The 72089-nt window shown below is 39.0% G+C and overlaps 2 protein-coding genes across 4 annotated transcripts; both read left to right on the top strand.

Moving 5' to 3' along the window:
• The first annotated feature begins 28014 nt into the window (after positions 1 to 28014).
• Positions 28015 to 51823, top strand: ppl (periplakin). Its single transcript, XM_062439446.1, has 22 exons — positions 28015 to 28199; positions 33426 to 33525; positions 34524 to 34678; positions 34907 to 35027; positions 35171 to 35296; positions 35652 to 35693; positions 36709 to 36870; positions 36967 to 37074; positions 37970 to 38065; positions 38184 to 38306; positions 38430 to 38576; positions 43815 to 43966; positions 44065 to 44168; positions 44753 to 44910; positions 45002 to 45180; positions 45332 to 45470; positions 47185 to 47378; positions 47503 to 47653; positions 47741 to 47824; positions 47909 to 48025; positions 48522 to 48614; positions 48747 to 51823. The coding sequence occupies exons 1-22, from the start codon at positions 28150 to 28152 to the stop codon at positions 51414 to 51416; spliced, it is 5271 nt and encodes a 1756-aa protein (XP_062295430.1). The 5' UTR covers positions 28015 to 28149; the 3' UTR covers positions 51417 to 51823.
• A 2028-nt stretch (positions 51824 to 53851) lies between these two features.
• On the top strand, positions 53852 to 71518 carry glyr1 (glyoxylate reductase 1 homolog (Arabidopsis)). Of its 3 annotated transcripts, XM_062437982.1 has the most exons (16): positions 53852 to 53912; positions 55694 to 55730; positions 55824 to 55903; positions 56008 to 56146; positions 57705 to 57815; positions 58388 to 58471; positions 60392 to 60445; positions 62379 to 62429; positions 62607 to 62680; positions 62895 to 62994; positions 65185 to 65295; positions 65391 to 65492; positions 65586 to 65748; positions 66128 to 66307; positions 67597 to 67721; positions 68707 to 71518. In XM_062437982.1, exons 1-16 carry the CDS (start codon positions 53875 to 53877, stop codon positions 68779 to 68781), a joined length of 1524 nt encoding a protein of 507 aa, XP_062293966.1. In that variant the 5' UTR covers positions 53852 to 53874; the 3' UTR covers positions 68782 to 71518. The 3 variants fall into 3 exon arrangements, with proteins under 3 accessions (XP_062293966.1, XP_062293968.1, XP_062293969.1); XM_062437984.1 differs by lacking the exon at positions 60392 to 60445 and having other exon boundaries at positions 53856 to 53912; XM_062437985.1 differs by lacking the exons at positions 58388 to 58471; positions 60392 to 60445 and having other exon boundaries at positions 53856 to 53912.
• Positions 71519 to 72089: the final 571 nt, after the last annotated feature.

Below are 72089 nucleotides of genomic sequence, written 5' to 3'. Positions count from 1 at the left end.
GAGCAAATCATAAATTGAATATTATCCATGTCAAACAATACATTTCACCCACAGCTTAAAGTACCAACAAAAAGCTCTTACAATATTTATTAGCTTTACCAGGTATTTATTTGATTGTGTTTATTTTATTATCATTAAAATTATTATTATTATTTTGTTATTATGTATTTTGTATTTAGTGTTTCTGACTTACTGTATCTGGATCAGTATTTACTGAAGGGGTAAAAAAAAAAACGTTGACTGTGTCACAGCCTTAATTGGTTTGTGTTCATTTGTTAAGGTATATGCTCCACTTAAGCACATTCTAGTTATTGTGTTTACATGGTCAATGTTCCTAAACAGCCCATCACCACCTTTTAATCAAATTACCACCAACGCTTTGACACAAGACAAACCTGAGTCCATACTTCTGGGACTCCAGGTCAAATGTAACTAATCTGCTGTTCAGACTAAAGTGTACAGTGAACTTGAAAAGTACTTGAAGGTAGGGTAGCGCGGTACATAATGCATAGACAGTAGAAGGAGTTAATCCCCCTCTGCCCCCCTTACTGGTCTCCTGACAAGTTAATCCAGCCATGAGTGTCCCATGGCCTCAAAGTCAGTTGTAGACAGCAGAGAGGAATGTTGTACTCATATTTACTGTCTTTCTCTGAAGTTAATACAGGTTCAAAACAACCCTCCTGTCAAGTTTAAATGCATCATTTAGTAATTTAAAGCATAAATAAATAGCTGCTATCAAATATCATCTGTGTGAACATTGGGCAAGGTGTTGCTAGACTAACCCTAACCCTAACCCTAACCCTAACCCTAGACACCAGAGTTTAACCAGTCCATACGGGGATGGGAAGATTTATTTATTTTTTAGGATGCATCTCATCCTCTCAGCTGTCCTCACCATTTTCTAAAGTAAAATTATACTATTTGGTCTGCTGAAAAATGGTATTATATGGTAAAATATATGAGATTATTAATAGTGTTAGAGCAGCCTGCAACTGTTATAGCTGCTGGAGGTGGAGCTGGTTTACACTACTATACAATTAACTCATTTTGTCCACTTGTTCCAAAGATGTGTCAAATAAATCTGAGAGGAAATGAGATGATTAATGAGAGGATAGGAATGGAGAAAAAAAAAACTAAGTTAAGCTATTTGTATTCAGGTTTTGGACTTTTCTATCATCTTCCCAATCAGACAACTTTTTTGTGAAATGTTGGATTTATCTTTCTATTTAACCTTTTTAAGTCTCCAACAGTTAAATGCAACAATGTGGAATTTAAAGGAAAAATAATTCTTTGGTTGAACCATTAACAACTTAAATGTACTAAGTAACTAAAACCATCAAATACATGTATTTGAATAAAAAGTACAATATTTCCCAAAAGTACAAGTACTATACCTGAAGTGCAAGTACCTTAAATGTACATAAGAGTAAATGAAGTTACTTTCCACCCTTATACAAGTCCATCCAGCTTCTGGACAGAATAAGCAGAAAATACAGGAGAGGATGCTTTTTTGTAATTATTGTTTTTCTCCAGTGTTAAAGATATTCTTAGAGAGCCTCTGGTTTCAGTGTAGAATTTGTATTACTGATTTCTGCTTGGGTAACCATGACAAAAATAATAACCAGTAGTAACCATGACAAAATAATAACCAGTAGTAACCATGACAATTAATGGTTGGAGTCAGAAGTCATGCCCATGCATCCACAACTAGAAATAATAAACTAGAGATAATAGAGAAACCATGAAGTAAATTACACTTACATAAAAGAGGATTGAGAAAATTGTGGCATTGTGAAACATGTGTCTGAATTTAATGAACAGATGAAATCATCACATCTTGAGTAGTGAATAATATGTATTGGCAGTTTTTCAAACAGACAGTAAAATGGTGAGGTATTAAGAAGAAAATGACTTTAAAGTATAGTTAACATGATTGCTACCCAGTTTTTGTGAGAATTCCTGACAAACCTCATTCCACCATCCACCATTGTTACAATTTATGAAAGCTTCGGGGCGTTTGTGCTGGAACAACAGGAACTTCCGCCTGTTTTGTAACCAAGCTGGCACCCAGGAGGGCGGCTGCCTGCTGGGTGTCCTCTGAGGATACCGTCAGGTACCCATCTGACCCCTGCTGTGGAACACTTAGCATCCCACTGTCTTTAGAAACGGTATCAGAGCATTAACAGTTGGCTCAGAAATAGTTGCTCTCACGCCATCATCCAGTGTTTTTCAAATCCTGGCTGAAGCCCTGATGAGCCTGTGGCTAATTATTCAAATTGAATCAATGCTTAAGAGTTGTATACCTCTCTGAAGTTGTCACCAAAGTCAAATCAAATGTCTTGTTGGTTCATGTAACATGTTTGTAGTGAGGGGTGTTTTAAACACTAAAGCTACAGAGGGGACACTTAAGACTTTTAGTCTTGTTAAATGTGGATGACAGAGAAATGTCCTTGGAGACAGAGAATAACAACGTTTACCTTTCACAGTTCATATGACTATTATACTTGAACTGAGAACTCTCTATCTTGTTTGTCTTTTTTGTTTGACCTAATTATAAAGTGTCAGAATGAGTATGTGGTGTTAAAGTAATGCATACTCTCTGTCTCATAGCCAGATCACAATTATTTATGTCATCTTGTAGCCTGACCAGACCAGAGTTAGTTAAAGTGTTCTCCCATATGCTTCTCATCAGGGTGTCTGCACTCCAATCCTCCTGTTACCTTAATCCCACAGTAGAGGTTAACAAGCCGCAGGCCAAATGACAGGGCTCCTCACTGAGTCCTAATGGCTGGAGATGGGATTGGGGTCAGGGAGCGGTGATCTCTCATCTACTATTATAAGAAACCGAGACCAGATAATCCAGTCAAGTTCAAGATGTTACTCCCTCAATCTGAACCACTTGAGATGTATCATCTGGTTTTCATGGGGGTCCCAGTGTGATACAGGTGATCATTGCTTTTTGGTCACTTATATGGTAAGTCAAACTTATGTGACACTAATATTATGGTTTTAAGTTGAAAATATGATATTTAATGACTTAGTAAATCACAACTTTGAATTCATAATTTTGACTTAGTACCTCATGAGTTTTATTAGTATTTTTATTTTCATCCTAAATTTCTGCCACTTATGTTTTCTCTCTCACACACACACACACACACACACACACACACACACACACACACACACACACACACACACACACACACAACACACACTGAGTGAGTGAGTGAGTGAGTGAGTGAGTGAGTTGGTTAGTTAGTTAGTTAGTTAGTTAGTTAGTTAGTAAGTTAGTTAGTTAGTTAGTTAGTTAGTTAGTAAGTTAGTTAGTTAGTTAGTTGGTTAGTTAGTTAGTTAGTTAGTTAGTTAGTAAGTTAGTTAGTTAGTTAGTTAGTTAGTTAGTTAGTTAGTTAGTTAGTTAGTTAGTTAGTTAGTTAGTTAGTTAGTTAGTTAGTTAGTTAGTTAGTTAGTTAGTAGGTTGGTTGGTTGGTTGGTTGGTTGGTTGGTTAGTCAGTCAGTAAGTTAGTTAGTTAGTTAGTTAGTTAGTTAGTTAGTTAGTTAGTAGGTTGGTTGGTTGGTTGGTTGGTTGGTTGGTTGGTTAGTCAGTCAGTCAGTCAGTCAGTCAGTCAGTCAGTCAGTTAGTTAGTTAGTTAGTAAGTTAGTTAGTTAGTTAGTTAGTTAGTTAGTTAGTTAGTTAGTTAGTTAGTAGGTTGGTTGGTTGGTTGGTTGGTTGGTTGGTTAGTCAGTCAGTCAGTCAGTCAGTCAGTCAGTTAGTTAGTTAGTTAGTTAGTTAGTTAGTTAGTTAGTTAGTTAGTTAGTTAGTTAGTTAGTTAGTAGGTTGGTTGGTTGGTTGGTTGGTTGGTTGGTTAGTCAGTCAGTCAGTCAGTCAGTCAGTCAGTCAGTTAGTTAGTTAGTTAGTTAGTTAGTTAGTTAGTTAGTTAGTTAGTTAGTAGGTTGGTTGGTTGGTTGGTTGGTTGGTTGGTTGGTTGGTTGGTTAGTCAGTCAGTCAGTCAGTCAGTCAGTAAGTTAGTTAGTTAGTTAGTTAGTTAGTTAGTTAGTTAGTTAGTTAGTTAGTTAGTTAGTTAGTTGCTATTCATTATGTTTTTGGCAAGTTCCACAAATGTTGATACTGAACACATGAGTGAAATGTTCACAGACAACATACCTAGTTCTTTTTCCCACCAAAATATCCAATCTGCAGCAGTGTGCACATGATTATGCCCAAGTTTGTTGAGTTTTTATTATTTTCATTTATTTATTTATTTTTTGTTGACTTTTGGTTACACTGGGCTGAATAAATCACATCTCTAAGTCTACCTTGTCTAACCCTCCTTGATGCTCTGGTTAAGCTCCCTCACACTACAAGTGTAATATAATGTAATGCAGAAACCTGGTGTATCCCACTGCTCATAAATATGAAGCAGGGTTACATCTAATAAGCGTGAGTATGAAACTGTTTTAATAAGGTTCTAAGATAATAACAGTAGCACACCTGTCTTTATTTCTGGCTTTTAAAAATCTATTCACTGATTTGGCTGAGTTGAAGAACTGACCTTGTTTTATATTCCAGTTAACTCCATGGTCTGAAGCAGTGTCAGGGATTGCTGACTACTCAGGTAGTGATGGAGTACATCTCATTTTTATCTTTCTTTTCAAGCTCTTAAAGAACTGTACAATAACAATCTTCCAGGTTGCCATATGGGTCTGAAATCTTGATCACAATCTGTGCCAAACTGTACAATCTCATTTTTGATGGTTGTCAGATTGTGCAATAAAGTTTGACTGAATCGTAACGCTACAAAGGCCATGCTAGCATCTCTGCTAAACTATACTAATGCAGTGCTTTGAGCTAAATGCTTAAGTCAGCACACTAACATGATCAAAATGACAATGCTAACACACTGATGTTTAACAGGTATAGTGTTCACCATGCTCACCATCTTAGTTTAGCAAGTTACAATGACAACATGTGCTAATCCATTGTCATTAGTTTAGCAGGTTTGTGTACATGAACCAAACATATAGGACAAATTGAAATTTTGAACAGATGATAGTAATAAATGAAAAGTCAGAGGGTCACCAAAGTTATTACAATTCTTTGTTAGGGAAACATGAATGTTCAACCTTTATTTCATTTTATATTTATCATTATATTATTTTTATTTTTATTATTTTGGATAACGCTGCTGTCAGGTGGAAACCTCGTAACTTGTTTTGGACCGATAGTTTCCGCTAGTGGAACCCAACAAAAAAAAAAAGAAAGTTGGTTGTGTCTTGTGGTGCAATCTAGGACCACCATTTGGGATGACCACTGATTTCACCATATTTCCCTTAGAATCATCAACTTTCATCTAGCATAGCCCCAAATCACAAAAAGGCCTTTGGACAGAGTAGTGAATGTGATTTAGTCTATATTGTTGTACCTCTTCAGTAATCTACACCAATGCCCTTTTTACTCTTTAAAATGCATAAAAGCAACAGTACACATTTTTTAAATCATCATAATTGTCTCACAGAAGACATCACATGTATGTACTGTATGTCTCTGTATGACCCTTGTACTGATCCTACATGTTAGCTTAAGTTGTGGACAGAGTGGATCCAGTGTTGCACTGTGAGAGGTTATTCAGGAGCAGAGTGAGAGCAATCAGGTGACATTATTGTTACAAACAATCCAATTAATTGAAGAAATTGATACTCTATCACATGCTTACTCTTATAATGTGATTTCAGTGACACAGTAGTCACAGAAGGGAATTCAGTTGAATTAAAGCAGTCAAAATATGTATGTGCTATCTGCTCAGTGGATGTCAGCGCACCAGAGATCCTCTATGAGTCCATCAAGTCAATTAGTGTCTTAATGGTAAGATGCTGTTGTTCAGTAAATCCTCTAAATAGGCTTACAGGTGAACTGGCACAGTGGAGTCTGTTATGAACATGGACAGGCAGCTGGACATGTAGCTCCCTCTCCTGGACAATCTCACAACTCTGTACAGACTCTCATCATCACTCACGTCATTAAATGAAAGGTACGCTAATCCCAACACACCGTCTGCACTGAGTACACTGATTTGAATCTCTCATTCATACATTTCGTCAGGTATCAAGTGTGATAACAATAATCCCCAGCTGAAAAGTTGCATTTTAATAAAGGTGTGTACTGATGGCGTGCTGAGATCATTACTTTTTCTAAAACATAACAGTTAAATCAAGAGACCAAATGGAGTGAAAGACAAATAAAAATTGTAAGACTATTAGTGTTTGAGTATGGAGGCTCATTCTTGGCCTTTTGGAACAATATACACTATGTAACAATATAAAATGATCACTTTAACCAAAGTCGATTTGGAGTTTTGTCTTGACAAAGGATAACACTAATGTAATTACTGTTATTTTTAGATAGCCATTAATAGGCATTACTGAGTCAAACTCCATGATACCAACACACGTTATCCCCTCAAGTGCCAGCAGACAGGGTTATATCCAGGACTTCAGAGATATTTTAGAGATCTTGTTAATTAATTTGGCCAAAAGGTAATCAGATCTAAGTCTAGAACCCTGTCCTCAGTGACAGCTATGACCCTGTCACCCTGGAAACGACGGGACAGACTTTTGTAGCAAAGATTAACGCTTGTTTGGATCTCATTTGAATTACTACACATTTTAACATCCTTTAACTTCCATAAGAAAAGACACACGATGAGAGTTTTTGGTTATATTTTCAAATGAGTTTATAATTTACTATGCAAGTTACTTATCTTCTCTTTTAAAATGGAAACAAGGAGGCCACAATCTTTGCTCTATAGACATTTTGCAATTTGTTAGTACTGAAGAACTGAATTGGGGAAGAAAGCTTTTAGGTTTTTACACCTGATGCTTGGAACAATTTACAATCTGAACTTCATCTTCAAAACCTCGTAGCCGCAACCACATTTAAAGCACAAGTGAAAACTCTGGAGTCCATGCTGTCCGTGTGCAAGTGTTTTTATATGAGTAAGTTTTAATGGAGCTCATTTATGTGTTGTCTGATTCTTTTACTGCAACTGTGTTGCTGCTGAGAGATCCTTGATCTAAATGGGACTAACTTGGTTAAATAAAGGCTAAGAAAGATGAAAGAAGAAGAAATGGCCTGATGGTGGCGCTGCAGGAGAGGTTCATCAGGTCACTAAAATCATTAGTAATCATTCTTTGGGGAATATGAATTTCCATTCCAGATTTAAAGGTAATTTGGTCAGTAGTTTAAACCCAGCTCACTCTAAACTACTAACTGCACCGATATCACCGAACATAGTGAATGGAGCAAGTGGGCAGGCAGAGCCAATAGTTTGGAGTAGCACCTGCATTAATATTTCCATGATCTATCTATCTTATTATTACAGGATCAATTAACCCATACATTCTTTCATATTCTGACTCAAAATTAGTTTCTACACCAATTCACATTAATTTCCCCATCAGTCATTAATAAACCCTTCTGTTTGATCCATCTCATGGAAAAAATACATTCACAATCACTTTTTTATGTTTGAATGCTGATTTTTGAATTATTTTAATAATCACAGGTCAGATTTGTACATTTAATATATAAACATGTGTGTCAACTGCACAAAAATAAAAAGATAATGCTTTTTATTTTCATTTTTGTATACTGTGGGTGACATTAAGAAAAGTCTGGCTGAATGTGTATATGGTGTTTTTACAGCTCAAATGTAAAAAAGGGTCAAATTAGATCACTGACAGTACATGATATACTGTTAGGTTAGAGAGTAAGGGTGGAACTATCTGAGAATATACAAAGGATATAAAGTTGTCTTTTATTTCTCCACCAGATTGTAGCTTTGTATACTATGTTATTAGAACAGGTACACATTATTTAAACATACCTGCAGTTCCCAGACTGTTACCTAATCATTCTTGTACAAACATGTTTATCACATGATATATCAGTGCATTGTTACACCGATATCCTGTAAATTGGGAATTAGTATGCAGTAGGTTGTGGGCCATAAGGATAGCATGCTGTTACGTTTGTTCTCCTCCCTCCTTCTGCTCTGCTCCTCGCTTTCAAAATGACCTTTTAACCCCAGGCGCCACCTGTTTTATAGTGCATTCTGTAGGGGCCGTTGAGCTGCAGTCATGTATTTAGAGCAGCATTTACAGGCGATAGGAGACGAGAGAGTCAGAGAGACAGAGAAAGTGTCCTCTTCTCTCTCTTTGCTTCACACTTCACACAGACCGTGACAGAAGAATCAAATAATTGTTGTTCAAAGAAGTTTATATATCTGGCCAAGCAGGTTCACATAAACCAGTTTAAGTAAGTACACACACACACACACACACACACACACACACACACACACACACACACACACACACACACACACACACACACACTTGCCCACTGCTCATATCAGTGTGAGGTGTGGCTCTTCCAGCACAGACGCTGTCAGGTAGGCTGGGATGGGAGGTGAAGGAATGTCACTTTATTCAGAACGCTGTGATCTGAGCTCTGATAGGAAAGCATATTGGTTTGAGTTCCAAGATCAACATAAGACCAAACCCTCAAACGCTTGTCACCTTTTCTATTCATTAAGATTGATCATTTATATTGTAGTCTTGTCAACAATGCATACACGCTATAATGAAGTCCAATAGGGCAAGAAGCACAAGCAGTCAGATGGTTAGCAAAGCAAGCAATTTATCTAGGAAGTACCTGAAATATTAGTAGTAATTCTTCATTGAAGAGAAAAGCTGTGTACATAACTACAGTAGGTGTGATAGGTTCAGGTTAAAGCAGGAAGCTGGTCTGTAAACTCTCAGACTAATTGCTAATAAATTCAACCAATCCAGAGGGTTGTTTAAATCTGCACTCATTGGTTCTGAACTGTGTATATTGTTGTGTCTCATTGTCCCTTATTTATATATTTATTTATATTTTAGACACATATTTTAAAGTTGTATGTGTATTGGTATGAATGTGTGTGTGGTCATGGGTATGGGTGAGATGAGTTTGGGTTTGTGTGTGTGTGTGTGTGTGTGTGTGTGTGTGTGTGTGTGTGTGTGTGTGTGTGTGTGTGTGTGTGTGTGTGTGTGTGTGTGTGTGTGTGTGTGTGTGTATTAGTTATATGTATTTTATTTTTTTATGCTGCAGTTGAACTGTTTAAACTAAGTTTTATTGTATACTTGCAATGCCAATAAAGATCTATTGTATTCTATTCTACATGTATGATCACCCTGTAGAGTTGTTGGGCTGATTTCTTAGCATATAGTTTCCTACATACTCATCCAGCAGATACAGAGCATCATTAGCATTTATCAATCATTCAATCAATCAAACTTTATTTATATAGCACCTTTCATACAGGCTACAGTAGTTCAAAGTGCTTCACAGTGAGTTGATTGACAAGCTGATAATAAGACAGAACAAGTGACAACATAAAGAAAAGGAATAAAAAAAACTAATTAAAAGACAAAAAATGAGACCAGTGCAGGCAAGAGAAGATGATAAAAATGATTTAAAAATGTAAATAAAATAAGTAAATAAGCAAAACAATTAAATAAATAAGTAAAATAACAGAATAAGAGAAAAGGGTTCATTAAAAGTTAGAGTAAAAATAGGTTAAAATAAATTAAAAAGGCAAAATAAAAGATGATGTTTAATAAAAGCTGGACTAAAACTAGGTTAAAAAGAGATTAAAAGACAAAAGAAAAGAAAATAAGAAGATAAAACTATAGAATGATAATAGAATAATGTAAAAAAAAAAAAAAAAAAAAAAAAAAAAAAAAGTACAAAAACTAACCCAAAAAAGGTAAGAAATGTACAAAATCAAAACAAATACAATAAAATAGAATAGAGAGACTATAAACTATTTAGTTCTTAATCAAAAGCCAGGCTGAACAGGTAGGTTTTGAGTTTCCTTTTAAAAATATATATTTAGAGTTATGTTTGTGTTCAACTGATGAATGTAAGCCTAATATTCACTCTCTATTTAGCTCTGTTTTGGTCTCTTTAGGTGCTAAATGCTCCACTATGTTCACCAGCTTGTCTCTAACTGTGTCTGTCCACTGTTTGGTGCTGTAAACCAGGTTGATGAGAGATGAATTTGGAGGCCAGAAAAAACAAAAACAACGACCTATAAGAGGTTGAAAAGTAAAAGGAGTTGAGAGGAACATCAGAGTTTGTGATGATTTTCTGTAGTTTCATCAGTATGAAGTGAGTTGGACAGATGGCGGACTTTTTGTCATCATGGATACTATAATAAGTATGTAGTAAGGGTGAGGGGATGACGTCATGGTTTAAAAAAAAGTTGACCAATGGTTGTAAAGGAGTCCGTGTTAAAAGTGTTAAAAAGTCTGACTATATTTGGTGGTTCAGATATGTTCAGAAGATACAGAGGACACATATTATTAGTTCATTCACTGAACTAGACCGAAACATTCTGCATAAAATATGAAGGGACAGACACTGCCTTTAATTATGGTTTCACACATGACTTCTTTCTTGTGACGACATAAAAGTAAATGATTTGTCTATACATCCAGTTTTTCAGAGGGACTTCTTGCCCATTTATTTTCCAGTTACTAATGTTAATGACAGTCACTTGACACAGAGGCTCTGACTGACCTCTGAGGGCTCTGGGCTTGTGTCCAGTAGGCCTGTAATCCATCCATGATCTGACCTCTACACTGCAGCGCCACCATCAGGCCAACATGTGTACACAAGAAATACAAATCTACCACTGGTGAGAACCCTTCTGATTTAAATGTTAAGGTTAAGGTCACAACTATGATAAGGTTAAGGTCTTCACAGTAACAGCAGTGTGTGTGTGTGTGTGTGTGTGTGTGTGTGTGTGTGTGTGTGTGTGTGTGTGTGTGTGTGTGTGTGTGTGTGTGTGTGTGTGTGTGTGTGTGTGTGTGTGTGTGGTATTTTTTGGTCACAGACTATGACCGGGGGTGGCTCTGTAAGGCTTAGCAGTCCGGACTGACAGAGCAGCAGTTTCCCTGTCAGAGGGGCTTTGCTGGGGTTTTGGAGGCTTTAGCTTCTGCTGCTCATAGAGTGTCCTCTCACACACACACACACACATACACACACACACACACACACTCATAAACACTAGTGACGCACATTCCAATAACTAAGGTGGTTTTGCTTATATTTTTTATTTTTCTTTGAATTGTATTATTGGAACACTGCACAGCACCAATAAATAAAAACACATTGTGGGAGCAGAGTGTGGATTCTACTTTTTGCCTTAGAATTGTATTTCAACATGAAAAAGAAATAAAGCACAGTGGATTAGAAACATGTTATTCTCTGCGTGGTAATGCTTCATTTCATTGAGTGGGCTAAATTCAGATGCATGTGCACATACCAAAACACCAGCTTTACTTATCATGAGCTATAAAGGCCCTCAAAGAGCTAAAGAGAGATACTTCACTCACAGACAGTCTTCAGAATAAATTATTTGGAACTGCTGAGAGCTCTCTGATGAGCCTTAAATATGATTTGAAGAAAATACAAGGCAGGTATTAATCTATACTATTCATGTAACCAGGCTTTCAGATCATTGTACATCCCAAGACAACACATAGTGCTTTATATGATATAATGAGGAAGCTGTTTACAAACCTGCAAAGTTATCAGAGCACCATCATATGATCTAATGTCTCTGAATCTGGTATATTACTACTGTATGTAACTTCTATTGTGAGAAGAACACAATGGTTCATTTTGTTATCTTCATGCATCAATTACTGTGTGCTGTAAAACGTAAAAAGCTATCTGAATCCATGACATTTAAGCTCATTATTCATGGAAATTTGAACATTTGTGTCAAAGGGAAAATCCAAGAACTTTAAAAGGATGTTTGATGATTACTGAAAGTGAGCCAAATGGAAGACTTTGTAATAGTTGAGACTTACATTTGACTTAACAGAACAGTAGTTTCCTTCTTCAACTTTGTTGCGTGTGTGTGTGCGTGCGCGTGTGTGTGTGTGTGTGTGTGTGTGTGTGTGTGTGTGTGCGTGTGTGTGTGCGTGTGTGTGTGTGTAAGTGTGTGTGTGTGTGTGTTTTGTTAGGTTTTTTGTCTTTTAGACTATTATGTTTGGCATACAACACATATGTTTAACCTTCGTGTCGTCCTCCCGGGTCAAATTGACCACGTCTGTTTTGACTGTTCCTTCTTTCCTTCTTCCTTCCTTCCTTCCGCCTGTCCTTCCTCCCTCCTTCCTTCTCTCTCTCTTTCCTCCCTTCCTTCTTTCCTTCCTCCATCCCCCTTTCTTCCTTCCTTTCCTTCCTCTCTTCATTCTCTCTTTCTTTCCTCCCCCCTACCTTCCTCCCTTCCTTCTTTCCTGTCCGTTCTTTCCTTCCTTCATCCCTTCCTCTTTTCCTCCCTCCCTCTCTCCCTCCTACCTTCCTTATTTCCTCTGTCCTTCCTTCCTTTCCTTTCCTTTCCTCTCCTCCCTTCCTTCCTTCCTCCCTCCCTCCTTTCCTTCCTTCTTTCTTCTTTCCTTCCTTCCTCCCTTCCTCTTTTCCTTCCTCCCTCCCTCCTACCTTCCTTCCATCTTTATTTCCTCCGTACTTCCTCCCTTCCTTCTTTCCTTTCCTCCCTTCATTCCTTCATCCCTTCCTTCTGCCTCCCTTCCTTCCTTAACTCAAGGACAACAGGAGAGTTAAAGCAGAATTTAAAAAACCAACAATCTGCATTGTCACTTATTGATTGGATACACAGTGCATAGTTGGATCACATTGAGTCAGGTTCAACTCTTAAAAGACAGTTAAAATATTTCCAGAATCATCCAGCTGTTTTAACTTATGACCATTCTCAATACCTACAGCAGAGTGATACTGCTTATTGTGTCACTATGTTGTATGCCATACCACTGAGCATTCTTCAGATGTGTAATTACTTCAGCACAGATAATGTGGCTAATCAGGCAGATTCACTGGAAGCTGCAGCGTGTTCACATATTTGAGTGTAGGGTGTAGTCACCTGGTTGCCAAAAGAATATTTCAAATATGCAAAGCAGCAAACGGTTTGGCATAGCTTTGATATGTATGTGCAACATCCCACGCATTTGTTTCTATGAATGCCCGCGGCTCTCTGTGTGAATACAGTGTGTATATCATGGTAGATGGTTGTTTTAAAGAGACACTCCTATTATTGAGACGCTGTTGCTGCACACACCCTACACCCTGCTACAATGGGGGGGGGGGGGGGTGTAACCATTCTGCTGTTCAGACAAACTGCTGCTTTAAAGACGCTGTTACATTTTTTTTCTCGCTTAGTCCTTTATTGTATCTGGAAATGCAAATTGTGTCCAGGTTTTGAGATACTTGCGTCTTGAGATTGTAAGGATGGGATTTTGCCCCCCTGCCCATAATTAAACTGTGGCCACTTCTTTGTCTTCCTTCTCTTTTAAAAAAAATGTCTTTTGATATTCCTGCTGGGCTTTTGGTTTACCACCTGCACTATCCATTTTCCACTACTTAATAATGTATGTATAAATTGTGTATAATCACCCGAAAATAAGACTCATTGTGTTTTCAATACCTTAAAATAAGCCCCTCATATCTACAGAGAGAGTGGGTCCTCTTCAAAAAAAGGCTGCCATGTTGCACTACCATGTTTCTACGGTAGCCCAGAATGGACAACCTGAACACCAGATGTGGAGAGGGCCTTTCACATTTTCCAGGCATGAAGGAGAACTGTAGGTTCCATTAAATGCCACTAAATCCTACACACTGGTCTTTTAACTGGCAGTGATTTTTGACATGAGTTCATAGAGGTATTTGAGTACCTTATGATGGCGCTATAAGAAAGGTCAGAGCATCACCAAAGTTATTATAATTAATAATAATATCTAATAATACCTTGAGGGGAACATCAGTGTGTATACCAAATTTCATGGCAATCCAGCCAATAGTTACCATTCCTAAAGCCGCTAGCATGGCAGATGTTTCTTCAATATTTATTTTTCTGTTGCAAATTAGTAGCATATAGACAGATTTTGGAATATCCACATCAAATGTCATTATGTGTGAGGTCTGTGGTGTTGGATGGAGCAACTTACATCATAGCACTAGATAAAAAAATGTATTTCTTGTGTAAATAATTTTAAAATAAATGTTACACAAATGACAGCATTCATAGTGTTTATGGGGGGAAACAAATATGAGGCATTTAATTGTGTTAAAATGTGTTCTAAACAACAAATCAGCAAAATCTCAGTGACACTCCAACATGCTTTTATTGTACTGCTGTCAGTAAGAGTAAACAGTCTGTTTGCCACACCTGACCTAGAACAACATCCACACCCTGTACAATTCACACTTTGTATGTCTCCTCACATCTGTGATAATAACTCAACAAACCTGCTGGTTTGACGTAGTACAGTTAACATATAATAGTTCCAGGTCTCATTTGGAGGTGTCAATGGGGTTAATCTCCTCAACCCTGCCAGTTCCATCACTGGGTCTGTCATTACAAACCTAGTATGTTGTGCAAACAAGCATTCAATGTACAGTAAAATATCTCTATAATTATACACAGAGCGTTTTGTAGCTGTAGTGTTGGTCCTCAATATGTTCTCTAAGTTTAAAGCTCAGGTGAGTATGGTGGGTTAAAGGTAAAGCCCTGCTGCAGAGCCATAGTACACAATACTACAAACCAACATCCTCAAAGCCTCTACAACTAGACGGCACCACCCCGAACAACAATGTGTATAAAGCTCCACGTGTCATACTTGTCATACCAACAGTGAACCCACCTGCTCCAGGTAATAAAACTCTGGTGACAGCCAGACACACCTTAGAGTTGCAGGAGGTCACACCTCCCTGGGGAATGTGGACAGGAGGCCCTAGTAAGGTCATGAATGCAATTGTGTTTTCATCGGGTCATACCTGCACTCAGTCATCTGCATAGTATCAATACAACATAAACACCTTTCCACATTTCCATCCTATCACTCACCTGACTGCATTGCTGTGGACACACATGCTCTTCAGCATAAAAGCAGTCATAGAACTCTTTTCTTTCCATGTTCACATAAAGAGATATATACTTGAGATGGAAAATGATCCAAGTTAAATAATCTCAAGAGATAAATGTTACACACATACTGTGTACAAAAACTGGATAGGGAAAGGCTTTTGCCAGGGAGCTACATAGAAGTCTCAGATTAAGGAGGAACAATGTCCTTTTTGTCCAGTATGTGGAAGGGGTCCAGCTTTTAACTCTGTCAGAAACAGCTGAAGGGGCAGTAGAGTCTGCACATTTTGTCACCATAACATCCCCTGCCGCAGGCGTTTCAACTCTCTCAAAGTGAGAGCTCTGTCTGCATTCTTGACCTTCAGTTAAGTTAGTTAAGTTAAGCTTGTTTAAGGCAGATGTTGGGGTTTGTTGCAGGATGTACATCCCAAAGCCCAAAAAAGCCCTTTTTTTTGTCAGAATGAGGTGCGGAGAAACTAATGTCTATGAGTCTGAATCTCCAGTAAGCTTGGTTTACAGGTGTAATGTAATGACCACACTAAAGTAAGAACTAGTAGTAACATCAGTCAGTCGCTCTTAACAGTGCAAAACGTATGATGTGATATTCAACCCATTTAACAATGCTGCATGTATGTACACCAAATGATAAACCAACTATATCTAGCTGGTTCAAACACCCAGTAATTCCCTTCAGAGAGGTTAGTAGACATTTTTAAAAGTAGTATTAGGATGATTGGATCCCAGAGCTACATTTGACATGGTCAGCCATTAGAAAACTGAGTCCAGCAATGGTTCAAAACCTACTTGCAAGCAGGGGATTTGTAAGGGAGTGAAAAGTGAGGATGATTCTAAGGGCCCGTGATTGACGGGGGCCCTACATAAATATAAGAACATGAGTTTCTTTTTGTTGTTGTTATAATAAACTTATAATCATTAAAAGACATTAATAAAATATTTTATTTAAAATGTACTCATTAAACTTACACTTTATTTTTCTTGTTTATGGCGACAATTAACCATCCAAAGCCTCTGTATTGCCAATTAACCCCCCCTTTATTTACATGAAATGGTTCAGTCCTGTCTCCTATTATCACATCTCAATGTCAGTAAATATCTGTTATATCGGTCGTCCAGTTTATTATCCTTTGCCTGCACATCGGAGAAGCTTCATGTGGCTGAGAACACAGATGGTGTTCAATCCCTCCACATGTACCTCGCTTGCTCCTTCAGTGTTAACATCCTGAGACCCAAGTTTTTGTTTGGTATATATTTTTAATTTCTCCCTAGATATTTGGGATCAGTAAGACCTGATAAGTATAAAAACTAAGTACAGGAAGTAGTTTTTTGAAAAAGAAAGTCATCATATGGGGACAGTGTGTTTATTTGACTTTATAAAACAATTGAATTCACCAGTGTATAAAGCTGTTTATTTCCTTACATCCCGACGTATTTTCCCAACATCCTCAAACGACTAATTCCAGATTAGCGGTGTCATAGCTTGTTGCTATTGTTCAAATTTGTCAAATTTGTATCGTGTATCAAACTACAAACGTTAATAAGCATAAATAAACCATACAACTTGACAAGATTTTGTACATGGTCCACCTTTGTCTGGGTGCGTGAGGAGCATAAACTTTCCACACCTTCTAGACTACTACTTCTAATTCTATAATGAAGTCCTACTTCTATAGTGCTTCTACTGCTCAACAAAGTAAAGCATGTGGCTGACTTTGTTCAGTAAAGATCAGTGGAACAGTGAAATATAACTTTGTACAGTATAGTTGTACAGTTGTATTTTTGTTCATTGAAGTAAGCCAACAAAATTGATCCACTGTGCTTCTCCTCACCCTAGGCCCTAGGGTAATCAAGCACAGCTGACTGGAAGTAGACCGGAATTGCATCTCCAACCTGCCAGGGAGGAGGAACTGGACGGACTCAACTGGGACGCATGCCTGGAGTGACAAGAGAAACTCGAGGGTGGAAAACAATGTGAGGATTTACTCTGCTTGCCCCATCGTTGACCCAGATATTCATCAGGAGGTGACGCTTGGGTGGAGAATCTTTTTTTTGTTGCCTCCATCTACACAGAGGTCACAGGTCAGGGTTAAGACCAAGGCAGGACCTCTGGGAGCTGGTAGTGATCCAGGAAACACGTGCAGCTGACATGAGGTCTTTGTGTAAAGTTTATCAGTCAGGCCTCACTACTTCTCCTGCCTTGTAGCAGCAAATGACTAGTTAACCCCTCCCTGAAGAATTGTGTTTCAAGAGGCAGTGTATCAGCTTCTCCTGATGGCTGAGTCACTATCAGAATGTTGCTGCACCAGTTCAACAGTCCAGCCAGACATTCCAGTCACGGTACAGTACGTCGATCTGCCTCACAGACTACACCCTGCTGGAATTCTTTACCTTTCATCACAAAGGGCTATCCCTCTAGAACTATGGGACAACGCTCAAGTCTAATAATACTAACTATATTAACTACTATACTCCTAACTAACTCTAATAATAAGTGAGCTCCATTTATAGTCTTGTGACTTAAGAGTTATAGCTGTGGAATTGCCACTAGAATTTTTAGTGATGCAGCACCTGTACCTGTGTTTTTGCTGGTTTTTGCCATTTTATTTCAAATCCTCATCACTACTGACTAACCCATTTTCCAAAAGCATATATCGTTAGGTTGTTTAATGTCACACCTACAGAACAGCCCTGAAACTGACAAGTCAGAACTATAACATAGTATCTTAATAAATGATACCATTAGTTAAATATTTTAAATGAATTTGACTTGTTTTTTGCTTTCAATCAATCTGATAAAAGATAAATACAAGAGCGAAGGAATGGTAAGTTTATTTGTGTGGCACCTTTCAACATTAAGGCAATTCAAAGTGCTTTAAATAAAACATAGAAGTCTTTAAGACATCATGTATAACACAATATATAATGTAAACACAATATAAATATAAATGTATAACACAATATATCATGTAAAGGCACATTTAAATTCACAGACATAAAGCAATGTACCATGGAGATTTATTCTGTGCAGCTAGCCTGCTCCAGACCAGGCTAACAGCCAGGCTTAGTTAATCCTAGTGTCTTATTTGTTCAGTCAGCTGTCACTCCGGTCGGAAATAAATGTGTTTTACAGTTATTTCATGGTCTTCTGTATGTGTTTTACTTCATTTTTATTAGCCTGCGTTATAATACAACAGATACATTGTGACTCAGTTAAATAGGCCTCCTGTTATAACTTGAGCTAACCATCATCTATAATCATTCATGTGACAGTCATTGTTAGTGTTTAACATACTGTTATATCATCTTTATGAAGACTGCTGTTTATATTGCATATTCAGTGAGTTGTACTATGTTTGTTTACAAGTGGCATGTTCTTGCTGAACATGACATGCTGAAAATCTGAATAAAGGCACTGTTTGCTGCTCTATCAGAAATATGTATTTGGCATTGAAATCATTGGTGCCCACCTTCATCACCTTCCCTGGAAACTAAACAAGCATCTTCCAAGTCATTTATACATTATTATCAACAGTCAACGCACTTACCAGCCTGCTTGTTGCCAGGTATATATAGACAGAGAGTGACAGACAGAGACAGAGATATTTTCACATATGGTTGTAATACATATTCCTGTATTATGGATATGTGTTTTGTAGTCTTCATGGTTAATTTAATGAGTAACATTAACTTCCACTGCTCACTTTTAAGGGCAAAGCTGGCAACTGTCTATTAGTAAAAAATGACAAGTAACTTCTTGAATTGTATTATGTATAGTTTGTTACTTTATATTCTTATTCTTTATATCCTTATACTATATGTTGTTATCGTCACTGTATCGTCACTACGTGTCTGTGTAATGCTGCTGCTACACTGTAATTTCCCAGCTTAGAAAAGCTGGGAATGTGCACTTATCTGTATTACTTACACCTGGTTTGATAGTTGCATGTCCTCATCCTGGCTTGGCAAACGTGCAACAGATTAAGCCAGGATGCACTGATTAGACTAAGTCCACCTCGCTTTTTCAGTTATCTTGTATTTCTGAATTCTGCTTTTGTACAACAGCCCTCAGACCAAAAACCACTCACAGCATTCACTGAGAAGAGGTCAAAGGTCATCGAGCAGGCTTCAGTGGATGACTGGAGAAAGACCAAATAGGACATTCACATGTGACAACAGAGACCATCTTTTATCAGAGGGTTACATCCTCATATACAACCACCTGCTCCACCCATGGCAACACTCTTGAAAATACCTGAGCTAAGTGTGTCTGCTGATGAAAACCCTGAGATGCAGCTGAAAGCTCTGAAAAGGCAAGGTACATTACATTATATGGAGATATATAATGTTCAGTTAATAAGAATGAGAAAAATAAAAATATATTTCCAGTCTTGTGATTAATATTTTGCACTGTCAGCCTTATTGTTCATTTACTCTTTTTCAATCTCTCTTTCAGTGGAAGAAGATTGTTAATCACACTCATGCTTTCCATTTATAAGCTGAAAGATGAAAGATAAACAATTCCTTGGAATTCATTTATCTGTGTGAAACACTGATTTGATGGTGCTTTATAAAGTCACATTAACGTAATGTAGTGAGGACAATGAGCAACATGTAGGGTTCACCTTTGGTGTCTAAGTTCAACACGTATTTAATCTTAATATTAAAAAGCAGTATTAAAGAAATTACAGGATTCTCTTCTATTTTGAAAACCTGTTGAGCTCTCTAGCCTTCTGTAATACTTTCATCAAGTTAATGGTGGACAACACTGACTGCCTAATATCTGATTTGTTGGTTTAATGTTTAAATGAGTCATTCCACCAGACCTGTGCTACTCTACGCAAACACAGCAAGTCCCTGTAGGATACTGAGCTTAGAGTCCAGTTTGCACTAAGCACCCTGAGATCATTTAATGCTAAAAAGACTGTAAATGTGTCAGATATCCACTTGATATATAACTCAGACTGCTGAAGACTCGTATAAGCTTCACATCTACTTTGGAATGACTGTGTGGACACACTGTGGATTTTGTCCTCCATCACTTCCTTTGAAAGCACATTTGAAGGAGATCTTTTAATAGTCAGTATGAACAGGAGGAATGATTACAGAGAGGGAAACCTCTTTACTGTTCATATGGACACCAGACTGCTGGTTTAAGTCACACTCCCGCGCTTCCAGGTTTTCGCCAAACCCAATCACCGCCCGGATCGGCATGCATGACGTCACAGAGCCCGTAGCTCCACGGCCACAGCCCCCCCTGGCGGGGGCCAAGTAGTTCTACTCGTTCTACTCAGACTTCTCAGTATTTATACCAACGGCACGAGACATCAGTTCTGCATCATACGTTATCCATCTCCACTACTTTGTAGTAAAGAATTCATAATTAATTTAAAGTCTCTTCCACATTGTCTTTTTCCATTTACCAGCTGCAAGCTTCTCGTGCAACTACTCTAATGTCACTTTGCCATTGCACACCGTTACACGCACTTGCAAATTACAAACACGCGTTTGCACGTTGCTAGTACATCTAGTCAATCGTCATTTAAGCATCATCTGCCATTAAACGCATCGTGTTGTACGTTACTAACACAGCTTATCACAAATACTAACCGAAATCGCCATGTATCGTCCACGTTAAAAGCACCGGATCGCAAGCTACTAACAAAACTTATCACAAATACAACTAACCTGAAATTGCTTCTATTCTACTTTGGGCACCAGGATGACTGCAATCCATGCCGTTTCCTCACTACAACCGCAGCATTTCGCTTAGACAGGGACATCAGGCCCCGGAATGCCTGCGACCCCTGCCGTGTCCTCACCACAACTGCAGCGCTTTTCCTAGAACGTGTTTCGACTTGAGCTAGTTCTACTTGCTAAATCTTACGCTATGTGTTAGCTCAGTCCGTGTGTTCGTTAAATGAAAGGATAGGAGAAGATGAGCGGTCTCACAGGCTATTTTATTTAGCAGTAAATGAATAAAACATACAGAGCTCTGGGTCGAGATCTTCCTGTCCCTGATGAACAACAGTGGTTTGTCAGTTCATGAAGTCTGACTCCTATGCTTTCCCTGACCCATTTATACACAAATACAGAATGTTGATGCAATGTGTGAGGTGTTGTCGTCTCCTGATTGGCTGTTGATCTGACTCCATCCTCCATCTTCTCACAGTCCAGGATATGTGACTTTCCTGTGACCTCCTTAAACAGGCGCAATAGTGACTTCCATGTGACCCCCTTCTTCTGAAACTACACAATCACCAGACCTCCTGTGGGGGTTTTATGGTTAGTTCTGCATCGTTTAACACAGGATGGTCAGGGCTCTGACTGAATGTTTGACCCCGATCTCCTGTTAATAATAAACCTTTAACCTATACAAGTGGGACGTGTCAACGCTGGTTTACTTCTTCATCCACACATCAAGAATCTACCTATTTAATTACACTTCAGGGTAAACTGTCTTCCAGCTGGGATGCATTCTTATTACACAACAAGCTTACTGCTTTCAAATTGTTACACATAGGACCACATATTTATATGAAACAAACAATAAAGTAATTAATCCCCTTATCTGATATTTTAGCAGTGGCCAATTCATAGCATATATCTACAATAGGGACATCAGGCACCGGGATACCTGCGACCCATGCGGTTTCCTTACTCCAGGCGCAGCATTTCGCTTAGACAGGGACATCAGGCACCACGATGCCAGCAACCCATGCCGTTTCCTCACTCCAACCACAGCGTTTAGCTTAGACAGGGACATTGGACACAGTGATACCAGCCACCATGCTGTTTCCTCACTCCGACCGCAGCGCTTCTCCTAGAACAGGGACATCAGGCACTGGGGATGCCTGCGACCCATGCCATTTTCTCACTACAACTGCAGCGCTTCTCCTAGACAGGGACATCAGGCACCGGGATGCCTGCGACCCATGCGGTTTCCTTACTCCAGCCGCAGCATTTCGCTTAGTCATAGACATTGGATCCAGGATGCCAGCGACCCATGTTGTTTCCTCACTCCAACCGCAGCGCAATGCCTTGCTTAGACAGGGACATCAGGCACCGGGATGCCTGCAACCCATGCTGTTTATCTGTCCAACCACAGCACTTCGTTCTAATGGGAACATCTGGCACCGGGATGCCCGCAAACCCCTGCCGTCTCCTCACTCCATCCGCACCACTTCAATTCAGCCAGGATGTTTGATGTCAGCGACCCCGCCACCAAGGTTGGATTGAGTCCCCTTATCGTGAACATCCGGCTCTAGTTGCCACAGCAGTCTGCTTTAGTGGGCTGCCAGCACTCTGTTTCAGCCGGGACATCCGCCACTGGGATACCAGTGCCCCGCTGAGATCACCCATATACGACTACACTGATCCCTGCTGCTTGTTTATCCCGGGCAGTGACACCGGTATGTCATTGCCCCAAAGAGCCACTCCCGCAACTTCAGAAGACAGAACCATGAAAGCCAATTTTGGGGGTTCCATGGTGGATAATCGTTCTCCGCCAAATGGCCATCTGAGACCACCCCCTTTCACATGTTTAACATTTCTTTCTATCGTCACTCCGTTCATTTCATTATCAAAACCCCTTTCACACGTTCCACGCAACCTACCTGTCGTTCTGTCCGTCACTACTACCATTTTATTATCAACACCCCTTTCACACGCTCAACGTAACCTACCTGTTGTTCTCTCTCGTCACTTCGACCATTTCATTATCAACGCCCCTTTCACACATTTAACGTAACCTACATGTCGTCCTATCTTGTCACTACGACCATTTCATTATCAATGCCCCTTTCACATGGTCAACGCAACCTATCTGTCATTCTATCTCATCACATCGACCATTTCATTATCAAAGCCCCTTTCATACTCTCAACGCCACCTACCTGTTGTTCTCTCTCGTCACTTAGACCAAGTCATTATCAACGCCCCTTTCACACGTTCAACGTAACCTACATGTTGTCCTATCTTGTCACCGTAACTATTTCATTATCGATTCCTCTGAGAGCCTCTCTTCATCTCCGAATTCAGACAAGCGCCTAATCATTCCCGGCTATACCATCACTTTCTCCACTTATCATCGTCGCACCATTCTTAAGATCCGCTCAGTCTTGGTGGAGGTTTTTGGTGGTCCTCGCTGCCCGGGCGCTGCAGCGGATCCTTCATACGGCCTCCCCACACTGCATCAAGAGCACAAACGATTCATTCAAATCTTGTTATTAAATTTGTCAAACGTATCTCATTGGTGGCGTGGTCCTTGCTCGTGAAATCTGAATAAATGTCTACAAATTATTTTTAGAAAGTTGAAATATTTCCACTTTTTGCATATTCTGGGTGACTTACGGATAAGTCGACACATTTCTGGCTGTAAGAAAAAGGTTTTAGGTTTGATTTTCATGATTATAATAATATATCTACATGGTTAAAATTAGGGGATGATTGTGGTTATGGTTTAAAAAAAACACTTCTGACTTGTGGTTGGAAACAGGAAATAAACTGATTTCTTGTGAGATCCATCCATCCATCCATCTTCTCTAAGCAGATTCCTTGAGTTTGATTGACTGCCAAAATATCCATATTTGTACATGTAAGAGGGAGGAAAGCTTGAGTAGGGTGGGTAGGGGTGTTAAAGGGGAGGTCAAATGAATAAATCAGAAGGGTGAGGCTACTAACATGCAAGTAGGCTCACAAACATGCCTTAATATTGCTTAATGGAATGGTGTTTACTCCTTGGTTTGAACTCCTTTAAACTCGATCCTCCAAGGGATCAAAGGTCAACTTATCATTAACTCTGGGGTCTCTGACTTACTAATAAGAACTATCACTGGCAGGAGTGGGAAGGGTTGTTAAACATTAGCTGCTGATAGTACTGCAAATGTACTGACTCACAAGCAGTCAGAACCTTAACTTTAACATACTGTTCGGGTCAAATTTGGCATCGGACAGCTGTAAAAAACAGACCAAATGTCTTTTACCCAGAAATTTGATGACTTTTCCTGAAGTGGCCAAAAATAAATTAAAATGTTATACTTTTGTATAGGTGCTACAAATGTTTGTACATTGAGGCTGTTCTGGGTCAAATCACTCTGTATCTATTGACATGTGTTTTAGTGAAATGAATAGTTCATAGTTTTTATAAGATAATAGTTATGAGGATTTCTTTTTATGATGTAGCAGTGAAGACTGATGGCTCTAATGGTTATACAATAAACCCCACACTTCCATAAAGTTCTTGTCATTTTACCTTTACATAAAATACATTTCCATCATTATTGCTATGTTATATTTTCATGTCTTAGGTCAAATAGGACATGATATTGTGTGATTCTCCAACAATGAAAAAATACACTCTCTCTGCTCTCTGAAACATGAATCAAGGTTTAATCACATTTATTGATCAGTCAGATCAACTATTGATGCTTTCTAAACACATCTGTGGTTCAACATATGGTATAGACACTTTTTATGAGGGGATTCTTAGACCAGGTCAAAGCTGACTGTGAGGATGTAGAATATGAACAGTACGTAAGGGTTAAACTCACCCTCACACTTTGAATAAGATGTCCCTGTGAAGATCACGTGAAGAATCATTTGAATAGGTTTAACCCTCACATACTGTTCATATTGTCACCCATCACAGTATTTCCTCACATAATAAGTCTCTATAACAAACTACAAACTACAAATCATTCATAAGGATCTCATCAGTCATAAATAAACATGATTTATACTTAATGAAGCTTTTATAGAGCATAGAGTTTATTCTTTACTTTTTATGAGAAAAAACTATATAACAAACAGTATATAATGATCCAATGTTACATAAAAGAACCATTTCAACAAATGATATTAAATGTGAAGAATGAATATTCTTGAAATTTTGGATAAATAAGTGTCAAAAGTATTTCCTTTTTGTATACTCTGGGTCACATTAGGGGAAGACATCACATTTCAAGCTCTTGGATGTACAACTGGGTCATATTTGACATTAAACAGTATGTAAGGGTTAATATCTGAGCTAAGTTGTAATTTACTCACAATAGGCATCCCTCTCGACAAATAAGGGAACTGCAGCACTGACTTACTTTAACACCTTTTACTCCGATTTGGCACCTGTTTTGTTTGTCAGATTAAGAAAGGGTTTAGCTGTTGTGACAGGCCTTAGCAGGGAAGATGTGTCATGGGAAAAGATAGAACTCAACACTATTGTTGGTATCCTACACTAGACATGGAAACATGGAAACACAAACACACTCTATTATTTGTGATCACATCCGTGGCTGGCTCTTCCTGTTCTTCTCTCCAGCTGACAACAGCTTTTCCTTCCATAGTTGAGAGGTCATGGCCATCAGCCCAGATGTTGAATGACACTGCTGCATTCCAGACCAGAGGGATGAAAAGAATGACACTGTTTGAAGAACAATCCACTGTAGTGAGTCTCTCCATGGCTTCACTTTAGCATAGTGACAAACATGTCCATAGTGTTCATGTTGTAATAAAGGAGATAAAAACAAGTCAGTTGCCCTCTAGCAAAACGACACAAAGCTGCAGTGTTTGTAGGCATGTTGCAACACGTACTAGTGGGAAGATTCAACACAAATCAAGAATTAACCATCTCTTATCAGTAGTAAAGACACCTTGATTTTATGCCAAGCACTGATTAAAATGTGGAGTTAGTGGGAGTGAAGGTGTGGTTACCAAATGCTTGGAGGAAAGGATCACTTTTTGGAAGGTTTCTCCAGGTGTTCTCTGTGTCAGGAGCTCACTCAGGTCTCTTTTGAATCAAGGAAATGAAGTTTGAGTGAGTGTTTTTTTTAATAATGTCAGTCTGAAAACAGACTGACATTAGCATTTATTAATTCAAAAAATCAAAAAAGCATTAAAAGAATGGAAAGGGCTGTTAAGATAAGATAAGATCAGATATTCCTTTATTAGTCCCACGATGGGTAAATTTCATCATTACAGCCGCAAAGTGGACAGTAAAATAGAAGAGCATCAATAAAAAGAATAAAGAACAATAAATAATAAGTACAAAAGAAATAATAAACAATAGTGGTAAAAAATGTAATAAAATAATTAGTGTTTATTTGTTTGTTAGTGTTTGTGTGTACAGCTTAGATGGTGAAAGACAATCCAATCAGGTTTGAGTAACAGATCCATGAGTTTGAAAGCTTTTCAAATGCCAAAACACTCCATGGTAGTTTTAGTACCAGGAGGAAAGATTTCATTCTGGAAAGTTGTCATGGCAACAGTGATTTTATATTTCTTCTTAACAACCACAAGGTAAACAGTAGAAATAAACTGTCCATATTACTAATTAATCCACCAGGAATGTGGCCTTGCATGTATTTGGTTGGTCAACACCAGTGAGCAGTGCCCCGATGATGTCATCGGGGTTATCTCGGCTTGGGATGAACACCTGCTAACAAAACACACTGCAGAGGTGTATCACAGGAAATGTTCACCATTCTTTAAAAAAAATCTCTCTCTTGAGTATCTAACGATAGACAGTTGATACTAAATTAGTGGCATACCTGTTTAACACAGCCTAAAGCTTCATTCAAACTGGATTAGCAGTACAGGGGGGAGGTGGGGTATAAAATACTCTCTGTGTTACAGACAAGGATACAATAGTGGGATGACATTACAGCATACCTATAGTTTACATGAAAACAGCTTATATATGGTCTTTATGTTGTCATATTGGTTCCCAAATAGACCTATAAGTTGGTTACCGGCTATCAGATAGGTCAAATCTTTTTACATTTCCCTCATTTCAGCACGTCACATTTCACACTTTAAAATCCAAGGACATAGATCTGGATGGGATTTCAATTATAGGAGAAGCAGTAAGTTCATTGTATTATTAGTCGCAGTGGTGAAGCTCCAGTCAGGATTCACTGACCAGCAGGTAATGCTCAAATCAGCCCACCTCACTATGAGAAATAAATCTTCAAAAGCACATATTTTTCTTTCTAAACTTAAAAATCTAAATGAACTAAAGTGAAATGAGGTGCAATTTGAACTGTAAAATAGCAGCCATGTTGCACGGTGTGAAGTCTTCAAGTCTTTTATTATGTGCAAACTAGTGTGATCCCCTTACTTTTCTAGTTCAGTTAGTGGCCTAGTTCACCAGGAAATCCTTTGGAGACTCCTAGTATCGCTGTCACACACCTTACACTGACTGAGACGCACCCACACACCCACACCCACACGTACACACACAAACACACACACAGGCAACATTCACGTTGTAGGAAGCCACTGTCGAGTCTGACTGGTTCAGCCAGTGAAGCCCAGGCTACCACACCCCCAGCTACAAAGCAACTCGACCCCCCCTCCCCAACACACACACACACACCACACACATACAACTGAGGGTGTGTCCTTGTTGTTGTATAGGTAACATGGTTGACCTTCATTAAATAATAAATACAAATATATCATATTATTGTCTGTGGTTCATTGATACTGATAATTCATCTGTATCATGATTACACTGCTGCATTAACTGTAACATACAAACTGTCACTTTTACTCAGAGCTGAGAGGCTAAACTTTTTCCAAAGTATTTTATTCTAAACACATTAATAGGTTGTCACAGCCTGTTTCACATTGTTTATCATTTGTTTTGTTTATTTGTTTGTCTGTTTGTTTGTTCGGTTTTATTTATTTTTTTGTCATTTAATGAGTTTTGTTCATTTTTCTTTTTCAGGATATTAAATGTTGCATGGTAGATTATATTTATGAGTTTCAGTAGTTAATTGTAGTGGTTTAATATTCTTGGCATGAGTAATGTGTGTGTTAGGTTATGAATACCTGGGAGGCCAGCTGAAGGGCGGGGCTTGTCTTTGCGGGTTGACAGGCACGCAGGTGGCTGTGAGAAAAAAATCATCTAGAAGGGAATATTCCAGGTGATGGTTTCAGTGCTTTGGTACATTGTGTGAGGGAGGTTCTGACAGTGAGGAGGGTGTGTGTGTGTGTGGACATATGTGACACACCTCAAAGACAACCCTGAGCAGCAGACCGAGCACAGACACACACAGACACACACACACAGACACACACAGCTGAGCTTCACCTGTCCTGCTGGGATTGTTTCTCGTCGGAAGCCGCTGACAGGTGAACTGTCACCATGTTCAAGAAAAAGAGCAAGTCCAGCGTCATAACGCAACCGAAACCAACGTAAGTAGGCAACTTTATTTTTGCAAACTTTTCTAGCTGCACTTTTCTGTGTGTTTCCCCCTGTTCTGTTACAGTACTGGGACCACTGTGTGCCTGTAACGTCAGTGCCAAACTTCATGTAAAAAACCTCCTATTTAAAATCACCTTGCTCCGCGGTGAAGTCACAGAAACTTTTCTAATTTAACATCAAATTAAAAGAGTTTCTCTTCATTTCTTCAGTAAGTTTATTCGTAAAGCAGCAGCTGGTCTTAATAAAACAAACATCTTTCATAGTGCATCTTTAATACACCGTGTTAGGTCAAAACAACTGTGTGAGAAGTGTAACAATAAATCATATTTCAATGTGATAAATTGACACTAGATGGATTACACTCTTGCCGAATTCAACAACAGATCTTATTAATTCACAAAACACCTCAAGTCTTGTAGAATTCATTGTAGTTTTGCGTACAGATACAAAATCTTGTTAAATGTAGCTTTTTTTTAATGGAGTACGGTCTATGTACTGCACATGCAGCAGGAGAACTGTTATAAGTTGCTATAGTAAAAAATGTCTTTGACTGATGTTTTAATCCACTTCATGAACTGTTAGTAATGTAATGTGAATAAAATGAGCTGTGTGTTGGACAAAACACTGCAGATTGCATAATGTGTGCTTTAACTCAAGTCAGGGTGTGGTTGATAGGCTGTGTAGTAAAGTTGTAGTAACTGGTTTGATAAGTATTCAGCTGTCCTCCTTCCTAAGACAATGTAGAAGGAATTGCTTGCAGCCTCTCCCTCAATATTTCTGCACCAAACCCAGTTTCATATCACATTTAGCCTTTTCACTGGGTTTGTGTAGGTGAAGGTGAACTCAGTCACTCCCACCTACCTGGCTTAAGTATACAATTACTAAATAATTATCCCCAGAGCCTGCTTATTTTCTTTTAAACTTACATGTCCTCAGCTGATAGGAAGGAGGGATGGCTTTATAGACAGCAGAGAGCATAACGCTGCCTATCACTCAGCACGTATTAGGGGGTCAGGGGCCTCCACAATTACCCCCTTGGGTGAAACATACCTAAAGATCAACTAATTAGTTTTTTTAGATAGCTATCCTCTGGTGTAAGGTGTACTCCTCCCACTGTCACGCCTGCTATCATGAGAAAAAGGAATGTTTTAACTTCCTCCTCAGTGTTTGTACAGTGCTGTGCATTGACTTCAGATGACCTGAACGTCACATAGTACAAGAAAACAAAACAAAACCATTGATTTACTTGCATTTTAAACAGCTTGTATTGTATTTCTACTCATGAGGTGAGAATGAGGATAGTTAAAATAATGATTGTCACTAATGTATAATCATTACTAAATCACTCCAGTGCCCTGATAACCACCAACAGACAAGCAATGGAATCCTAATAATGCAGCTCTACACGTCCCATTCGCTTTTTGTTCCTCTTCTCATTCATATTTTTAGTTACTGAGGGTAAAACTTCCGATCTCAGGTAGCTAATGATTCTTCAATTCCTAGCCTCGGAGCTGAGGATTAGTGCCTTCTTTGCATACAAACAAAAATAATGCAAAATGCTAGTGTGAAAGTTGGATGAGTGAAAGCATAAGAGAGGAGGCAGTGTATGTTTTTGGGAGTATTTTTCTCTCCTTATCTAGACTTGAAGGATATGGATGGAGAGGCAGACACAGAGCAGGGGCTCAGGGTTTTTGCTGCGTCCCTCGCTGATAGCAGCCGCCCTCTGTGACTCAGACCTGGGGTGTTCTGGTTCTAATTTGACCCTCTCCCCTGTGGAAACATCTGAGTTGTGTTTCTCTAATGCTGTACTGCCAGTTCAGTCCCAGAGCCAACACAACCACACTCAACAACATTGAATTAGTGACACTGAGCCTCCCAGGAAACTATTAACAACATGTTTGGAGCACAGGATACATAGAACTAGAGCAGGTAGAGTTATCATAGCATTGTTTTCAGCTGCTAGAAGGATTCATAATAAGCAATCCAGCCTGCTTGACCATGTATCTGTTTCTAGTTATGTAATAGGTTATTATCATTAAACACAGTCGGTGGGACTGTAACACACCCAAAACAACAAGGCAGGGTTACTTTTCATCTGTTCTGAATTTTAGAAGAAAAAAACATCTCAGCTTGAAAAACGGTGACTCTGCACATTTTTTTGTACAAGCCAATCATGTTTATCCTTTCAAATGCAATGCATGCAAGTAAATAGTATTGGCAACTGTGTTTATGCAATGCATTTAACAAGCAGCTGATGTTCCTTTTGTCCTCATTGCAGTCACTCTTCACGTATCAATCCGAATAGGTGAGAATTAGGAGACGTGCGGTTTATAAAGGAGTGGCGTGTTTGCTTATGTAAGGAACTGTTGGTTTGAAAGTTTTTAGTTAAGAAAAAAGAACTGTACGCTTCTGCAGAGCTGTCGAACATTAGTGCGTGCCAGTCGAGACTTGCTCTGCTCTGACATTGTTTCATATTACAACCTGCAGTCACTTTGAAATGAAAGTCAGTGTCCAGCGTGCATCCAGCTGAGGTTGTGTAATGTGTGCACAAATGGTGAATGGGGGGGGGCGTGTGTGTGTGTGTGTGTGTGTGTGTGTGTGTGTGTGTGTGTGAGGAGATGGATGGTGGATTTAAACTGACAGACATGGCCATGGTCTGTCACACACACACACACACACGCACACACACACACACACACACACACACACACACACACACACACACACACACACACACATTCATGTGTCATGCTAAAATATTGTTGTGCAATCTGTAGTATAACTGATGATATAAAATTCCTTAAATAATGTATTGAAGAAAAAAAAAACCCTGTCATATGTAAATATACTATCCTTTGCATTCTTGCACCACAACAACCAATCTGCATGAAGCTATCTATATTTTAGCTTTAGGTAGATGAACATAAACACACAGCTGCAGCCTGGGCCAATACAAAGGTTGACCACCACAGTCTATTCCTTATCACAAAAGTTTATTTATCATCATCATTAACCATTATCTGTTTTTTAACTCTTCAATATCAATGTTTGTATTAGCAGCTTTTAATGTATATTTAAGCTTTTTTTTAAAAATTCAAGTTTAATATATGCATACTTTTCTTAGTGTTTAATTATTTATAGGAATTTATAATTATTAAATTCCCATTGAAGTTTACTGTTTCAGTACACTGATGTCATGTTTGATAACCACGTTGTAAAAAATGTGCCATTTATGTATATAATCTGTATATATAAGATTATCGGTCAGTATATCGATATCAGAATTTTTTGAATTCCCTAATATCGGTATTGGCATCAGCCCCAAAAATGTCAACACACAGTACAAAACACAATGATTCACAGTTGCAATTACAGTGTTGCTATTACATTGTTTATCCTCTAGGGAGCACTTCACCAAAAAAACACTTTTAAAAAAAAGTTATATAAAATTATTATTAAATGGTTATATAATTATAATTTTATTAAATCATTAAAACAAATCTGCTGATTAGTCAAATACATTTGGATAACAGTATTATAAAATACAGCATTGGGGTTTGGCCTCTAATATTAATGATAAAGGATAAGGTGGGTCTAATGTGGGTGGGAAAGCAAAATAAGAAACATTCCTTTCTCTCATTGTGAAATAGAGCTGACTGAGACTAGAATCCCAGTTTTGAGGTTGACATTAATATATTAATATCTGATGATAATATATGTACTGCTCTATGCTTTTTAACTAGACATTTCACAGTGTAAAAATGAACTCAAGTCAAACATATGTTGGCAGTTAAAGTTAGTGATGAGGAGGATCCATCATAGTATACCTCCCAGTTCTCTGTATTAACATTACACAACCCATACACTATGAGGGATTTGAGTGGTTGAACATGTACTTTGGCACACATTACAGTGATAGCTGTCACAGTAATAGGGACAAGGTGTGTCTGCTGCCTGATAGGAGGCATAAACCTGCCAGGCCAGTTTACTTTATAACGCTGCTGTCCGGTCAGTGTCCTTCTTAAATATCAATAAGTTGTTCATTTAACCTTAAAAAAACACACAGTGTACCATGACAATCAAATACATGTGCTATTGTTTGATAGGTGTGATGAACTGTTATGTCATGTCATCATGAGTTACACTATCATTTTCATCCTGGCAGTCAGATCGAATTCTTGCACCGTGTGTGTGTACGATTCTCAGGAAAAGCTGTGAGTCATCTTCCAGCATGAGGATCAGCGTGTTGAAAAGAAGGAGCCAGATTATGTCTCATTAGATCATTAAGGCCTATAAAACAACATTCTGTACAGATATGCACAGTACATATCACATAGTTCAGACTCTTTTGCTTTGAGTTATTTGGAACTAGAAGTATGGTCTTTTTTTTTTTTTTACTGAACTGACATAATATACAGTAGAATATGTAGATAATATAGCTCAATACAGGCATTTTGCTTCACTAGCAGCAAGTTGTAAAGGTTACAGTGCACTGTATAGCGTGTTGGTCAGCTATGGTCTGTCCATCAAACATCTCAGCATCTATTATAGATTGAAATCAGCTGTAAATATTCAATGTCCTCAGAAGAGTGACAAGACAAAAGGGAAAAATAATAAAAGTGAAAATAAATAAATAAAAGGTGTAGGCTTAAACATGTGCTTATAACACATTGGAATAGCTAAGACTAGACAATGTTTAGCAATTTTGCTTGATAAATAATTTATGATCTAAATTATTATCAATTAATCTTCTTGTGATTGACTCAAGATACCATTTTAATAAATTCAATACATTTCAAGCTTTATTTACACCAACTATAATATCTAATGATAATAATAATAATGATAATAAACTTTATTTATTGAGCACCAAGTTTAAAAAAAAAAATGCTTCCCAAGGCAGCAAAATACACAAATCATAAAATGATTGCATTATAGAAGAGAACAAATAAAAACAATTAGGATAGTAAAAAACATTTAAATGTATTAAAAAAAAGCTGGAATAGTTCCGAGTCCTAATGAAACATCTTTGTTAATGAAATGTTTATCATGTTTATCATGGTTTTAAATGCAGTGATTGTGACAGACAGTATTCCTGCACATGTGCATTCCAAGTAGTGATGTCTGTCATTCATGAAGATAGCAAACAGTGACAGCTTGTGGTTATAAATGACAGTATCTCAGTTCATCTCTGTCTCTATCTCTGTGTTTTTCAGCGCCCCCTCCTCAGAACTGAGCGCTCTGATTGAGAAGCTGCAGAAGAATGCAGATAAAGTGGAGAGGAACATCTATGATGTGGAGCAGAACATCAACAAGGTATGAGCCGCTGCAAAACAGGTTCATAAGGCCTCAGAGATCTGTTAATACTGACAGTCTACAAACTAATACTCAGATCATTTGCTTGTTACAATCAAATGAAAACTGATTAAATACTGCAGCTAAAGGTTCATTTCATTGTCGATTAATCTGCTGATTATTTACAATGATTTATCAATGAATCATTTAGTCAATAAATTGTCAGAAAACAGTGAAACGTGTTTTACGGCTCAAAGAGATGAATTTAAATGACTTATTTTGTCCAAGCAACAGTCCACAAATCAAAGACATTCAGTTTCCTGACATATATGACAAAGAAAAGCAGCAAATCTTTACATTTGAGCCTAGATTTTAGATAATAGAATGACTAAGAGGTGCAGGATAACCTACACTCTGTTCAACCTGTGCTGTAGTCCTCATCAAAAACAGCTTCAACTCTGATCTAAACTATACATTCATGTCTTAAATATTTAATAAGCAGAATCTTAAAATGTACTTCAGCAACTACCACGGAGGAGCTTCTGATTCCAGTTAGTAAAAGTTTGTCAAATATAATTCTTGGACTAACATATTATAAATAATAGTCCTGGATCCTACACTTCCCATAATGCAACTCAACAGCATCTTTCATTAGTCTCCCTGCCTGTTAACAAAACACACAACTTCCCACACTGTAATAACCCTGTACAAGTTATTACAGGTGTCAGTGTGTCATTAAAGTAGTCTCCTACTAACAACATACATAAACATAAATAAGGAAGTGAAGACAGTGCTCATTGGAACTCTGCTGCCATTCACAGCATTGGTGAAATATTGTCAAAAAATCCACCATAAAATAATCAGTGGTCCTCAGTTCCCTGTGCACATTTTGACATATTGATCATAATATTTTGTACAGTAGCTACAGTGTGTATTCTGCACCTGTACTCCGATTTCAGATAGTAGCCAGCATTTTGTACCCGACTGCCTTTGTTACATTGACTGTGTGTTTGCTGCAGGATGTGAGTAAGATCAATGAGGGAAAGCAGCCGCTGTACCAGGATGACACCAACAAGAGAATCCTGAACTCTCTGGAGCTGCTCACCGGCCTGGATGAGGACGCTGTCAACGCCAAGCGCCTCCAGCACCCGCAGGCTGAGATGATAGCGCAGGAGTGAGTAATGCTCAGCTCCTGGGCTTCTTCTAACACTCATAGGCTACATTGTAACATGTGACCATTAACCAAATACCTGCAATATCCACAAGTCCTCCATGTTACATGTACATGAACTAATTCCATCAGTTTTATGTCACTAATTATCGCTTTCTCTTTTTCCATTCTGTGTGTGTGTATGTGTGTGTGTGTGTGTGTGTGTTTGTGTGTGTGTGTGTGTGTTTTCAGCATGAGGCAGCTGCGTGAGAGAGTGATGAAGCTGAAAGAGGACCATGACCGTATCTACCACCTGACCCGCAGTGAAGGGATGCCCAGCATCAACTGGGGAAACATGATGGATGAGAAACTGGTAGGAAGCTTCTTCATCCACTCACCTGATATAAATATAACAGAAAATGATCTAAACTCTGCTGCTATGCTCAGGTTTATTAGTCCAAACAGTCAACATGTCCTGGGGTGGACTCAAGTGTCTTGATTTGTCTCGTTGCCCAGGACAACCTGAAAAACAAGGGCTTTGGTCAGGACCTGCCGACCGTAGAGAATGAGGTGGAGGAGCACAACATCTTCCACAGCGAGGTGGAGGCCCTGGCTCCTCACATCTCCACCGGCAATGACAAGGTACAAACAGAAAAGACTGAAGGATTTCTCAGCGTTGGTAATTATTAGTAACTGTGCTGGTTCTTTTAAAATGATCAGCTGAATTGATTAATTACACCAAATAACAGAATCCTGTAATGCTGAATTAATAGTATTAGCAACACGTGAGTAATAAACTTAAATTAGAGACTGAACTGTTGTTTGATTTTCCAAATATTGTTTGTATTGCAAATAAATTACACAAGTAAATTATCATCAAAATGTGCACAATTTTTTTTTCAATAGTGTGCAATATGCAATAGTGCTGTGACCCTGAACCATATGACCCTCATCCTATTTGTCTTGTCCTCACTCTCCCTGTTGTCTTCTTCTTCAGGACTATGTCAGTAGCCTCCAGATGAAGTACAACAAACTGCTGGTAATAAAGCCACACACACACACACACACACACACACACACACACACACACGCACACACACACACACACACACACACACACACACACACACACACACACACACTGTCTCACCATGCCTACAGCTGTGTACTCTGTGTGTTTGTAGACTACATATCTGTCCATGGTGGTTCTATGTATCATTCTAATCAGCTTAACCTGTGACTGTAGGCTGCTCATGTTCTTGTTCCTGTGCTCATCACCAGGCTGCTTCCAACCCTTAGGCCTAGTCTCTCTGTCTTCAGTATTGTACAAACACTTTACTGCATGTTAACCTTATAATGAATACACACCCAAAGTATCTTCACCTGTTCTTTCATTACATTAGCAGGATGAGGCTGGAAACACTTACTACAATATATACAGAATACAGAATACTATTCTCACTGTTAAAAATCTCATGTTTAGAGCCAAACCAACAATGAACTGATCTACTCAAGTATTGTGTGTATTAAAGCCTGGTATATCTTATTCCTCTGTGCTGTAGAGCTTTATTGTTGTCCAAAATCTGATAAAAAAAAAACACTTCAATGAGTCACACTATTGCACTTGGTGACATGTTCCTTCATCACCATGAGCACACAGATTGTAGTTTATTTTGATTCAATCCCACGCACACCACCCTGCTGACAGAAAGACTAGAACACCCAACACTAGAGCACTAATCTGCTGGAGAAAATACTCCAAAGCAAATGCACTATTTCCTTCTATCTGAGTAATGGTCGCTTACAAAACTACAGTGACCAGCTGCTTTAGTAAATGATGTATTTACAGATTTATGTCTTCAGTAGGAACCAATTTGCTTGGTTGTTGTTTTTAATCTTTTCTTGACAGTAAGAACAAATATACAATAACTTCAGACTCAACCTTTAAGTCAAAAAGGAAATGAAAATGTTCAAATGTTTCCATAAAAACAGCAATACAGTCTTACTGGATTCATCGTTGTTTAGCTTTTTTGGTATTTCTTTCCTTTGGCTAGGCCGCCTCCACCACTCGTCAGCATAACCTGCTAAGCCTGCGTGACTACATGCAGCGCTGCACCAATGAGCTGTACTGGATGGACCAGCAGGCCGATGAGAGGGTCAACTACGACTGGAGTGACTCCAACCTGGACTACCCTGCCCGTCAGAGGCAGTATGAGGTAGCTGAGTGTACTGAGGGACACATGGATGAAATGTGCATCACTTACCAATAAATGATCACCAGTTTACTGAGCACAGCTGTTTCTCCCCAACAGAACTTCATCAGTAAATGTCTGGAGTCCAAAGAGGCCACTGTCAGCAAGCTCAATGACGACGGAGAAAACCTGATTACTGCTCAGCATCCAGGGAAGAATGTTATTGAGGTACAGGCTCACCCTTCTTCTCCATTCAAATAAATGTATAATGTTTAACTTTACCTTCATGTTTAACTTAATCCTGCCTACTCAACTATATTTTAACAACTGGCCATAATAAGTCTAAACTGTAAATAACTATACAAGTAATTGAATACATTTATGAAACAAGGTTAAAGACTAGACAGCATATAAATAGACTCCAACACACAGTTCACTCGTGAATTTTATGGTTGTGCAATCATTTATTTATTATTACATGCATTATATATGAGCACCCCAAGGATCTATCCTAGGTCCTTGTCTTTTTCCCTTATGCTTGCATTATTTTGGGAAATCATAAAGTCAACTCAAGAGCTATATTTTCAGTATGCAAGCACAATAAAATTACTATTGCATCAACCTCAAATGGGAATTTGCATTTAAGACTTTACACATATTTACTGCACACATTTTAAAAGAATAAATAACACAAAAGTGATACAGAGAGTTCAGAATCTAAGCAATAGAAGTACAAAATAAAAGCAATATTAATTTACTAATGCAATCAACAATATAATCCAACAAAAATAAAAATAATAGTAATAAAAAAACAGCAGCAGAAATACAGTAAAGGTGCAATGTACAGATATGTAGACATGTAACAAAATGATGTGTAACGTATTGAATATTGCACATGTCCAATGATGGCAGCATATTAGTCTAAAATATAATTTATGAAAAATCAGGTTGTCTTTCACCGCTATGCTGATGACAGCATCATTTACTGCTAAAATTATTTTTTATCCTTCTCTTGAAAATAGTACAGAACTTTGGTCAACTTATGTTTTTTATAAATGTGCTTTATAACTAAAGGGACTTAATGACTTCATCAAATCCCCATAAACAATTTGTTTTGTGTCAGGCTCATATGGGGGCAGTGCACGCTGACTGGAAGGAGTACCTGAACCTGCTCATCTGTGAGGAAAACCACCTGAAACACATGGATGAGTACAACAAGGTGATACACAGAGCATAGATTAACACTCACAAGAGGTTACACTGGATATTCAAACACACACATTTAAACAGGTAAAGATCTAATGCGTCTGTGTGTGTATCTGTGTGTGTGTGTCTAGTACCACAAGGAGGCACGTGACACTCAGGAGTTGCTGAAGAGGCTGGATACAGAGGTCAACCAGAAATATAACCCAGAGTTCAAAGATGTGTACCAGATGGAGGGTCTGATAGGAGAGCTGGATGTGAGCATTTCTTTAATACTGACACATTTCCAGTGATAGAAGCATTTGGTCCCTCTGCAACTCTGAAAAATATGCTTCCTCCTGTGTGTGTGTGTGTGTGTGTGTGTGTGTGGTTGTGTTTAGGACCAGTCCAAGGCCGTGGTCCACTTCGATGAGCGGGTCAGGGCTCTTCAGAAGCGCAGCCTGCAGGTTTTGCCTCTGAAGTATCGCCGGGAGACCCCCCAGAAGCTGCTGCCCATTGAAGCTCTGTGCGAGTTTGACACAGATGATGTACGTACTGTGTTTCTGAAAGCTAATATAGATATTTAGGGCCCGAGCACTGACAAGTCAGTGAGGGACCTATTGCTTTTGCCAGGATTCTTATTATTATAATTCATTATTTTTCACGTTCTTATGCCGTGTAATGAATCGCATTTTTGGTGGCCTGAACATGCATGAAAACTCATGAAATTCTGCACACACGTCGCAGCTGGTGAAAATTTATTTAATTTAACGTGATTGGACGCAAGCGTGGTAAGGGGACTCGCTAGCGCCCCCACACGTCGGGTCATGTGACCACAAATCTTCTCGGATCTGCATGAAATTTACATATGTCATAGGTCTCATTGGATCATTGGAAAATTAATTTTGTGGAATTTTTTTACCAAACAGGAAGTCGCCCACGCGGCGTGGCGTTCACCGATTTTCATTTTTCGAACAACGCTTTGAGGACTTTATGATGTTCACAGAATCATGAAACCTGCCACGTAGGTTTCAAATCATGAGCTCTTTCATCTGATACCACATTTGCCCAATATTTTGCCCCAACAGCTCAGTAGCGCCCCCTAATGCCTTTTCCCACTTAGCATGTACTGACAAGCTCTAAAACTCACCAAATTGGACACACTCATCAGGACTCACAAATATTATTTTTTTGTATAACCGCAGCCTTTTAAGTGGCAATATGACTCTACAGCGCCCCCTAGAGCATTAAAAGTTGAAGCCCCGCCTTCTACATGCACGTACATGAACGAAATTTAGGATTCATATATATCATGACCAGACGCACAAAAAAGTCTCTTGGACACATACCCTAAGTCCAACAGGAAGTCGGCCATCTTGGATCACAGGTGCATTTTTGCCGCCATTTTCCCCATTTCCAGCCCTCGTACTTTAACGCACTCCTCCTGCAGTTTTGACTCCACAGACTTCAGATTGGAACTGTATCATCCTCAGACCTTGATGATGTAAACTTGACGACTGATTTTTCCTACGTTATACCAGGTGGGCGTGGCAGTCGTTTGTTTGTATAAACAAACAACTCCTTATAACTCCTCCATACATTGTCGGATGTTTATAAATGCACTGCGTAAAATGTCACACCTGGTGACGCCGTTTCAATTTCAACATCATTGGGGGTGGATGTGGCAAGGGGTCTCCATAGCGCCCCCTAACAGCAGGTCATGTGACCACAAACTTTGTCTGATCTTCGTGAAATTTACAGGACTCATAGCACTCATGGGTAAACCCTCAAATTATTTTTTTCAAATTTTTCGCTCTAACAGGAAGTGAGTTATTGTGCATTTCCTGCGTCAATTTTCCGTTTTTCCCTCTGCGTTTAGAGGACTTTCCCGTCTTCACAGAATCACCAAATTGCCCACATAGGTTCACACTCAGGCGCACTTTAATTTGAGACCATAACTGCCTCTGGGCGTGGCACAACAGCTCAATAGCGCCCCCTAATGCCTTTATCCATTTTGTACATTTTCACAAACTCCTACACTCACCAAATTGTACACATACGTCAACAGTCACACATATTGACTACTGACAAAGTTTGGGATTTTTAAGTGAGAAGATGACTCCACAGCGCCCCCTGGAAGATTTCAAAGTTTAAGCCCCGCCTTCCACATTGACATAGAAAAATGAAATCGACAAGGCCTATGTATTATGTCCAGATGCACAAAAAAGCCTCTTGGACCCATACCCTAAGTCCAACAGGAAGTCGGCCATCCAGGCTAAAATGTTCAATCTGGATCATTTTTATTATTATTATAGTTGTACGCCTTTTTGACAGCCTAAACATGCCCCAAAACTCACCAAAACTTGCAATCATGTCCGATCCGGAGAAAACTTTGATATTTTAAGGAGCGGGGAAATGGCCGACGCAAAAATTGATTAATAGCGCCCCCTAGAAAATTTAAAAAATCAAGCCCCTCCACTCAGATTGACGTAGACAAACGAAATTCGGTGAACACATGTATCATGTCCAGACACACTAAAAAGCCTCTTGGACCCATAGCCTAAGTCCAACAGGAAGTCGGCCATCCAGGCTAAAATGCTCAATCTTGACGCTTTTTTGGCCCTTCACCCACATTCCTTTGTGCTGAGAAGTCACCCAGACTCATTTCTGGTCTTAGTTTGCCATCTAGTGGAGACATTAACCGCTGCACACAATGTTCAATTAAAGGCACAGGAGCAAAGACATCTACATGCCAGTTTTGACAGCCCTGCGACTGCCGCACGCACCGACGTGCACGTACGGCGTTACAGTTGGGGGGAAAACGGGGGGGTGCGAGGGCCCTTCGACACTGCTTGCAGTTTTAATTATTATTATAGTTGTACGCCTTTTTGACAGCCTAAACATGCCCCAAAACTCACCAAAACTTGCAATCATGTCCGATCCGGAGAACACTTTGATATTTTAAGGAGCGCGGAAATGGCCGACGCAAAAATTGATTAATAGCGCCCCCTAGAAAATTTAAAAAATCAAGCCCCTCCACTCAGATTGACGTAGACAAACCAAATTCGGGAAACACATGTATCATGTCCAGACGCACAAAAAAGCCTCTTGGACCCATAGCCTAAGTCCAACAGGAAGTCGGCCATCCAGGCAAAAATGCTCAATATTGATGCTTTTTTGGCCCTTCACCCACATTCCTTTATGCTTAGAAGTCACTCAGACTCATTTGTGGTCTTAGACTGCCATCTAGTGGAGACATTAACCGCTGCACACAATGTTCAATTAAAGGCACAGGAGCAAAGACATCTACATGCCAGTTTTGACAGCCCTGCGACCGCCGCACGCACCGACGTGCACGTACGGCGTTACAATTGGGGGGGTAAACGGGGGGGTGCGAGGGCCCTTCGACACTGCTTGCAGTTTTAATTCTGGATTGTAATTGACTTGGTACCCAGCCAGCATGTCCATTTGGGTCCCACAAGGGTTAAATTTGGGCTGCAATATGGGTCCCACATGGGTTTTTTCACAGTTTCCATGGTGGCCCCACCTGTGTTTGCCCATATGGGTGGGGGGTGGGTTCTGACTGGGTTTCAGATGGGAACCAACTGGGTGAGTTATGCATGTTGGGCCCATGTTTCCATGTTTCTGAAACAATATGGGACCTATACAATTTTCCCTGTTTATGCCCATGCCTGCTTAGCCCACTTACAGCCCCTTATGGGGCTCATACAGTCAGCCCATGTGGGCTTCACATATGGGGCCCATGTTACTGAAACCATGTGGGACCCGCAACATTTTCCCAGTTCAAGCCCATGCCCACTCAGTAACCACGTAGCCCACATTTAACCCATGTGGGGCCCACATGGACATGCTGGCTGGATATTTGTTGCTAATGAAAAGAGCTTAAAATGGTCAATTCTGATTTTAATTACCAGTTATTTAAATAATCTTCAATGTGCTTCAGTGGCACTAATCAAAAAAATTATTTTATGTATGTTACCCTAAATCAAAAGGGTTAAATAGGTAAGTTAATGATACATTTTACAGACTTGACTAAAATACTTCCAATCCAATGAATACAGTAATTACACTTAATAAAAATAATACATTATAAAGAATATTAGGCCAGGGTCACCTCATACAGTATTTAGTCCTCAACAACATCAACTCATATTGTTCTGAAAATTGCACAGTTTTACCCTTTACTTTGTGTGTATATAGAATATTTATAACTTTTATTGTTGTGTGTAGTAAAATACTATTTAATGATATGACAAGAAGCAAAGGACGTCTGTTTTACTGGATCAGATATTGCTTTGATCAATAACTTGACTCAAGTCTAGCACACAAGGCATCAGCTCTGTCCACATTTAGCCAGCGTTCACCCCAAACTGAGCTTCATCCATCCTAACCTCTTGCTTTTTACAATCTCCCTTCTGTCTCCACTCACTTTCAATTCTACTCTTTTTGGTCCTTCTTGTCTGGCTTTGTCTATTTTCATGGTTGCTCAAATAGTATCTGTTCCTTTAAATGTCCCCTTTGGAAACTGTGTTCTAACAGTTTAATTTCATAATCATTTCATAATCTAATTTTTTTTTTTTTGTGCTTCAGTGACCTCGTTTCCACTCAGTTCATCTGATCTTTATTTTATGTTATTGTTTCCTCTGTAAGACTGTTGGAGCTCTGATCCCAGTACGTTCTCTGTTATCAGAGTGCATGACTAAGCACTCTCTCTTTGCTTTTCCATTCCAAAATACTAGGACTGTAACTTAATGGCTTTGTGGTGTAATATATTCAAATCCCTTCAGAAGAAAACCTAGACTGAGACTCAGTATCTTATTTAAAACCCCAGGGATCAGAACACAGGAGATTTGAGGAAGTTTGTGCTTTGACTAAAGAGCCTACAGAGCTCTTCAGCTTATAGTAGCAAAGGAGTGAGGCCTTCATGTGGAAGTTGTCTGTTGATGGTGGTTTGGTCTCAATGATAACAGGTTTTCATTGTTGTGTGTTATAATGTGCAGCATAGAATTCATAAGCAGTGTTACAGGCATCCATATAGTAAGGTTTGATTTCTCTTTCTGTACTCTTTACCCCGTGCCCTCAGCTAGTGACTCAGTGACTCATCATAAAAACATAAAAAGCAGCGAAGAAACTACTTCAATAGGAATTATACAATGTCGAGTGTGTGAAGTATCATCTTTCACTGCATAATGGCTGGCTGACACAAATGTTATGATAATGATATGTTTGCATAATTTAATTCATTTATCAATTCAATTAATTAAGTTATACGTTCCTAAAAACATATAGACACATACGCAGTTGACCCTGGTTCAAATCCTGGCCAGAGGACCTTTGTGTGACCATGTCACCCCCCCCCCCCCCCCCCCCATGATTTCCTGTCTCTCCACTGTTAATAAAGGTGTCTATGCCTGAAAAAATCTTTAAAAAATATATATATACGATATAGATGTGCGCTGTAGCTTCAGCCTAAATCTTCTTTTTGGATTACAGAAATCTTTATGTTGTGATACTGTGGAGTATTTTGATGGTGTTATTATCAGTAACTGCCTTTTAGTTATTTCATTATAATTAATTGCAGAGTGGAGAAAAAAAAGTCTAAACTTCAAATATTTCAGATTTCCTTGATGCTGACACAGTACAGTGGTGAGAGGGAGCAGCAGTCTAATGTTTGGATAGAAGCTTTGAATTTGTTGCTGTTTCATATTAAACTATATTGCTGATCCAGCAGCAGATGACAGATTGTGATTGTTGGATGTGTGCAGGGGGCGATTTTGCGTGGAGAGAGGTACACTCTGCTCCGGAACAATGGCACCAAGTGGGACGTGAAGGACGCAGCTGGACATAAAATCACTGCCCCGGCCGTCTGTTTCATGATACCTCCCACCGACCCAGAGGCAGTGGCAATCTCTGACAAGTGAGTGTGTACTTTTGTCCCACACAAACATATGTGTACAGGAACCTTTTTTTTTCTCCATTGTAGCTCTAACAGTTTTTCATGTTGTGTGCTCGCAGCCTGGCCAGCCAGCAGAAAGCTCTTAAGCAGAAGATGGCAAGCAGCAAGTCAACTCTGGTGAAACGCTTTGATGAGCTGAAGAGGACCACTGGTACTGGCACAGGTACAGGCCCACATCTGTTCTGCTTTGTTGCACTTTTTAGGAAACTTGTCTTCACGCTGCAAGCTGCTTGTTTAATTTTTGTGCTAATATGACAAGCAAACAAAAATTATTTTATTTTATTTTATTTTATTAAACCTAATTTTGGATATTTTCATTATTTAATTTGATACTGAACAAAAGGTAAGGTAAGGTACATCTGACCATGACACTATATTAATAAAAAAACAAAGAAATCCACAAGTGTGACAGATGACATCACCAAGGCTGGATCACCAACCAAGCAAAATAGTAAAATAAAATACATTGCTTTTTGTATCAAAATTGCAGAGAAAGATGTCAAAGTAGAATCTACCTTACATTCAACATGCTCTCATTGAGTGTAGCTTTGACAGATTTTCGATTGATTGATTTCTTTGACAGTTACATTTTGTATTTATATTAAATGTGTTGATGAATTCAGTCATTGCAGTGAGTTTCACAGTGATGAAGAAAACTTAATTTAACAGCCTACTAAAGCTATCACTCTGATCTTCAAGACAGTAAAAGCTCATCATGTTGTGTGTTGATTGTGTGTGTGACCTTAGACACGCAGGAGCAGCAGTGCCGCCAGCTGATGGCCGGTCTGGATAAGGTCGTCAGTGACCTGGACAAACAGGAGAAAGCCATTCATGCTCGAGTGCGCCCGCCGCTGGAGCAGAACAGGCCACTGCAGGACAGCGCTGACCGGCTGCAGGACATGAGGGTAGGAACTTCATGTCACTCGCTTTTGCTGAAAAGCTGAGAGGGTATTTTTACATTTTACAATGAACTAACCCAGATGTCCCCCCCCCCAGGACATTTCTGCTGTTGTCAATAAAATCGAACCAGAGAAGACTTCTAAAGTGCAGGAAGCAAAGAGCTTCTTGGTGTCAAACCCGACCCGTGTCAGTGCCCCTCAGCTTCACAGCAAGGTGGACGAAGCCGACAAGAAGTACACAAAAGTCGAGCAGCTTCTTCAGGTTTCTCAGGAGAAGTATGTGACTTGATATGTATCTCAGTAACTCATATACTATAACAAAAGTGATTGTTGTTCTGTTGCTGCAAAGTCTTTGAATTAGGTTTAAATGGTTTCAATTCAAGAGTCAAATTTCTACTTACCTAACCTTTAAAATGAACTGTTTTAGACTGAAGAATTCCAACCAGCTGGAGACCTCACTTCAAAATGGAAAGAATTTACTGTCCACCTATGAGAACAAGCTGGCCAGAGAGGAGGTTGCTCCAGCTGACATCTCCTCACTGGAGAAGACACAACGGGAGCTTGCAGTAAGATGGCTCTTCAATTCTTTGACACACATTAGAATAATATCCCACTCTGACATAAATAAAGGCATTATGGTAAATGGAACAGTAAAGACACACTGTGCAGTTTGTGATCACTAGTTGTGCAGTGAAGCGATGTTTGTATCTTGCGCATACACACAAGGATGTACATGCAACCTAGTACACATACCTGCAAATGGTTGCATATTATTACACTGGTGTTTGTACAATGCCAAGAAAACTTACAATGCAGAGACAAATATTCCATAAAACCAACTTTGCAAATGTTTTATGTAGAAGAAAAAGCCTTTGCTGTTAAGAAAACACACAATGTATATACACAATACAAGAGAACTTGACAGGGTACTTTTTAAACATCTGAAAATGCAAGAGTTACATATCAGAAATACAAAATATTACATTTTCAACTGCTAAATTAATACTCCTTAATTATTAAGATACTAATAGTAACATTCAGATAATATAATGTAAAACTAGACTGGCAATTCAGTAAATACTGGAGGATGTGCATTATTTTCATATAACTACATGGCTCTCAAGTAGCAGTGTTATACATTAATAATCAAAGCTGGGTGGCTACTAGTTTCAGCTGCTGGACCAGAACTGCTTCTGCTTACTGAAGCAGTAATATTTACTCCAAGGTTTACAGAGACAGTGCCAGTAATGTTTCTACTTAAAGATTGTATTGTCCCAGAATATGAGTAAATAATATTTAAAAATGTAGGATCAAGCAGGCAAAAGCAGGCAATTGCTCAGGTCCTGAAACCTCCAGCGGCGCCAAAAGCCCTAAATTCCCTGAGTGTCATTTGTAGTCAGTTGCACATAATTTACAGGAGCTTGCAATATAAGTAATCATCAGTTGATCCTGTGCCACTGTCTTAGAGACACTCAAGTAGAAACTTTATTAGTACTTAATCAAATTGCCATGTATTTATTGACACAAAGAAAATATGTGTCTAGAAGACAGGGGGTCAAAAACTGTTTTTGCCTTAGGACACCTCAATGACATTTTATTGTGTCCATGTGGTTTAGTCAAATTTAAAGGGGTTACAATTAGAAAATAAACGTATGAATAACTTGGACACATTCTTTTTTTGTGGACAAAGCATAACATGTCTGCTTTTAATCCATTTTGAGAGAATATATTAGAGGATTATGGCAAAAATGTCTAAGTTCAAATAATTAAACTTGCTTAAAAAAGCTAAATTCTCACCATATCAACTAGTTTGGCATGATCTTACATTATAACTTTTTATATTAAATAAATATTACATTTCATCTGGGGAATCATGTCAATCAGGATCATTTACATTTATTTAAATGAAGTAATTATTAGTATAAGTCCACTTAAATACACTATAGGTGATAAAATATTGAATATTGATCATTCTTTTGTGGTTACACCATTTGACATTTTCAGGAGCATTCTGTCTTATTTTTGGTAAAAAATGTCATTTCAAATGACATAAAACCAACAAAAATACTAAATGTACATTTTAACAAACCTGATGCTGCTTTTAAAACTATTTTTTAAAGATATTTTTGAATTGCTCATCATGCCAACCCTTATTTGTCAATGACCCATATGCAAGTAAAAGCATATTGTATATCACCAAATTTACACTATAAGATTAGTGGAATTAAGAACATAATCCTACTTTATATACTTAGTTCATCTCCCTTGTTACCCTGGCAGGATATTGCATCAGACCTGAGATCCAAAAGGTCAGTGATTACAGACACGGAGCAAAACCTGCGCTCGGCCAAGAACAGCTGTGACAACATGGCTACCAAATTCCAAGAGCACTGCCCGGACATTGAGAGGCAGGAAGCTGATGTCCAGAAGCTGAACAAGCGGTTCAACAACCTCAACAGGCAGATCGACACCAGGTAAGACTACCAGGACAAGGAGGGAGAGTAACTAAGATCTGTGGAAGAAATACTGAATGTACATAAAACCACAAAGCTCTACAGATAAGGTCCACATAATGATCACTTTTGCTGTGTGTTGCAGGTCTCAAAGCTTGCAGAGAGCCAAGTTGTCATACAACAATTACCGCAATGATTATGACAACCTGAACAACTGGCTGTCTCGTGTCCCAAACTACGAGCCCCGTGAAACTGATGACGTAAAACAAGTGGAGACCAAGCTGAAGAATCAGAAGGTGAGATTGATGCCCAACAGGAGCGTATTGTCAACGGTGCTGTAGAGAGAGGCTTAAATCTCATAATTACTTCTCTGTTGTCCACAGAACTTGCTGTCTGATATTTCAAGAAAGGAGTCTGACCTGAACAATGTCTCCAAAAATGCCCAGCTTTACCAACGAGCTATCAAAGTAAGACCACAACTCAAGCCTTAATTTGCTCAAATACAAAAAAGACAAAGGTTTGGTTCTCGGCTGACTGATTCTTGTTTGTAGGACTACGAGACTGAAACTGAGAAGTTCAGATCTATCCTTGACCTTGAGGACGGACTTGTACCTCAGACATACAAGAGGAGCAGACTGGAATCACCTGCACTGACAGTCAAGGCAGAGGTAAGGCACAACACCCAAGCATTTGTGATGCATATTATTTGGAAGTAGCCAGTAAAGGCATTCAAACTGTCCCTAACTTCTTCGTCCATAACCCTTCCCCCTTCCAGTACTTGTAACTAAAACATTATGCTTGCAAAACTATTGTCAGCATAGATTAGTTATTGCAGCAACTAACATACATTTAATGGAGCAGTGTGTAAGATTTAGTGGCATTTAGCAGCGAGGTTGCAGATTCCAACCAAATGAATACCCCCATCATCCTTAAAAAAAAAAGGAAAAAAAAGCTACACATATTCACAAATACTTGAGAGTGAATCAACCTGAAAAGGGAACGTCACTATGAACCTGGAAACAGCAGGTAACTCAGACACCTGTGACAAAGTCAAGGGCTCAAAAGAAACCAAAAAGTCCAAAAGCCCAAAAGGTTGTAGACCACTGATGTAACTTAAGGATTTACAACATGCTAGCCCTTGACATGTTTTTTTAATTTTTACAGGAAGCTGCTATCGAGACGAAGTTTACCGAGGTGAATGCTGTGAACAAGCAAAAGCTGCAGAATCTCGAGTTCACCCAAGGCCTTCTCAACCAGGTAAAATATTGGCACATAATGATAATAACATAACACATAACAGTAGAAATAATAACAATAATAATAATGATGATGATAATAATAATAATAATAATAATAATAATACTAATAATAATGATTTTTCGTCTATAGCAACCTCAAATCCCTATGATTCAGGCTACAAATGTTAAGTCTGTCCATGCTGCTCCCCCGGGTGAAGAGCCTTGGAGAATCAAGAAACAGCTGGAAGATGAGATTCAGAGGAGGGAGCAGCTAGATAAAGAAATTGAGACTATCCAGACGGACATCTACGTCCTTGAAGGACAGAAACCCCAAGATACAATTGTCAAGAAGGAGCTGATCAAAAAGGTCCCTGATCCTCAGCTGGATGAGGAAGTCCACAAGGTCCAGCAGAAACTCTCAGAGGAGCGCCGCACTACCAATGCTAAGGAGAATGATCTTGAGGTACTAAAGTTGAAGCTACATGGCCTTGAGACAGAGGTTAAAGAAGGGGCACAGAAATATACAGTGAAGGAGGTCTTGCGTATAGAAAGGGACCGTGGTCAGGAGGAGGAGGTGCGCAAGCTTCGAGAGGACCTGGAAGAGCTAAAAAGGCAGAGGTTGATGAAAGAAAACGAGGTGATTAAAATACAAAAGCAGGTGACAGTCCTGGCTGAGGAGAAGAGCAAGGAGCAGGAGGTTATTACTGAAGAAGAGGTGATCAAAGTCCAGAATGACCCCCAACTTCAAACAGAGTACCGAGTGCTCCTTGACAGGAAGCAGAAGGAAATGGATGGCAGGAAGCAGCTGGAGGATGAACTGCAGTTCCTTCAAGAAAAGCTCCGAAGGCTGGAAAAGGAGAAAGCAATGGCAGAGGAGAAAATTTCCATCAGGGAAGTGCTGAAAGTAGAGAAAGATGTTACCTTTGAAAGGGAGGTAGAAAACCTCAGGAGGCAGTATGAAGATGAGAAGTCTAAACGAAGATCATCACAGCGTGAAAAGGCTGACCTCCAGAGGAAAATTACCAGCCTAGAAGAGGAAAAGTCCAAGGTTATTGTTAAGGAGAAGAGGCGGGAGATTGTCCGCCCTGACCCCAAGGCTGAGAATGAGGTGGCCAATTTGCGGCTTGAACTTGTAGAGCACCAGAGGCGCTATAAAGATGCAGAGCTCCAGCTTAAGTCCATGAATGATGAGCTGACCATGCTGAGGAACAGAGGACCTCAAATAGAAATCAAAGAGATCATCCAAGAAGTCATCAAGTACAAGACAGATCCACAGACTGAAAGAGAGCTGGAGAGACTTCGCAATGAAATCGTAGATAAAACTCACCAGACTGAGAAATCTGAGATGGAAATCCGCCAACTTCGTGATGACATTCAAAGATGGAAAGACACCAAACCCCAAGTGCAGACCAAAGAGGTGCTGAATGAAGTGCTGCAGTACAGAGAAGATCCCAAGACTAAGGAGGAGATTGACACTCTCAAAAGAAAACTGGCTGAAGAACAGAAGAAACGCCTTGACCTCGAAGGAGATCGGTCAGCCCTCGAGGAGAAGATCAGAGTGAGGAAGTTGGATCTGTCTCAGGTCCGCGAGAAGGTTATCCAGCAAGAAGTGGTCAAAATGGAAGAGGATGTTTTACTCAAATCAGAGTGTAACACCTTCTTGCAAAATATCAGCCAGGAGCAGACACAAAAAGACAACCTGAAAACAGAGCTTCTACAACTGCAGAGACAGAAGGCTGATCTGGATCTGCAGCTGGAGGAACTGGAGCGTGAACGCAGGGCAAGACGTGATGCTGAGCTGGAGATCCAAAGACTCCGGGTCAGACTTAATGAGCTAGAGATCCGGGACAAGGAGACCCGTGAGAAGGTGACTGTTAAACAGAAGGTAGTCCTGCAACAGGATCCCCAACAGGAGAAGGAGCACTCCATCCTTAAACTCCAGTTGGATGAAGAGAAGCACAAACGCACCCTGTTGGAGAAAGAGCTGAATGCCCTTCTCCAAAAGCAGGTCACACTGGAGAAGATGGATGTGAAGGAAAGAGTTGTTCGCACAGAGAAAGTCCAAGTTGAGAGGGACCCAGAGGCAGAGCATGAGATTGAGAACCTACGGAGAACTCTGGAAGAGGAGAAAAATAGAAGACGAGAACTTGACCTGGACTTGTCCAACCTCACTTCCAGGCTTTCTGATATGGAATTCTCTAATACAAAGTCATCTAAGGAACTGGACTACATCCGCGATGAAAGTAACCGTATTCAGCAAGAAAACCAAAGGCTGCAGAATGAGATCCGCAAGCTTCGGTCCGAGATTGAGATCACCAGCAAAGAGACTCGGCTTGTCACTGAGTCCGCACCAAGAGACGATGGAAAGAACTTGGAGTTGAGACTTGACTCACTACAGAGGGAACTAACTGAGCTAAAAAGCATAACCACCCAGAAGGATGAGGAGATTGAGAAGCTTCAAAAGAACCTGAATGCAGTGAGAATGAAGAGGGAACAGAGAGAGAGTCATCTCCGTAGGTCTATCGTTGTCATTGATCCAGACACAGGCAAAGAGATGCGACCAGAGGAGGCCTACAAGATGGGGCTGATCGACTGGAAGATGTTCGTTAACCTGCAGAGCCAGGAGTGTGACTGGGAAGAGATCACAGTCAAGGGCCCCAAGGGAGAATCCTCAGTTCTTCACGACCGTAAATCAGGGAAAAAGTTCTCCATTGAAGATGCATTGCGTCTCGGGCATATCACAAATCGCCAGCTTCAGCAGTACACAAACAAAGAAATCTCCATCCAGGAGTTTGGTGTAATGGTGTCAGGCAAAAAGTAAATGCAACCATACTACAGAAGTGCATTTTTGGTTTGATTCTACAATCTTCCATCTCTGTTGTTTCAAAATGTCCTTCCTTTTTACTGTACTTCCATTCTGACTTTGATAATGTGGTGAGTAACCTAGCATTTTTTTTGTACTAAATCCATGATTCCTAAATGCGCTATGTATTTATTTGCTTCTACATATTCCATTTTATGGTACTGGCACAAATATATGGATTGATATGACTATCCTTACAGCCACTTTAATACAGCATGTAATGTTGAATAAAAAAAGTGCTGTCGCTGAGCTTTTTTTCTTATACTGGGTGCAAGGGTAAAGAACACTGATTTGATATTGCCATTGGAATTCAAAGGGTACTACATGTTTCATTTATTTGTGGGCTTTGTAACGGTCATCTAACATGTGCTCTGCAATCCTAAATAAAAGACAATCAAACTGAAATAATTGGATGTTTTTTGTGTGTGATGTGTTATTTTTGTGAAATGTAAGTTGCAGGTCTCTAATAATTGTTCATAGTTTGACCTAAGTATTGCTATGAAACCCACTGCTTAAATCCAAACAAAATATCAGAGACTGAGACTGATATGTTGACATCACTGCTTTTGGACCAAAAAGCAAGGGCCTTATTATTACTGCACCAAATGGTCCTCCTATTAACATGTTAAGATATCCTGCCATGTAATCTTCCTATGAAGATTCACTGTATATTTTATTCACAGTACATTTTTTATCTGCATAATGAACTATGTAGAAAAGATTCACAAACATTTATTGGTGAAGCCACTAAATAGTTTGCACTTTGCCAAGTTATTATGCCATGGAGGATGAAATATAAAGATAACTGAAGTACACAGTTGGTGTAGTGGTTAGCACAATATTTGCTTGTCTACTATATGTTAGTACTGTGATGGACTGACAACCGGTGCAGGGTGTACCCCGCCTCTCGTCCAAAGTCAGCTGGGATTGGCTTCAGTCCCCCCATGACCCTCTAGGATAAGTGGTATGGAAAATGAATGAATAAAGTATACAGTAGCAACACCATAGTTTAAAAATACTCTGGTAAAAGTAAAGGTTTTGCATTAAAAATACATATTAAAATAAATGTGTGCTGTAAATGTTAATGGTGTCATTATTATTATTATTTTACTTTTACTACCAATCTATTCTGCTCTGGTAGTAGGTTATAATCAAGCCACATTTAACTCCTTTATATACTCTTGCCTCATACTTTGTACTGTAATCAGATGCTTTGAATGTACATATTAATTACAATCTCTGTCAGATACATGGAATGTTAAAAATAGTACAGTATTTCCCTCTGGAATGTGTATCAGGAGTATCAAGAGAATAAAGTAGAATATATGTTAGAATTCCTAAAATAGCATCTACTCCTTCTTCCTCATTAAAAACTCCAGAATCAATAAATATGCATATATTGTTCATTTGAAAAGTTGAACTGCTGGACACAAGATGTCTCCTGTTTCACTGAAAAGTCAATTCTTACATTCATCCATTAAACTTTTGGCATACTGGACCAGGATTGTCCAGAGTTGCCCAAATTACATGTGATGTCACAAATCAAGCTCGTCGGCCATTAAATCAGATTTGAAATGAGCTAAAAGAAACTTTCCACCTACAGCCGAAGAATGTGAAAACATCCTTCTACTGTCAACTTTGTACATATACCATTCTGCACAGAGAAGTTAATATCAAAGTGAAGTAACAAGAAGAAAAATATGTTTTTTGAGTGGAGGGGGACTAATGTATATCATGCTTTAGTAAACTTATTTTCCTCCACTGTCATAATGTGATATAGCCTTATAAATATTATAAAGGCTTGCCATTCTAATTGCATACATTTAAAAGGTTTTTCCTGATTTTTTAAATCTAAATAACTTTTTAACTTTTGAAATACTTTGTAATCTGTGATTTGTGATATGACCTAGACCTAAGGAGAGAGGGAGAAGTTGGAGACCTGCTGCAACAATGACACCCGTCGTCCTCCCACCACTAGGTGGCAGTAATTCCTAAAAAGGGCGGAGTATAGAGCCCGTCAAATATTTAGTGTAAATCATGGAGGTATTAAGAAAGCTTCTTATCTTATATTTATTTATTCTTATGGTGCTAATATTATATGAATCATAATAAAATTGGCTATTATATTATATTATATAATATAATATCTGGCAGCCAAGTATATCCAACAGCACTGCATCTGTTTTGTCATTTCCCTTAAACCCTATTAACGTTACATGTTCAGTTTTCTATGTATTAAATGTATTGATTAATTACATTTACTGTATATATTGTGTAAGTGTAGGCTTGTTAGAAACTAGTTTGAGCATGTTTGAAAGTAACAACAGCGGATGTTGCACAGAAGAGGAAGTGAGTGATGAGTGGGTGTGTGTTGTCTTTTCCTTCATTCAGTGCGACGTTTTATTAAAGTTGTAAGATGGCGACGGTGCATTTGAGGATTGGGGATCTAGTGTGGTGAGATAACCGTTAAATATAGTTAAACGCCTCTGTTTCTGTTAAAAAATGTCTTGCATTAGACAAAGCGGTGTTGTATGAAGCAGTTAGCTGAAGGCTGATTTTTCTTGTTGGTTTTAACCTGATGTAGGTTAGTTGATGGTCAACCCAAACAAACTGCCAGCCGAGCTGACTCAGCCAGCAGCCGTCGTTAGCTTCTAGCTAGCAGCTACCAAAAAGGCTTCAGACCGAAACTATTTTTTGGTGCTTTTTCGGACACAACCATGGCTTTTTATAGGTGTCATTTTTACGCCAACGTGTTTATCTGTAAATGTTCACTAAACACTTATTATGTCTAGTGTTGTAAGGAATGTGGCTGTATGACGAGCGTCGCTAGCACCGTGAACGGATATGTAATGTTACTGTTTGTATCTGCTCTGTTTCCGTAATAAGTGCAGCAGCTCTTTCTCTGCATACTAGCATGTATGTGTTGATTCCTCACAAAGAGTCTCAATGTAGTGTGATTTAACCCGGACAGGCGGGGAGAGATGCGCCAAACTGTTCGCTAATATTATTGTAGCAGCACTTTGTGTTTTTCATGATGTATTATGATAGCTGATAGATAACATTACAGAAGGACAGTTGTGCTATATAAACAGCACAGTGACCTGGAGTTGCACCGTGTTGAACATCTGTTATTTCGACACATGATTCAGAACACCAGCGACTGTTTGTTTTCTTTGCCACATCCTTTTTTTTGTGATAAATTTTTTATTATTTATATATTTGTCATTTACAGAAGGGGAATCAGCTATAATCGCCTATAGGCATACAGCAATGGGGGAGAATCAGTCCCCCTCCCATACCCCTAGTTTCCCTTCTATCAACCCTCTAACCCCTGGCAAAGTAAGCCAGGGCAGTATGCAGAATTGGAAAAAAAAAAAAAAAAAGTAAAAATAAGCAAACAAATCAAAACGAAACACACATGCCACATCTTTTAGTTGCCTATCATTGTTTTAGATATCTTACTTAAAAAAATAAATAAAAATGCCAGTTAGACAAATTATAGCAGACAAATGGCTGTTGCTCAATAGTATGTTATGACTCTTCTGTAAGGGAGGCAAACAGAAGTCGGAGTTTGAATTGCTGTTGTTTGCATCTCACAAACATTGCAGTCGTGTACTGTGGCGAGAGGAAAGGTTTTTTTATAACTTGTAAGAATATAACAGGCAGCAGGAACACATGGATCTCTGTCAACTGCCACTGAAAACAGCATGGGATAATCATTTATGAACAGCTGACAGCCTCCACAGATTGAACACCATGAGCCTCACGAGATTAGGCAACACTGCTTCAGTTTAAATATGGTGCAAGATATGTGCTGGTTTCTCTGCTCCATGTGTGGCTTAATGCAGTCAACCTGTTTTACAATGCTGCTGTTTTTCTCTCAGTTGTTGTAGTTTTACATTGTGAGAACACTGTATTGAACAAAAGTCAACAAAAATCTTATATGCCAAATGTTCTTTAAGGACAAGCTGTCGTGTAAGAACTTAATGAAAACTGCCATCAGAATATGAACACTTGATTCCAGCTTATTGTACATTACAGTTTTCGATATTCTTTGGAACTTTTTGGTTGGTGCCAAAAACTTAATGAGGTTCAAGACTCAGCTCTAGGAGAAAGTGATGTAATTGGTTAGTTGGAATTGAACTGATAGAAAGCACTGCTTGGTGAAGTGTCTTAAACATGAAATGACAACAGAAAGATGTATACCAAGACTAAATGTATCACTCTTCTTTCAGGGGGAAGCTTGGGCGTTACCCACCATGGCCAGGAAAGGTGAGAAGTGAAACTTTAAAGGAAAACAAATTCCAGCATTTGCATGACAAACTTTGTGCTAACGCTCTCCCAAAACCTCTATTCACATTTCAGGTAGTAAGCCCTCCCAAGGACCTGAAAAAGCCAAGGGGCAAAAAATGCCATTTTGTGAAATTCTTTGGAACTGAAGACCAGTAAGTATCCAGTAGACAGTGAGGTACCTTGGCTGAGTGAGCCCACAATTCCCCCTCCATCAATCAGATGTGTAAGAGCTGTGTGTTTCTGTGTGCTTCTCCAGTGCCTGGATCAAAGTAGAACAGCTGAAGCCCTACCACGCTCACAAAGAAGAGATGATCAAGATCAATAAAGGCAAACGCTTCCAGCAGGCAGTGGACGCGGTGGAGGACTTCCTAAAGAAAGCAAAGGGGAAAGAACAGGTGAGGGAGGAGGCCTTGAACAATTAACATGTTTGCTGCATGTTTTCACAGCCCATCCGCAAAGCACATCCTCTTACTCTTAGTCCAGGTCATTAGTTTTTATGCACACACACTGGATTCAACCATTTCAAGCATGTGAAGTTTATAAAGGCACACAGGCTTCTGGGAAATGATTAACAGAAGGTGACAGGTTTAGCAACAAAAAGGTAATGACAAACATTTGACTCACAAAAGTAGTACTTTACTTAATACTTAATACTTTACATGCTGAAAATGAAACACAGCTAAGATTAAATGTTAGTTTCACAATTTTTAAACAGCGTCTGAAAACAGCAGTGATGTTTCCCATATGAACAGTAAAGAGGTTTTCCTCTCTGTAATCATTCCTCCTGTTCATACTGACTATTAAAAGATCTCCTTCAAATGTGCTTTCAATGGAAGTGATGGAGGACTAAATCCACAGTGTGTCCACACAGTCATTTAAAAGTAGATGATCAGCTTATATGAGTCTTCATCAGTGTGAGTTAGTCATATCAAGTGATATCTGACACATTTACAGTCTTTTTAGTATCAAATTCCCTCTTAGTGTTTCCCTGTTGAGCGGTGGTGGAAGTATAGTAACAAAAAGACTTTGGTACTAAAAACACTGTAACGTTGAAACATAGAAGATGAAGATTTGACTCATTTGGACGCTGAAGCTTCATATTAGCTTCACATCTACTTTTAAATACATTTTTACACAGAAAGAGGACTGTGGATTCAGTCCTCCATCACTTCCATTGTAAGAGCATTATGAAGAGATCTTCTAATGGTCAGTATGAACAGGAGGAATGATTACAGCAAGAAAAACAGATTTAATGTTCATTTGGGCTCCTGGCTGTTGTTTAAGATACATTTGAAAAAGTGTGAACCTGTCCTTTAACTGTGCCAGAAAAGTATGTACCATGTGACATAATGAACACCCTACTGATCTAATGAAAGTAATATTGATGTTCCAGTCCTTTACACAGGCAGTCATTAGCAGTATGGTATACAGGAAAACAGAAACAGTGTTCAACTGAATATTACTCATAATTGATGTTTATTGTCCAATATAAAGAAATGAATAAGAGCTCCGTTTAAAAACATATTCCCTTATCTCTCCATGCTGGAAAAAAAAGACAGTCATGATGTCCAGCCTTGTTGCATCAGCGCAGCACACAACCAAAACAGACCCAAATGTGGGACATGTTTGTCTCCACCTCTGAAACCCATCTAATCAAATGAACAATTAATGAAGTGAGACTTTTCTTAATTAGCCCTGCCCTCTCAAGCCCCCTCCATGAAACCATGAAGCACTCCCTGGTGTCATGTTCAGTGTCAGCAAATGTTTATTCAGGTGGACACACAGTCTCTCTGGAGGCCATCTGCCTCACCAGAAACCCTGCAGTCAAACACTGTGGAAATCACTTTTCCTCTCCTGCTTAGACAAGCTTATTTTAGAGCCATGTTCCATTCAGACAGTTGTGAGACAGCTGAGACCTTTCTTGTAATGGTTGTGATCTTTTTCCCTAAACAGAACTCAGATGGCAAAGGAGACTCAAAAGGAAAGAAAACACCCAACAAGCCACTTAAAATACTGGAGGAGGATGATGAGGATCTCAGTGCGCTGAAGGACCCTTCTGAGAAGGTCAGTAGGTCGCTGAGGAGTTAAACACATTATGCTGGCAAATATTATTTAAGGAGAGGTTTACTCTCAAATATTGAAAGGAACTTGTCAAGTTTCTGCAGTGGGAAAAAAAATCCCTTTTCATCTCTAACCATTTGTTAGATACATTTGAAATATTTGTTCATTCAGTTTCTGCAGTAGAGCATCACAAATATACTACCATTGTTCAGTTAACATAACCCAGCCACTTCAACTCCTTTAAGAAGCAGCTGTCAACCTGAGTGATGCCTGCAGTGTAACAGCTGCAGCAATGGAGCTAATGTTGTCATGACACCACACTTCTCAAGTCAGTGTCGGATCACCAAAAGAAAAAAAACACCTGTATATTCTCAATGAATTCTAGCAGATCAGTTTGGTTTATTTGTACTGAATCCCAGTACAGTGGAGGTAATTGGAAATGTATTCAAATCGGTCCTCTGTTTATGAGAACCCCACCACCACCACTACCACCACCACACAGCAGCAGCAGCGGACCTCTCCAGATTCACCCTTTTGATTCAAAAGGTATATATTTGTCTCTCTCCTCCTTAAAGGACTTAACAGACTCTGACCCCGAGCCGTCCACTATTGAGAGGCTGGGGGCTGGACCTGGCTCAGGATTCAAATGGGAAAGCAGTGTAGGTGAAATCCCCCCCCCCCCCTCCCCCTCCTTCCCACCAAGCCTGCCTTTTTTGCCTTTCTGTCCTTCTACCTGACCTTTTTAACCTTTGGCTTCAATCACCAAAAACAAACCAGAAACTGCAGACCTTTCCCTTTCTGACCTGTGTGGTGCTACCTCTTCAATCTGTTTGGGTTTTTTTTTTTGTTTGCGTGTTCTGTCGAGGTGGTCACCAACTCAGCTGCGTGGTTTTTCTGTGAGCCTGAACCTGCTCCTCAGGACCGGGGTTGATGACCACTCTACATAAAATGCTCTTAAAGGAAAGGTTCACACTTTTTCTTATATGTCTTAAAACAATAATCAGGTGCCCATGTGAACAAAACTCAGAAAACAGTCTTTGTGTTTCCCTGCAGAGCATCAGTGCTGAGCTTTAATGTCAGGATAGTAACAGAAAGACTTGGTACAAAAATAGACTGTAACCTTGATTAGTCTAACTCACACTGTGAAGCCTCATATTAACTTCTGCTTAACTTTGGAATGTGTTTTTTGCACATGTTGAGAACTGTGGATTTAATTTTAAAAATAAATTTACACTAATTTTACACTGAAGTAGCTTTAAGAGATGATGAACAGGAGGAATGAGGCTAAATGTGTTTCACTGTTCATATGAGCAGGTAAATATTGTTTTAAAGGCACACTTGAAAGAATGTGAACCAGTCCTTAAAAACTAGAATGACCACGAGGTGTGTGTGTGTGTGTGTCTGTGGTTGTGATTATGTGTGTGTGTGTCTGTGTATGTCTATGTCTGTGTGTGCGTGCGTGTGTGTAAGGAAACACCCCCAAATAAAGGTTGAGCCATTAACTGCTTGTCTGTATGTGAGTGGAAACATTTTCACAATCATATGAAATTTCAATCAAGTTTGCTTTTACAGTTCAAGTGTGACAAAACTGCATAACATATTATACATTAAATATACATTATTATAACTGCTCATTCCTCATAGTGAAAACAGTGTATTTACTTCATTTTGTGTGTCAAACGCAGTCAGTCCAGTAGAGCTCTCTCATACTGCCAGCTGGCTTTTTATGGTCCGGTGACTTCTAAACAGAATCAGTCTTTCATGTCCTTGTTTCTGTCATTTCAGACTCCATGCAAAACATTTCCATTTCCTCATATTAGAATGACACAACATGTTTTGCCGCTTCGTAAATCTAAATCCGATCCGATTTGTTTAATTTAAAGGCTGAAACCGAAATACAAACATCAGCAGTTTCCACTCACATAGGGAAAAGAAGATGGTGAACTTTTTGAGTTGAAAGAATTTTTTTTTACTTTTAATTAAAGTGCACAGAAGCTGAAACATTGGAGTCAAACGCTGTGAACGCTGCTTTCTTTCAACACGCAGTCCTCCAAAAACTGTACTGTTACTATATAGTTAATTATACTTCATTAATATTCTGTTACTGGCTGGAGGAGAGTTCCACAGTAATCAGTACATGTTTCATTTAATGAGTGGAGAGAATTCATGGACCTATCCTGTAATTGAAACCCCGTATATTCTATAAAGCATGCAGCATTTGTGTTAATTGTAAAGTTTGGGATTGGCTCAGCTCTAGTTTTGAAGTGAATGGTGAAGTAATGCATCTCTCGTTAGACTGCTGTGGTGTGAGTTATAAAGTAGCTCATGTAGTTTCTTTTATATTTCGTGAGGTTATTATAACATTTCTCTGCAACAGTGAAGGAACATAACACACAAGGAGAGAATTACATTTTCAAGATGTGGATCCACTCCCTTTTTTTCCAGAGAACAGAAAGCCATATTAGTGTCTGTATGCATCATGATGGGAGCCCTGATGTGTGTGTTAGCTGTGTGCAGTGTAGACGTAGATTCTCTGTTAGGTCAACTCTTTCCCACTGAACTGTTCTGTTCTGTTGTAGCCTGTGAAGGACGACCCACATTTCCATCACTTCCTACTCAGCCAGTCTGAGAAGGTAAATACGCTGCTCAACACAGTGCTTCAGTTATAACTTCTCATTTCTTCTTCTTCTTTTTTCCCCCTTGCTGTTGTAAAAGGAGCTCTTTAAATAGTCAGTCTTCTCTGCATGTTGTGATCTGATTGGACAGCCTGTCTCTGACTCTATTGTCTCACACTCTCCAGTGTGTCAGCTCGCCTCTGATGTGATCAATAGAGATATAGATCTTCATCTATCTGGACACCCAACCTGAGTGTCCCAGAGGCAACCCCCCCGACACACACACACACACACACACACGTGGGCCTGTAACAGTTAAACTGAAAGTGTATGTGGTCAGACTGATAAATCCTCTGTCACTGTCAGCCTGTGAGGAGTCTACTTAATGATGATCCAGCTCTAAATATGACTGAGCATAAGTTTTTAGAATCATTTTTTAAAAATGGAACAAAATCATGACATCTTTATAATGTATGACTTATTGTTGCTTTTATACTGGTCCTATTAATACAGAACAGAAAGGACTGACCACATAGTGTTTGATAGTTTTTATACAAAACTTATTTATAATAAAATATGAATGTGATTTCATTCATCTCAAATGATAACATGTTTGTAAGATAACATTACATAACTATTAGCATATGGGTCAGTGACAAATAAGGGTTGGCATAAATATTTAATCCATCTACAGTGCATTTAACTGTACTTATACAAATAATTACTTTATTTTAAAACATCAAATAAAAAGAACATTTTTTGTTTCTACATTTAAATTTTAATGCATCTTTTCAATATTGAGCCAGCAGAAACAACAGAAACACAGTGTGTTACAAAACACAGTGTTGCCTTGCAAAAGTGTATGATATTTATTCCACATTCTAGTTCACATATATTTTCCTGTATAGGAAAAAATACTGGTTGCACCAATTGACACTGGGTTGCATCACGTCATTCACCCATAAACATGTTGAGCAATTATGTGTGTATCTTGTGCGTGGGCACAGGAGACACTGCAGTTTAGAACTGAATAGAATTTAAGCTGGTTTCCACCGTTGTGCATCAGGTTATTTGTAACATTTAAACACATGCAGGAAAAAGATTGATGCACGTAAAATCTAGGAGCCAAGGGTGTCAAACATACGGCCTGCGGACCAAAACCAACCCACTAAAAGTATCCAATCTGGCCCACTGGATAACTTTACAAGACACACTGCTATTCTCGCTCAGTCAAGGCTTCTGATCTTCTCATGGATGTCCAACTTGAAATAACTGACTTGAAATGTGATTCAGATTTGAAGGATAAATTGACCTCACTGGGCTTGGACACATTTGACCAGTATCTCTTACCAGGGTAACCACCAAATTGACACAGCTGGCCGCAAAACATTTTTGTGTCTCATCCTTGTGAAGAAGCTTTTTCTGTGATGAGCATCAATAACACACAAGAACTTGACTGACATTCTAAAACTGGCAGCTGCTCAGGATTTGACACCTAATATTGATACACTGGTAACAGACAGACATAATGTTGTAATTGGTCTGGCACACTTGAGTTCACATTGGGCTGTATGTGGCCCTTGAACTAAACTGAGTTTGACACCCCTGAGCTACACCCTCCTGGTAGCATTGTGACTTAGACACAGAACACATTACTGACCAGCAACACGTTTGTGTGTTCTGTATGTCTGCAGTGAAATAACCTGTGTGTACATGTAGTCAGTGAACAGGGAACAGGAAAGATGTAAGGCGGTCAGAATAACAAGTCAACCCACCTGAACCTACACCAGTGGATTATAAACATCATGTTTGTGCTGACACACCTCCACAGTGTGTGATCTGAAGTAGGGGGGGGGGGTTAGCATGTGTCTTTCTTATTAACAATAGGAAGCTGCATTTTTCCAGAGTGCACTGTCATCTCTTGATGGATTGTTGTTCTCTTCGCTCACAGCCGGCGTCATCGATGGAACCCATTAGCAAGCGTCTGAAGATCGTGGAGGAGGTAAAGTAACAGGAATGAAGCGACATAAACTAGTGATATGTTGCTTCCTATTATTTCTGGATATTTCATTTTGACCGGCTTTATCCCCTCATGATTGCATTTATTAGATAAATAACATGTAGCAAAGTAGGGTGAGGCTCAAGTCTAGAATTGAGCGTGATGTTGTTTTTTGTGTAGGACACAGGGTCGACATCTATCCAAGCAGCAGACAGCACAGCCATCAATGGCAGCATCACACCCACAGATAAAAGGTATGAACACATCCTCACTGCAGTCTCACTGAGTCATCCTGAACACCATTAATCTGAGAACACATAAGGTTAACACTTATTATTATTTTCAGTCATTTCTGAACTTCTGCTGTTCTTTCTTGTCTTTTAGCTTAAACTCACACAAACATATGATTCTTACTTTTTCATCTCAGAGTTGGTTTGTTGACGTGTTTGTCTTTTCTCGGACTTCCAGGATAGGGTTCCTGGGGCTGGGGCTGATGGGTAGCGGTATAGTTTCCAACCTGTTGAAAATGGGTCACGTTGTCACAGTGTGGAACCGCACGGCAGAAAAGGTACGGCAACGCAACACACAGTCACTGTCACTTAGACAAACACATTATCTGATATGAGACCATTACATATGCTGCTGTCAGTGCAGATAAGTCCCATCAATCAAATGTGTTTACATTTGACCAGGTGTGTGTTAGAAAACAGGATAATAAAACAAAGCCACAACATAATGTCTAACAATGTCTCATTAACCATAACTATTACTGAAACAGTTCAGTTTCTGTAGTGCAAAAGAAAAACAAGCTTTCTGTTTCCTGCAAGCAGTCAAGACAGCTGCTGACAGCTGTTTTCTGCTGATTCATGCACTAACTGTATATAAAGTAGTGTAAACTAGCTCCACCTCCAGCAGCTACAACAGTAACATGCTGCTCTAACACTGATGCTTCACTATTAATAATCTAATGATGTCATAATAATAATATATCAGTCAGAGGGACCAAACCACTACTAATATTTCAGTATTTTTAACTACATTTCTTCCTCTCAGTAGTGGTTGTTAGGACGTGCTGTGTTACCACGTCAGCAGTCAAGTGTGTTTATAGTTGACAGAGTTCACAGAAGGGGGGGGGGGGGGGGTGCGCTTATCGTTTCTTTATGAAAAAACAACCGCATATTTTAAAAATAGTGTCATGGCTCTCTACATTTGCATGCTAGTGCTGCGCTGCCAAAACATTCTGGGTGGAATTCACATTGTAGAATGATTGTTCAACATGTCAGAGGACGTGGATTATTAAACTATTTTACAGTAATGTGTGACTCACAGGACATATTCTTCATTGGAGTCCATGCACCAAACTATTACCCCATACTTTGATGTTTAAGGATGAATACACATACATTACACCCCTAACATGAAACATTAGAGTGCTTTTAATTTGAAACAGATAGACCAATGGTGTAACTTTCACACTCACGCATAATTGCAGTTATAGTGCTATCCAGCCAAAACTAGTGTCTAATGTCAAATGTCTGATTGAAATAAATACAAATTATTGAAATATATTAATTGGCATCACTGATAGAAGTAATTCATTTCTTCAGTTGTCATTTGAAAGTGAAATGTTTGATTTAAACGTCCCTCTTTCATTTCTAGTGCGGTACAATAAAAGTGAAAGCAGTAACTTGAGCTTCCATTTTCCAGCTGATGATTTCACCACAGAGCTGCGTGTGAAGAACATTCTCTGTAAGCTTCACATGAGATAGTTGTGCTCTCTGTCTGCCAGTGACATGAGAAGATCAATCACACAAAGTATTTGTTTAACACACACACTGAGAAATGTAAAACATGATAGTTTGTGGTTGTGTGTTTTGTGCTGAAACACTTTGAATTCAGTTCAACTGTGCTGCTCAGAAATGCTAAGTAGCTGTATTATTGAATACTATAATAATGATAATCTTTATAAAGCATTTTTCAAAATAAATGTTACAAAGTGCTTCACAGGGCAATAAAACAGAACAGATTATATAAGAGTAGAGATGATGAGAATAACTACTTAAAACAGAACAGTGCTAAACAAATAAAAGAATAGAATATAAGGGAGAGTATTACAGAGAAATAGGTCAAATAAAATCTATAATAAGGTAAAATCCTTAAAGAACTGGGAAAAGAAAAAAAACAACTGGCGTGTACACAGAAAATATAAATGTGTAAAAGTACACACACACACACATAAACATTGCCACTGATGTACACACAGTGTAATGTCCACAGGAAGTGCATTCCAGAGTTTGGAGGCCTTGATAACAAAAGTCTGATAAGTTGGATCTGGGAACAATAATAATAATATTGGACAGAAACCCCCCACACACTACCTCCTACTGCTTCCAGTCTTTATTCTAAGCTGGGATAACCATGTCCTGATATGACATAAGATTAGGGTCAGACACAAAGTGAATAAGCAAATTTACCAAAATGTTGAACTACTCCATTAAACCCAATTACAACTTACACTTTTTTAAACAGTGTGTTACCAAAAACATCCACAGTGGGTCATGTGTGGATCCTCTGCAGAGCTTTAAAAATAAAAGGTTGTCAATGAAAGAAAAAGTGGATGAAACCTTTAGAAGGATAATACATGATCAACAGCTGTGTGGAAGCTTCAATTCCTGCCTTAGAATTAGTCTCAGCCTTTACATTGATTGTATGAGAAGAATTTAGCATTAAACACTGAATCCTGTGTGTTCTCCTCCAGTGTGACCTGTTCATCCAGGAGGGAGCCAGGTTAGGCCGGACTCCTGCAGAGGTGGCTTCAATGTGCGATATCACTTTCTCCTGTGTCTCTGACCCAAAGGCTGCCAGGGATGTGAGTACCATCATCCACAGTAGAGAACTTTCTTGTGAAGGGGCGATCAGTAGCTCAAAGGAAAATAACTTGTGTTTGTGTGTGTTGTTGTCCAGTTGGTGATGGGACCCAGTGGAGTGCTGCAGGGAATCAGGCCGGGCAAATGTTACGTAGAGATGTCTACTGTAGACCCAGAGACCATCACAGAACTCTCACAGGTAGATAATGACACACATACACACACACAGAGACTTTTCTTGGATGCAGTAGTCGCAGTAGTATTTCATCATTATTCTATTTCTGAATATCAGGTGATCACGTCGCGGGGCGGCCGTTTCCTGGAGGCTCCGGTGGCAGGAAGCCAGCAGCTCTCCAACGATGGGATGTTGGTCATCCTCGCAGCTGGTGACCGAACAGTTTACGAGGACTGCAGCAGCTGTTTCCAGGCCATGGGCAAGACCTCCTTCTTCCTGGGTACGTACTAGGCTGTCATGATACCAGTCACACACACAATGTTCTTTTTTTCTCATCTAAAGAGAAAGAAAACAGATAAGCACCTATCCCAAAATAAAGCAATGTGGGTAGACTGTAAACCTTTAAAATGTGTAGCTGCTGATCTAAAATGGTTAAATGACTGTGATTTTTATCTCTTGACATTTCAGTTCTGAGTCTCACCTCTGGCTCCTCTAACATTTCTGTTTATTTCTGAATGCTTGAGCTGACAGACAGTATCAAATTGTACTCTCCTTTTCTGTGGCTGCAGGTTTCAGGCATGTAGAGATGTTAAGTGACTGCTGTATATTTCTACTGTTGTGTTTTATAAAGATGTGTGTATGTGTGTGTGTGTGTGCAGGTGAAGCAGGCAACGCAGCGAGGATGATGCTGATCCTCAACATGGTGCAGGGCAGCTTCATGGCCACCATTGCAGAGGGGCTAACTCTGGCCCAGGCCACGGGCCAATCACAGCAGACCTTCCTGGACATCCTGTGCCAGGGCCAGATGGCGAGCACCTTTGTGGACCAGAAATGCCAAAGTGAGTCAACACAATGAAAGTTTAACACATCTGTTTAACAGTTACCTGAAACAGTAACATGCTGCTCTAACACTGATGCTTCACTATTAATAATATAATGATGTCATATATAATAATACACTCCTGAACAAGCACTTAAGACCAGGGGGAAATTAAAAGTATTGGCATTTCACGGTGGTGGATCGTAACCAGGTTGTAAGTAGAGCTACAAAATGCAAAAAGAAGAAACAGGAGAAAGAGACAGAAAACATAAAGTGGGCAATTGATTAAAAACTGTATTTAAAGTTTAAGTGTGAATGTCTGACAGAAAATGACATTAAAGCCAGATTTTAGCTCGGATTTTGACTTTTTAAGGCTATGGTCTTCAATTTTGGTCAGCTGATGAACAGCCTGTTTGAGTTTAAATGCAGTTTTTAATCAATTGCCCACTTTGGTTTTTTTTTCTTTCTCCTGTTTCTTCTTTTTGCATTTTGAAGCTCTACTTACAACCTGGTTACGATCCACCACCGTGAAATGCCAATACTAAGATTTTGTTCAGGAGTGTATCAGTCAGAGGGACCAAACCACTACTTTTACTGTAATACTGCGTACTACATCACTCATAATACTGCAGTACTTTTACTGTAATACTGCATACTACATCACTATAATACTGCAGTACTTTTACTGTAATACTACATACTACATCACTATAATACTGCAGTACTTTTACTGTAATACTGCATACTACATCGCTCATAATACTGCAGTACTTTTACTGTAATACTACATACTACATCACTCATAATACTGCAGTACTTTTACTGTAATACTGCATACTACATCACTCATAATACTGCAGTACTTTAACTGTAATACTGCATACTACATCACTCATAATACTGCAGTACTTTTACTGTAATACTGCATACTACATCACTCATAATACTGCAGTACTTTAACTGTAATACTGCATACTACATCACTCATAATACTGCAGTACTTTTACTGTAATACTGCATACTACATCGCTCATAATACTGCAGTACTTTTACTGTAATACTGCATACTACATCACTCATAATACTGCAGTACTTTTACTGTAATACTGCATACTACATCACTCATAATACTGCAGTACTTTTACTGTAATACTGCATACTACATCACTCATAATACTGCAGTACTGTTTTAGTTTTTAGTGTAAGATTAACGTGAGGTGTAACTTGAAACCTTTTTTTTTTTTAACTGTATTTATTTATCCAGTGTGAAGTTGTGGTTACAGTAATGTGTTTCTGTTATGTGTCCAGATATTTTACAGGGCAACTTTAAGCCAGACTACTATTTAAAACACATTCAGAAGGACCTGAGGCTAGCTATCTCCATGGGCGACATGGCCAATCATCCAACCCCAATGGCTGCAGCTGCCAATGAGGTACAACACTGTGCTTTTCTTTAACATTTCAGATGAACACTTCTTCTCTCTTCTTCTTTTTCTTTGTGACTTAGTACTGAAAAAGGTGAACAGGAACAGAGCTGAATCCTTGTGCTGCCTGCCTGCTCTGAGTACTCTCACAGCTGTTTCATATATATATATATATATATATATATATATATATATATATATATATATATATATATATATATATATATATATATATATATATATATATATATATATATATATATAAGTGCGTCATTCAGTAGGAGAACATAGAGTGTGGCTCATGTGTGTTTATGATCACAGGAGCACTAAAAATGGCAACCAGTTGAATGTGATCTTTCTTTGTAGTAGTCAGTTTATGTAAAATATTAGATCATTTAACCCTGCTGTGATGAGGGATAACAACTCATTCTGTTCACAGTCCTGCCAACACTCTGCTCTAGCGCCATCACTAGGCCAGTGTTGTATCTTGTTCATTTTCCATACAGTTTGGTGTGGATACTGTAAATAGAACTTTCTCATAGCAGATATTTTAATGTGTCACAGTAAGAAAAGCATCAGTTTATTCAAGTGTCCTAATAAGCCAACATTCACAAAAGCAGGACACTGAAACGTTTTTATTTATAAATGTGCTCGTCTTCTATGAAAGAAACAAGAAAACATTGTCACTGGGCATAGATGCACTGCCATCCAGCAGCAAGGGAAAACTCCTCTCTGTCATGTTGTGTTAAGCCCTGGCCAATAGGAAACTTAATACTGTGCAGTGTAATTAAAGATGCACGATTATGGATGCCACTATCGGTTTGAGCATGATGCAGACAATACCTCATCTCCACTGAGACCTTATTCCATGCTCCTGGACTAATCCTGCTTAATCAGAGCTGAGCCAGCATCACTGTCTTATCTACAGATAAAAGAATAAATGCTATAATAATGACAACACTATTAAAAGCTTGTTCTTTGTGTCCCCTTGCAGGTTTACAAGAGGGCTAAGGCACTGGACCAGTCAGACAACGATATCTCTGCAGTGTACAGGGCCTACATTCACTAGAGCGAGGTGTGACCCATCCTCTGGACCACACAGTCTTTAACCCCTTATTATTTCTCCCTCGTCATCTAACGAGTTGGTTTTTTCTTGTTTGTTTTTATTTTATTTTTAAATTCTAATAGTTTTATTTCATTCTGCCCCAAGGCGCCAGCCACGTTACCCGCCCACAGAGATGGGATCGTAATTCCTTTTAGTTAGAGGCAACCTTGAGCATTGCACTGACTTTACAGAGGGAATACACATGATACATATATATGTATATACGAGCGCTCTAAACGAGGTTGTACCACTGCACCTGGCACTGTGCTGCAGTGGGTTTGGGGGGGGGGCGGAGGAGGGGGGGGGCAGCTCGTCCGGTTTCTGATATCTTAACAAATGGTAGAAGTCATGCAAGGATGTGGGGGTCCAGTGCCACTGTGAAGAGCAGGGTGTCCAGCTCCAGCCACAGATAATGCTGTCAGGTTTTGTGGATGTATAAACCCTAAAGATTTTTCTTTTTTTCTTTTTTTTTGTTCATGTACAAATGAGTTTATTTAATTCAGTGTGATCTATTGATTTACTTTTTAAATGTCCAGATTTCCATGAGAGAAAAAACACCAAGAACATGCCACTGCATTGCCTTAATATTGTAACCCCTCGAGTCTCTCAGTACTAGATGTATTTATTTATGTTCTCTTTCTAGGTCTTCTTGGTGCAGTTTGGTCATGGCTCGTTTCTGTGTTTGATGAAGTTGATTTATGCTTTTTAAGTTGGTGTTAATGAATCTTTTCTTTTGAACAGGTTAAGGACAGAGCAACAGATGTGTTGAGGCCTTAAAATGCAGTAATTAATATTTGTCATCAAGATTTCCTTGAGATTTTACATGTTTTTGCTTCATTCATGAGTTTGGAAGAGTTCTCATTTCCACTGTGTTTTTCTTTTCTTTTCTTTTTTAATATATTCTGGAACTAGATGAATCCCATTTTTGAGTTTCATTTAAAGTGAGGTTGATAATTAAGCCCCGGTGTCAGTCGTGGTTGTTGTTGTTTTTCTGGTAGTTGCAGATAAAAAGTTTCATGGGACATAAATGTACAATTAAAAACCAAACTAACAGAATGGTTGGATCTGGGGTTAGGATGGTTTCATGACTCTGAAGGCTGTAGAACAAATCCTCATTACTGACAAACTGTTACACACACACACACACACACACACACACACACACACACACACACACACACACACACACCTCAATACTTTGTTACATTTCCATATTTAACAAATCAGAGCCCCAAGCCGAATGTCATCACACATCCTGATGAATGGTTTCTCTCTCACATTGGCCTCAAATACTATGTATTAGAGGTCTTCACAAATCTATTCAGTTCTAGAGTGAACTGAGCCGGATTCAGTTCTAAAAGCAGACCCATACATCAGTCAGCCAGTATAAGATGACAGACTCATTATACATGTGCTGATGATTAACAAAAAAGAAAAAAGCCAAAGACAGGTTTAAAGGTCAGAGAGCAATGACAAGTTTAGATTTCAACTATAAAATATCTCAGATGTCAGTATTAGTTCAGTCGAGCTCCTCTTGGGTCAAAATTGGGGGTCTGGTAGGACCCTGTTCAGTGAGTGAACCCTAACTCTAACCCTTTTCCACCATGACTGGGTGTTTGGATGGGGTCTCTTTAGGTAGGGTTTCTATTGAGGGGGTTGTTGTGGATCAGGTGTGAAGAACTCTACTGCATAGTATGAAACGTATCCTGTGTGTATGCAGATGTAAATGATAACACGTGTCAAATATGTCAAAGAAACAGCACGGTTGTTCATACCGGAGCAGAGATGCTGAGTCCAGATACACTCACACACACATTAGATCAGAGCCAACTCATAACTTCCGACTATCTGACTTCACACACTTTATAATGTGATCGTTTTCTGTCAGATTTCACATTAAGGCCTCCTACTTATAATTGCAACAATGTGGAACATCAGGTGTGGGCTCTAATTGATCCCAAATGGTTCAGTTAAAATGTGGATTATGATAATAAATCTTTATTTATTTTACTTTTCCCTTAATGAAGGAAAAATGGGAAAAAAATCACTTTTGAACACAGTAGTTGGCCCCACTGCCAACCATGAGCCCTCGCTGTTCTCCCACAGCTCATACAGTAACACACAGCTCACAGGATGAGAGTGTATCATCAGAAAACACATGCAGGGAATAAAAAGACCTCATGGTGTTTTAGGTCATCAACTTCAACAGTTTTTCATCAATGGTTTAGTTTGCATGTTAAGAATCCGACAACCCACTCTGAAACATTTTCAGTTTGCCAAATGAACCACATTTATGTTGTTTTCTTTCATTTTAGCTCCCTCCTCACACAGCATAGTGTAAAGAAATGTTTTTAGAAGACATGTAAATAGCACATTAGTAAGGTTTCTTTTATATCTCCAATAACCAGGATTAATGAAAACCACAAGCTTTTTTTCTTTTCTTTTTTTTTTGATTCTACAGAGCGACTTGTCTAACATCTTTGTGTCTTAATACTGTAGATTGTTCAGTTCAAGTGTAAATGGTTTATTAATATGTGGCTTATATAATCTGGCTTATTATCGCGTTCAAATGATAATGACTTGGATCCCGTTTAAAGAAAGGAGGTTGTAACTTTGGTTTTGGGGGATATTTATGATTTTGTGTACATGTGGAAATATCAAGACTTTTGTGCTGTTTAATAAATCCTCTCCTGATTACTGACATGTTTCACCTTTACTGACTGATCACTGTTATCTTATTCCACCGATCATATTCTTACTTTAAGTTGTTTCACAGCTCTAATATTTGCCATTCAATGATGAGCAATCAAGAGAATAATGTCGTTCATTTGCTTTAACATTCTAGTTTCATGTTAAGGGATGAAGTTGCTTATTCTATATTTCTCCTACAGTGAATAAATCCCTTTTTTTTTTTTTAATGAAAAATTAATCTTTAATAAGTCTCAGTACTTTCTCAGCTCTGAGCCCACTGCTTCCTACTGTAGACATAAATCTTTATAAACACTAAACTAATATATAGTTTCATTTTTTGAGTCATTTTCTGGCTCATTGTGTTTTTTTTATATTTTTGAACAGTGTAATGAGTTAGTAGGAAAATGTTTACAGAATATCACCAAACATATCCTCAACTGTTCAGGAGCAACACGTTTAAGTTTACTCTAAATGTAACTCGCATTGTGAATGAATCATCTTATATGTGCTTTACATGTAGTGGTCACATAGTAAATACATTCAAACTGTATTAACAGCAGGTCACAGCTAGAGCTAGGGGT

Source organism: Scomber scombrus, chromosome 18, assembly GCF_963691925.1.
Source record: "Scomber scombrus chromosome 18, fScoSco1.1, whole genome shotgun sequence".
In the NCBI taxonomy this organism is placed as follows: Eukaryota; Metazoa; Chordata; class Actinopteri; order Scombriformes; family Scombridae; genus Scomber; species Scomber scombrus.
This window is presented reverse-complemented; position numbering and strand designations above follow the sequence as displayed.

What these genes read in the sequence shown, in the direction of transcription:
- ppl (XM_062439446.1), top strand. Translation starts at nt 28,150, where the DNA reads ATGTTCAAGAAAAAGAGCAAGTCCAGCGTCATAACGCAACCGAAACCA. An exon ending in TTTACCAACGAGCTATCAAA is followed by an intron (nt 47,825 to 47,908) that starts GTAAGACCACAA and finishes TCTTGTTTGTAG; the next exon opens with GACTACGAGACTGAAACTGA. An exon ending in CCCAAGGCCTTCTCAACCAG is followed by an intron (nt 48,615 to 48,746) that starts GTAAAATATTGG and finishes TTTCGTCTATAG; the next exon opens with CAACCTCAAATCCCTATGAT.
- glyr1 (XM_062437982.1), top strand. Translation starts at nt 53,875, where the DNA reads ATGGCGACGGTGCATTTGAGGATTGGGGATCTAGTGTG. An exon ending in GATTCAAATGGGAAAGCAGT is followed by an intron (nt 58,472 to 60,391) that starts GTAGGTGAAATC and finishes GTTCTGTTGTAG; the next exon opens with CCTGTGAAGGACGACCCACA. An exon ending in TACTCAGCCAGTCTGAGAAG is followed by an intron (nt 60,446 to 62,378) that starts GTAAATACGCTG and finishes CTTCGCTCACAG; the next exon opens with CCGGCGTCATCGATGGAACC.